Genomic DNA, 60,948 nt, shown 5'->3' with positions numbered 1-60,948 from the left:
CTATATAATACCTTGACAATAATAACCTATATATGTGTGTGTGTGTGTGTGTGTGTGTGTGTATAATAGGTAAACGCGTACACAATAATATGCTGTATTATTATTATAACGTCGATTTTTATACTTCCTATATATTTGGCCCACCATCACCGGACGACACATATTGCAGCGTCGGCGCGTCCGAATCTCGTATACCTATAAAACGATTAAATATCGCGTGTACCGCGCGTAGTTCTGGAGATTTGAATGCCCTTAGTATAATCGCCCCGCGACTGTATGACGGATTATTATTATTATTATTATTATTATTGTCACCGTCGTCCTCGTGACTTTGTTGGCGGGCCCCGTGATTAACGACGAGAGTGTACATATTATTATGTATAGGTACCGGCCGACCGATAGACCAGCCAGGCAGCGGTGTGTGCGTATATATATATATATATATATATATATATATATATAGTATCCGTCCTGGTGACAAATAGCCGTCGCCCGCTGCAGCGGAAATAATATAAAACCGTCGCCATTGACAGCGGTAAGATTAATGATGACGAAAATCCGACGTCGCCGCCGCCGTCGCCATTATTATATCGTCTTTTGTACTACAATATTATATTATACTGTTATCTCCGTGAATCGTGTGTGTATGTGTATGTGCGTGTGTATCTATCTGTGTTATATATATATATACAGGTAATATTATCATCGTAAAACACGATATGTATTATGTGGTACAAGCAGAATTATAAATATTATATATATTATAATCATGTGTAGAATAGTAAACTTATATATAGCTGCTGCGATTTGTCGTTCATTATATTTCTATATATACAATATACCCCGTCACCATATTATGCCATACATGTGCGTAGATATATAATATAAATAAGCGACATATTTACAATATATCACGTGATAACAATACCTAAGCATAATATAACAACTGTTTATAGTATTTTCACACGGTTCCTATATATATATTATACGAATGTATTTCAATACAAAATATATATTATATGTGTATTGAATAAAAGAGCATAAAACTATACGTTTGCCGTACGCTTTTTTTTTTTTTGTTTCCAATCTGATTACGAATTTAAATTTAAATAATACTTATTGTAAGTTGCAACTATGTAAAAAATAATAATAATAACAAGATGAATAAAATATACAAAAGAAGTTTGCATAAAAAAATAATTTTTAACAATTAACCAATTTGGAGGAACGGTTGATGGGCGTTGAATCGAAATACGTACCCATATGAATTTGACACAAATATATGTAACTTACTAAGTATGAGTGTTTTTATAATTTTTTTAGTAATTATATCAAAATTCTATTGGTGAAACCAAACATACTTTGGTTAGAATAAAATAAAATTTCTATAATTTAAGCAAAAATAAAATAAGCCAGTATGGTATGTATTTATATTTAAAGTAAAATTAGACGTCTATATGGCTTATTAGTCTTTTGGTTATGACACTCGTCTAATTCCAATTTTATGAATAAATATTAAATGTCTAGAGAATCAACTATGTACATACAAATATTAATGATGTACATTATTAATTCTGTAATTTTAATTTTTAATAACGTTATAAAATTAAATGCCTTATTTTATGATTTTAAGCGGAACTGATCAAATAATAATTTTATTGAAATTTACAAATGGTCTGACAAATGATGAAGTTTATGAGACGTATCAGATTTTGACGACTACATTGAATATTCTATTCACATCATCGAAACGGGAACAGTAAATATTATGTTACAGCCAAGAAAACTATTTATGTTATACACTTGGGGCAATGATTGAAAATGTATGTTTCAATGTAATTATTAAGTCATTGAAAAGTTGTTTTGTATTAGTATTGTGACTTGTGAGTATAATGTAATAAAATCTCATCATTTTAAAATTTAATAAATAACATTAAAACCAACGAAAGTTAAAAAGTTTATAAGACTTTGTAACTTTCTTTTTACATTTATTTCTGAGAAATATATGTAAAAAGAAATCTCTTAAAACGTGTTTAGACTAAAATACCAAATATTATTGATCACCAAACAATAAGCAACTCTATATTGAACTCCGGAAAAAGTAAATAATGTAAACACATCCTTGCCACCTGTAAATTTCGGGTCAAGGTTAGGTGCAACGACCTACCCTTAATGTTTATAATATTATGGCATCATATTCAGTCTGATACAATAGTATCTACATCATTATTCTCTATAACAATCCTGAGTTATTTTATACCAGCTGTAATATCTTATCAGTTTAATTCATGATAAAAATCCACTTCCGAAGCTCTTTTTACGCCTCTTTCATTTAGAATTGACGTGACTTACCTTAAACAATTCTCTGTTGTACATTGATTGTACGTATTGACGTGACATACCTTCGTTTTCTATCTGGCTCCTTAGTCCTTACTTAGCGTCAATCGTCCCTTGCGAATACTTTTATTTTCAGACGGCGACCCTATTGTAAGACTGGAGCAAATAATGTAAATTATAAATGTATTTTGAAGTTTTATAAAATTTATCATATAATTCATATCATTAACTTATCATATAACATATTTTGTATTATAAAACAGTTCCTACTTCCTACTACCTATCTAAATATATTAGTAATATTTTGTGCATGTGTTACAAAAAGTATATAATAATAAAATATTCAATTAACTACTAATTACTATAAGACTTTATTTAAACTAGTTTTTTAAGATGTCAAATTTTGATTTATTTTGTTTAGCCCCCCCCCCCCCCATTGCAAAATCCTGGGTACGCCACTGCCTATGGAAATATAAAACTAAACATACAATCTTTATAATCCAAATCGAAATCATTAAATTTTTTCGACGAAACTGCTGCATCTACATTTGAATTGATTTTCACGGGCACGGATTCATCAACTTGGAAATCTTTCAGTATACTTATTACGGAATTATCGGGTCTACGTACGCATTCGACCACTACGGCGTGTTGAATTTCTTCGCTCGGGTGTTTTACAATAGTAATACCTTTAATTTTTTCCAATTTATTTTTTTCCATAAAGTCTGCGAGTAGGTCCTTCGGTCGTTTTGTAAAATACGTCTCTATAAAATCTATTCCCAACTCGTTTAATACGGCTTCGATATCTTTTAACGTTGTCACGTACAACGGATGAAGATTTTCTATGTCAAAAGGTTCTTCGATCATTTTGTCCAATTTTCTGATATTAACCATGTTCCACTTGTTCGAATTTGTTTTGAATTTTGTATTTTTATTCAATTTTCCCCACTCTACCGGTAATTTTTTTTCCAATATATGATAATCTACGTTGAACACTTCTTCTACAGACAATCTCATACAATTTGTCCGGGCTTCGCTTCCAGTTTTTCCTACGTTTGTGTTTATCAAATCTTTTGGTTGTATTAAAGCGATCTGTTCGGGTTTCAACAATTGTAATTCTGGAAATCTCAACGATCGCGGATCAGTGAGTATAACGTTACGGTAATTGATTAATTTGTGAGCATCGTCTAAATCTATTTTCATTTTAGTACAAAGTAAATTTAACACATCTTCGTGATACGTTTTGTAATTTGTTTTGTATTCCAAAATCGGACCGACGTAATCTTCAATTGTCGAATACATATCTATGTCGTCGCGATCGTATACGCGAAGTTCGTACTTGTCTATTTTGTGCTTGTAGTTTTTAATATCGAAATCTATTAATTTATTGTACATATCGATGTCGACGTTGTGATGCCGTTCCGTTTTTACCAAATGCTGTAAATCCGACCATTCTAGAAAAGTGTCGATCTCGTTTAGGTCTTTTCGTTCGCGTGCAAATTTCAGCAAATTGTATTCAAAAGAATCGACTTTAATATTTTCAAGCAACTTTGTAAATCGATCTACTCGACTGCCGGCGTTTCCCATTATGTTTGAACCGACCGATATATGATTACCACTCGCCATTTGTTGAACTTCTATTGGTCGTACATTCGAAATATCCACTTGCAGAATATCGTCCAATTTTTTAGACGCCTTATTCATCGTTCGGGCTGTTTTGCCAGCCACTCCGGCCGTAATAGAGTCGAGTAACAGACTGCCACCAAATACGGCATGATCGGCTCCCGATTTATTGTTAAAATTTGTAAAATATTCAACATTTCCCATGGGTTTGTCTTCAATATGCGAATTTAAGCCGTCCATGGCAGTTTGAGAGACCATAGCGAGTGCCGGTACACATGCCACGGCAGCCGGGCCACATAAAGTGCCAACAGCACCGCCGGCAATAGCCGCAGAAACGCTGTTCGCGCTGTAAAAAGCGCGTTTTGCCGCGTCATCATCGCCTCTAATTTTTTGTACTCCGGCTATTACATGACCAGCTAATGGTATCGATTCGCCAATATTTAAAGAAACACGTCCGAGTGTTTCAGCTTTATCGTCAATAGTACGTTGTACTATACGAACTGGATTTATTGTATCCAATACACTGTTGAGAGTTTTCCCGTCGTCTTCAACAGTACGTACCACTATACTGACCGGATTTATCGTATCCAACGCATTGACGAGAGTTTTTCCTTTGTCGTTAATCGTACGTTCAACTATACTGGCCGGATTTATCGTGTCTACCGCGGTTAACACGCCTTCCCAAAACGAACCAGCTTGACAAACGCTTATTAAACATGCAATTAAAATTATAATATTCGTTTTCATTTTATACATAATATTTTATATTATATTGCACAAATATATTACACTAAATTACACTATACACACGATATTTAGCTTTGGAGATAAAAAACACATTGTTCAACTAGTCGGCGAGCGTATACTGATGCCCGAACATCGCGAATCAGACGTCTTTTGTACAGTAAAATGAGCGATCAAGTACACAAGTAATAATTATCAGTAATACGTTTCAATTAAAATCATTAAAATATACATAAGACTTTATTGAAATAACAATACATACATACATTCACTTAAGCGTAATAATTGAGTTCCGATTATTTGTAAATCGCGACGTTCTCGGAAATTATTACGATAAATACTAGGTTTATGATTATGACCATTATGTTTTCGAATTGAAACGTAGGTAATATGCAACAAGCACACGAAATCGCACGAAATAATTTAATTAGCAAAAAAGAATCGAATAAACGGAATTACGAAAAACTATGAACCCGGTTAACGTACACGTAGGTGATAAAGTTTTAATTAAGGAACAACATAAAAAAAAAAAAACACTTTATGTCTGAATTGGTCAGGGCTATACGAGGTGATCATGGTCCATAATAATGAAAACATAACCATTAAAAAAAGCCGACGCGATTACCGAATACACATAAACAATATCAAACCGTTCAATGACTAGTTCAATGACTTTTCGTTAGAAAATTTATTCCACAGTCCGTCAGTATAGACTTTGGTATTCCGTATACACATACGAAACATTCCACAAACGCTTTGGCTACGGTTTGCGCATCGGTGGCACTTAATGCCACTGCTAGGGCGTAATATGTAAGTTCGTCTTGCATAGTCAAAATGAACTGATTACCTAAGCTGGTTTGCGGTAAAGGTCCTACAATGACTAAACAGATGCGTTCAAACGATTTGGTAACAGTAGTTGTAATTAACATAGGTTGTTTGGTTTTTAAGTTACTTTTGGTTTTCTGGCATACCTCGCATCGCGCTATGTATTGTTTCACAGATTTCTTTAGATTTTTCCACTGATCATTTGCTTTTAACCGTTTAACTGTTCTGGAGACCCCGGAATGTCCCCCCAAAGGTGAATTGTGATATTCGTAAATAATTTGTTGTTTTTCCGTTTCGGAGAAATTTTGTTTCTTATAAATATGAACAGTTATGTTTGTTCCTTCAAAAATGAATCTAATCATAGATCGGGTTTGTTCAAAACTAGTCATGGTGGTTACCCCCTCTAATCTAATGGTCGCACATGTTTCAATGTTATTCCTTATACAGGTTTGTTTCATTGTGTTAAACGCATTAAAAATCTGTCGTTCTGTTAAAACAGCGGTATGTGTTTCTTTTAATTTGTAAAAAATAATAGTACGTGTTAAATGGTGAATTACCGTAATGTTTTCGTTCTCGTTAAATGTGGGAAGGTTAAATGTTAAATTTTTCGATGATTTTCCTGATTGCTGGATGAGTAATAATTATCATATCGTTTGAAATAGGTAAAAACAAATTATTTCGCTCGTCGGCGTCTTTAATACAACCGTCTATATCAATTACTTTAGAATTAAATATAGGTTTTGTTTCCGCGATAAGAAAGTATTAAAGTACTCAAGGTTAGGTCATGGGTCGTAGTCTTATTTACTATATGTAAATCATTAAACAGTGATTAAAATTTATATACTTTCATATTCCACAATATCATATTTTAACTGATTGTTAATTTTATTTTCATATAATATTTCAATCATATGCTCTAAACAGTATAATTTAATTTACTTATACAATTATTCAATATATTATTATTTTTTTTTATGAATGGGGTGAGGGGGGTTGATCACTTACAGTATAGGATTTTAGGGGCATGTATGGGAGGGGGAGGGCACTGACGGGCATTGCCGGGCACGGCCGAGCACGGTTGCGATAGCATATAACTATAGGCTGGGCGGGGTAGCCGGATTCGCCGGATTTGCGGGGGGCATCACAGAACATACTAAAACATACTACTGGTACTGACAATATGAATCTATAAAAATAATAATTGAGATGATTTTTGTTTTCAATATAATATGACAAATCTCCTAAGCAATAGATGGAATCGTCAAGTGAAGTTATCATTTTTTTTTTTTTTTTCGATTATGGGTTTTCTATTTATTTAAAAACAATTTATACATTTATAAAATAGGGTTACTAATATAGTATGTTACTGATACATTTTGTACGAATAAACTCTGATAAAATTTCCGATTTAATTTGAACTCTCAAATCCACCACTGGTTCTATGTGATGCACTATTAGTACTTATTTTAAAATGATTATTAATACTTAATAGCGTCTTTGGTGCTGTTCACATAGCAATCCTGCTGCACTGTTGCAATAATACTCTGAGCAAACTAATACCACAGATTATATAAAACGCTGTTTTATAAAATGTCCTATAATCTGTGCTACTACTGCAGTATTAGTTTCGATATGTATAGATTATGTAGGTTATAGATAGGTATCTGCAAGTATGCCCATAAAAATCATGTATTTATGAGGGCACGCTTGTGAGTCTCCCGTTTTTTTCATCAGTCAGCAATCAACAGTCAACATCAGTCAGTCAGTACAGTCAACGTTCAGTTCACACCCAGAACAGCCCAAGAACTCAAACCAACCGACAGGCAACAACGCCACAAAACAGCAGTTTTCACCGCTTCTCAACAGGCAACAGCGCCCACTGATTGTCTTCGATCACCGTTCGACAGGCACCAGCGCCAAAATCAGCAGTTTTCACCGCTTGTTTCAACAGGGCACCAGCGCCCACAGGTAAGCCGCCGCGAAAGCGTCGCAAACCGTCCTTCCGAAACAGCTGTCGTGGGGCCGCGCCCCCTCATTGCCACAGCATCCCATCCCTCCCTACCAACGGAAACAGGAAACCCACACCCCCATTCAACACCTTCACACCCCCCAAATAAAACGCTCTTTTCAGAGCGACAGTAAAAATACTGCCACTTTCGCGATGGGCGGTCGTAAACCGCTTAAGCGTAAAGGAGGTAGCGCCTCTGCCTCAAACCCAAAACAAAAATTAGCTCGCCAACGCTCAGCGCCTCCCTCCCCTTCACCACCGCCAAACTCCTCCGATTCCGAGACAATCGAGCCCCTTTCTGATTCAAGCTCCTCCACCATGTCATCCTGTTCCTCCGACAAAGCAACAGCAAGCAATCAAATTACTCTTCAGACCACCGAACCGACTCAATTCCGTCTCATCCAAAGTACCTTGTTACAAAATGGAACCGACTTCCACACCTTCTCTCTCCCTGAAGAACGCTCTGTCAAGGTCGTCCTGAAGGGAATCCCTAGTGACATCCCGGTCGACGAGATCAAACAGGAACTCGAAACCCTCGGCTTTTCGACCACCTTCATCCGCCGTTTTGGCACTCCCGACAAACCAATGCCCCTATGTCTTGTCCACATTGCCGCTGACCCGAAAGCTAAAGACATTTTTCTTTTAAACAACCTATTTTATATTTCCATCTCAGTAGAACCCTTGAAATCCTCCGGACCTTCCCAATGCTTCTCATGCCAACGCTTCGGTCACGGCTCCCGCAACTGCGGACACCCGCCGAGGTGTGTCAAATGTGCTGGCAACCATGCTGTTAAGGACTGTAAAAAAACCAGGGAAGAATCTCCGACCTGCTGCAACTGCGGCGGCCCACATACCGCAAATTTCCGTGGTTGTGCACATTTCCTATCGCAAAAACCACTCCCACCACCAACCTCGGTCCCAATCATTCAAATTCCACAAACCCTACGCCCTGTCCAACAAGAAACCCAACAACCACCCAAATCTTCTACACCATCTCTAGCCCCTCAACCGACTTCCACAATTTCCTACGCCTCAGCTACTTCAGGGTCTCCTCACACTCCACGTACTTCCCAAGCCCCCCAACTGGACTTAAACCTCATTCTAAACTTATTAACCAACCTCCTGACTGCCATATCCACCAACCAGGATCCGCAAACACTGATCGAATCGACCATAAAGACATTCCTGACCATACTCACTCCCCGCAATGACTAATTTAAAAATTCTATTTTGGAATTCGAACGGCATAAAGCACAAACTCAACGAACTACAAGCCCTCGCACTTCATCTCAAAACTGACATAATCTTACTTAACGAAACCCGCCTATCTCCTTCTACCGCGCTAAAGATTCCTAACTATTTCACTTACAGAAACGACCTACTGACCATCCGTGGCTCGCCCCCTCACGGCGGCACTGCCGTTCTTATCCACCGACGCATCGTCCACCAACCTATGACTCTAAACACAACCATTCAAACATCTTTTGTCCTCATCAAACTTAACAATCACGAAATACTTATTTCAGCGGTATACAAACCTCCCGGTGCTACACTCACAACAAACGACTTAGACTTACTAACTCAAAGCGCGGAATGGCAAATTTCGGCAGGCGATTTCAACGCCAAGCACCCGATGTGGCACAGCCACTCGACGAACGCGGCCGGCCGTACCCTCTTTGATCACGTACAACACTCAGACTATTCCGTTACTGCCCCCTCATCCCCCACTCACTTTCCGACTTACACTCGCCACAGACCCGACATACTCGACATCGCACTCGTACGAATACCTTACGCAACCCAAATCGACAACCTCAACGAACTATCTTCCGACCACAACCCTATTCTTCTGGAGACATTATGTACGCCGATCTCATCGTCTCCTCCGGCTTCAAAGCACTTCATAAACTGGACCAAATACAAAACTATCCTCACCAACTTACCTAACACCGCCGCGCTACCGACCAATGACAAACCGTCAATCGACCTAGCAATCGATTGTCTGACCAAAAACTTACAACAAGCGATTGAAGCAAGCGTATTTACCCCTAAACTTAAAAATTCATCCTTCATACTACCAGACTACTTAAAACTGGAAATAACCGACAAAAACCGCCTACGCCGTCTATGGCAAAGAAACCGTGACCCGACCATTAAACGCCAACTTAACGCCAAAATCTCTCTAATCAGAACCCTACTCGTAACTCACAAAACTGACCAATGGGACACCTTTCTAAACTCTCTTGACCCACATGGCAACTCCATTTACAAACTAAACAAATGCCTCCTCCACAAACGTCCAGCATCCCATCCACTGACCGGCCCAAACGGCCTTGTCTTTCCTGCTAAAGACCGAGCCGAACTGATAGCGGACTCCCTCGAGCAACAATTCCAAACAAACCCCGGTCCATACAGAAGTAACCGCTCACTTCCAGTCACTACAAAACCTAAATACCACAAATTCTAATCTATTCACCACCCCCGGCACCATCCAAAACATCATAAGCAACCTTCGCAAAAAGAAAGCCCCCGGCGACGATCTCATCACCAACACGGCTCTTAAATTTCTACCCAACAATATTTTACTATCCCTAACACGAATCATTAACAGCTCCTTCAGAATCTGCTACTTTCCACTCGCCTGGAAAAAAGCAGTCATAATTTCCATTCCCAATCCAGGCAAAGATCATAAAATACCCGCAAACTACAGACCAATAGCTCTCCTCTCCTCCTTATCTAAAATCTCCGAACGTCTCATCCTCACTCACCTGCAAAACAACCTTCGAGACAAAATCCACCCAGAACAATTTGCCTTCAGAGCTGAGCACTCTACTACCCAGCAACTGACCAAACTCACTCACCAACTCAGCCAGAACTTTAACAACAACATTAACACCGCTTCTATATTTCTTGACGTGGAGAAAGCTTTCGACAGAGTCTGGCACGCTGGACTCCTTTACAAACTTTCTCAACTCAATATCCCGATCGAAATCGTTAAAATCATCGAATCCTTTCTTACTGACCGCACTTTCATCACTAAAATTGAAGACTCCTTCTCGTCCATCAGACACATTCTCGCAGGCGTCCCTCAAGGATCCTGCCTTTCACCAACTCTCTACTTGACCTACATAAACGACATACCAACGACTCATAAAGCTCATCTCTCGTTATTCGCCGACGACACGATGTTCTTTACTTACGACAAAAACCAAAAACGTGCAGCAATTCAATTACAACAACAACTTAACGTGGCGACCATTTGGTTTCACAGATGGCGAATTAAAATAAACGCAACCAAAACTGTAGGTATCATTTTCGGACGTTCAAATACCACACATGTACCACCATTACTACTCGACAACCACCCCATTAGCTGGTCCAACCAAGCGAAATACCTCGGCGTTACCATAGGGCGCAGACTCACCTTCGGCAAACACATCCTTAACATCACTAAAAAGGCCACCCGCACCCGAGGTATGCTTTACCCCATACTAAACCGCACTAGCCCCGTCCCAATGACAACAAAACTAACCATTCTTAAACTTTACGTCGCTCCAATCCTAACGTACGCTGGCTCTTCGTGGGCTCTCTTCATAGGTCCCTCACAATGGAACCGCATTGAATCCGTCCAAAACATCGGCATACGCACTATAACGGGTCTGCCTTCCTTCGTTAAAAACTCGGTCCTTCTAAAATCCACTAATTTCAAATCCATTCAAAATTCTATTCGTTCCCAAACCAATTCAATGTTCTACAAAACTCTTTCTCAAATCACGACCACATCCGACTTCTAGGCAAAACTCACACTCCTCCAACTACCAAACGCATACTCAAACCCTACCCACTCACCTGGGTAAATCAATAAAATAACTAAACCTTCCAAGTAAACTTCCACCCACTAGTAGAGGCATAAGCCTGGAATAGTTAACGGCATAGCCACCCCCCCCCCCTCAAAACAAAGCAAATCAGTCTCCCGTTTTACGGGTTCGCCTCGAGATCTAATAATAATGATATAGATATATGTCTAACAGCAATCAGACGGATAATAACGATGCACTACGCTTACAACTGTTGTGTATAATTATTATCATTTGCTTCATGATAATGTTTGTCGGTAAATAAAGCAACCATCGAACCGTGTGGCAAGCACACCTAACGACGTATGTATAATATATATCATATATACGTATATTATATTGTATGGGCGAGCTTTGAGCCGGAGTTCTCGCCCTCGTCTAATGATCAAAAATTCTATCGAATTGAAATTTATTTCGCGTGTTTCCGCGGAAAACCGGCGAACAACGAGGGCACACACACACACACACACACACGCAAGCGTATTTCCGTCGATTTCCGGTGAATTTATGGTGCGGCACAGATGCAAAAACCATCAGCCCTGCCGCTTCGTGTACGAGTGGAAAAAACGTACGTACGTACACATTAGACATTACATACATCGTATAAATAGGATGAGTGTTTTGGCCCGATTGACGACGTAGAATACTATATATATATATATATATACGCGCGCCTATATGTTTAAAAGGAGACAAATTGATGTTGACTCTACCGCGGCCGATACTCACTTTGGCTAGATTGATAAATGGTCCGGACCGACTCGCTCGGGGCTGCCACTGATCGCGGGGTGGTGCACAGGCGAAGTACACACGACAGCCCGGCGGGGGGAGCGGTGGCCGTGTCTGGCGGTGGGGTGAGTTGTGGCGGTGAGAGAGGTGGGTGGGAGGAGGGGTCGCAGAGAAGAACCTAAATAATAGGGATTTCGGACTGAGATTAATGATTGACCTCGCCGCGGTCCGCTGTGTACGAGCGGACAATATAAAATCGTCCGCGGTGGCGGAAAACCGTCGCAGGAATCGCTTGTGCACTATATGTAGGTATATACCTAATATGTATCGCAATCGATTTCCGTTCGACCACATTATTGTATTTATACATGATATAGGAAAGGAGAAACGCGACATTTGGTATTCAACACTTCCGCATGGTTTATTGCTGCGAACATATTATATATTGTTTATACCGAAAGATCTGGCGATGGTTTCGTCGGTATAAATCTCCGTTATCTCTCGCCATTATATATGTCGACAAATCGAATACGTCACCCACACACGTGTTCGTTCAATATATGTATATACACTATTGGTATTGTTTTTTTTTTATCGAACAAAGCACGCGCCGAATGGTAATGGGTATATTTGTATATGCTAGCGAAATCGGTGCAAATTAATCGAAAGGTTTTACCACAGTGTAGATATATAAATATTATGAATGTAACAATAAATGTATTTTATCTCCATTGATTTTTGATATTACTGGTGAACAATAGAATAATGATACGTTATTATTGTTGAATAGATAAATAAAGCAATCCAGAAGAGTTTTAAGTTAAAAAAAAAATTTTTTTAAATCTTTAATGATATGCACACTACGTCGAAGAATAACACGGTTAAAAAGCATCATATAATATACACGTGGCACAACGTTCCGCATCCTTATAGGACGCGCGCATGCTTATAGACCATAAGTCTCCCTTAAACGAGTGAACGAAAGAGTACAATGGTATAGTATGTCTGCAGATATAGTTTTTGGAGCTCATCGACTAAAAACCTATAATTGCGGCGTGATAAGACGTTCGTCGTTGGTGTAATTCTGTGGTGAGAGTTGGGTTGGTGGTGCATGGGTGCAGAGGGGTTGCCGAAAAAGACCGTCAGCCGCGGATGAGGGTGGGTACATAATATTTTTCATTTATCACAATACCATATTATGATGCGTAGCCACTGCTGCAGACCGGATAAACCCTTCGGCGCATGAAAACCCTTCGACGTAACAATATATAATATAATGTAATACACACACACACACACATACATAATAATATATATTATTATAATGTACGGCAAGTGTGTGCGGTTTAAACGCCCGTGATGTTCGCTCGCCTTAACACCTCGTGCATTGTGATGTTACAATATAATAATTTAATATTATCGTCGTCGTCATTGAAAACGATTCGTTCGTACTATAATATACAGCACAAAACGGTCGCTAAACCGGGCGCCGTGTGCAGTGCGTGATGCCTCGTGCTGACGTGTTATATGTATTATTATAATATAATATGCGTTATAATCGGATGAAATCGGATGAAATCGATCGCGAAAAATACAACAACAATAGATAGGTACATATTGTATAATATTGTTATATTTTCGTTGCTCGTTATATATTATTTAGGTGCACGACAATATTAGGTATATATTGTAATATTATTACATAGTTACGCAAGCCGAATTTTACAATTATTTATTTATTTTCACCTAATTTTCACCTAATTTTTATATTTTTTTTGGAACTTACCGCGTTTTTACTTATACGACGTCTGTATGTAAAGTATATACATAATTATTTATTTATTTAAATATGCGGACGTAAATAATCTAAGTCTTATTACAATTTTAAATATTTTTATAGAAAAATTAAAGAATTAGTATACAAAAAGAACAAACACTGCAATATTAGAACATAAAATATATTACAATATTTGAATGAATATAAAATTATAAAGTATGTTATAGGTATACAATAAAGATAATAGACAAGTTATATATAAAATCAAAGGTATACATTTTACCAGCTACTCCCTGGAGGTTTGCAGGGGAATTTAAAAATAATTTTAATTAGAAAACAGAGGATAAAATAGTTTCGGATATGTGATATTAATGTTATGTATTGTTAAATTGATCGATGATGACAATGCAGACAATCTATAAGGTCCTATGATAATTGTTTACGAAGAAATCTAGAAATTAAAAGCATTCAACATTCATTGAGTGGTAAAATAAATAGAAAATGTAATATAGTCGTATATTATAAGAACTATAGTAAATTTAAAGGAAATAAAACGCAGAAAATTATTTTAAATAAATCCTAGGGTAGTGATTTGTTTTGAGATATTATTTATCAAAATAAGAGGGCAGTATTTTAGATGGGAACGAACAAGGGAGCAATAAAGAATTTTCAAGATTAAGAAATAAGTCCTGTGAATGAGCCACAAGCGTGCTTAACAAAACCTAAATTACGTTTAGCTTTATTCTTTATTATTTCTGTAAGAGGAGAAAAATTTAATTTAGAGTAAAAAATAATGCTTAATCCTTAAACCGAGATACAAGCTCGATATTCGAACCAGAAATAGGATAATATAATATATAAAATTATGCGCTATGAGTGCTATGACGTGACCGGAGGAACTCGAATTATAATATTATTAAAAGAACCCACGTATTGTGTTGTATCATGTAGTAAGCATCTGTGGACCATCGTACACTCGCGATCGTTTTTAGTTTACATATAGATTAATTTATTTTCGATGAGGAAAATGCGCCATCGCAGTCGTAGCTATAGTGACGCTTATTATTATCTACGTTATTGATAACTAACCTCATCGAAAGTTTGACATTGCAAGTTCGTGTTTGTTCCGATTTTGTCTTTTGTAACCTCTGATAATAGAGTGAAATTTCACCTTTTTTTAAACTGTAAAATATCACAAAATACTCAATACTAATTCACTTAGAAATGAAAAACATCGTCAAAATTTTTTATGACGTTATTATACCTTCAAGTTTGATTTTTGCAAAATTCGCTTTATTTACTTCGTCAAAAATCCGGAGATCTAAATCGCAGAACACAAATTTGCTATGTCCTATGTCGAATAGGTTTGTGTAAGACGTCACACGCGGAAGTGTCATCATCTTATAATACGTACAAACTATAATACCATATGTATTACAATGACACAGGCTAGAGGGGGCGAGAAAAATAAAAAAAGGAAATAAAGCACGCGGCGAACTACGCGACGTGAAAGAGTTGAAGTAGGTACGCAAACAACGTGTTGTATCTCGTATAATATTATTTGTGCGTATCCGCGGAGCGGGTTTGTTCCGGTCGGATGCCGGATTCGACGCCGCGCGGTCCGGAAGTGGCCAGGGAAGCGTTATTATTGGGGCGTGGGGGGGATGTAAGAGTCCGTGCGGCAGAAACTGAGTGCGGGGGTGGGTGGGCGGACAGCGAACAATGCAGCCACCGCGACAAACGCCACCTGACGGAATTAATTCCGGAACGTCCGTCGCATGACAATCGCCCTCTCCGCAACCCCTTCCCCCCTACACTGACATGGTTGGGGGGGTATGAATGGTCTTTTATCATCACGACTTCCGGTGTACGCGTGTACACAGGTACTAGGCATGCATTACACACTATACTTATTTATTGTTATATATTTTCGTGTTAATATAATCGTGTTGATATTATCAACATGGTAGGCGTGAGTCGGATCCAATCCGATTAAAAGTAGGTATTAGGCGCGCGCGAACGCTCCCCCCGAAAATATTTGTTTGGAGATTTGGACGCGTGACAGGGACCTCTAGGGCCGTTGCGCTTTCCGACGCAATAACGCTACTATGCATCGTAATAAGCCGAAGACAATCAATGCCAAACAGAAGCGTTTATCATGACCGTGATTTTGTGCGTCGTTTATCTACCGTGTGCAAATAACGTGAGAGAGATTATGTAATACTCGCGACCGTATATATTATATACGCCTATATGTACATTATATGTATTGTGTCCGTCCTGCTTGGTTTTTCGAAAGAAAAGCTCCTACGATGACGATAACAATCAGATTGCAGAGTTGGCGATCACCGGCAGAGGCCACTCAGATATCTTTAAACATTATAGTTTAAGCTCATATAGTTAAACGTGAAAATGCACCTACATTTTAAATCATTTATGAGCATTTGAGACATTTCAATTTTTTTTTTTTTTAAAGCAATGAAAGAGTTCGGTTTTTTATACGTGCTTATAGTTCCGTGCACAGACATAAAAATGTTAATTACCAACATTAGATTTACAGACATCTCCTTATAGTCTACATCATCCTTTACTCTTAAAACTTCGAAGTGTGAGGTTACTTAATAATGTATATATTAATTATATTCAACGTTCTACGCTCAAAGCGGTATGGCCGTGTTGGCCTATGCATTGAATATTCTATGAAAAATTATTAATTGTTCAAGAAGTACCTATTTTTTTAAATGTGTAAGTACTAAGTATCATATACTATCATACTAAAGTTATACATTTTCTACCAGTTATAACAGATTTGAAAAAAAGACGAATTGAAAATTATAATGTTTGTCAAATTTGCTCGTACTTAGCATTTTTATACCTAATACATTTATCGATATATAACAATGATACACGACAGATATACCTACTATTATTTGCGTTCTCTAAAAATGAAGCTAATTAACAATTGAAATGCTAATCATTATTTAAAAATCATACATTGTATTATACTTATACAGTACCAAGCCAGCCAAGTTCTAATAATTGCACATTAATCCCTTAATAGGTACCCTATTATACATTATCACTTCATTGAAATATATGCTGATGTCATAAACGAGATTTGTCCCTTAAATGCTACTAAAAAATATAATGCAATCGCATTTATAATTCTAATTTAAACAAACTGTAAAAATAGTGCCAAAGTATAAAATAAAGTGAATATATACATAAATACGTGATATGTACAAGTAGTATGTATTTGTATGTTCACAGCCAGCTTTTACGCGGTAAAAAAAATTGTTCAAGGAGAAATGTTCCGCTCCGAGAACACCGATTTACCACGTAACATAATACGGTGATCACACAAAATTGTCCGTCTGTTTGCCGCTTGCACAAAAATATTTACCGTATCAACTATTTTTTTATTAAATGTTCCGTTTTTTTTAATTTTTCAATCAACTATCGATAATTTTTATAAAAATAATATTTCAAGTAAAGAACACAAATTATTCAATAAACTTTTTTTATAAAAATTAGTGATATTTGATTGAAAATTAAAAAAAAAAAACGAAAAATCTAATAAAAAAATAGTTATATATAAAATAAATATAGTAAATATAAAAAGAATTATAAAAAATTATAAAATATAAAAAAAAATACGATAAATATTTCTGTACAAGGCGCAAATAGACGGACAATTTTGTGTGGTTAGCCGTATTGTGTTACGCGGTAAATCGGTGTTCTCGGAGGTGAACATTTCGGATTGAACAATTTTTTTTACCGCGTAAAAGCTGGCTGTGAACATACAAATACATACTACTTGTACAGTGTAACACGTGTTTAATTTTGTGTCTTAAATCCATCTCACTTATATTTAATTACAATATACCGTGTGTAAAATAAGGAAATAATTATTTACCGTCAACAATTTACTGTTAAAGCGTAGAGGGTGAAAAATAGCAGAGTCTTCACAATCCTACAAGATACATCTCAGAGATTAATTAGTCAGTTAGACCAGAATTTAATTGTCGGACCGATACATCGGCTTGTGTTTAAAATAGAACTGGTCGAATGTTTAGAAATTAGCATCAAATTATGTCGACGAGTTATCGAGTAATTTTTTTTTTTTTTTTTTTTTGGGGGGGGGAGGCATATATTAGCTAGTTATGGTCAGGTATTGAAAAAATGAGAGATATTGCCTGTACATTTTTACTTTTTAGTCTCTTCTGGTTAAAATCCTAATCCATTAACAAAACAACTGTTTTGAGTTCAATAAGTTTCTTTGTTTTTAAAGGGATTACTTTGCAGTTTCTACACCAGGCTTACGCCTCTATAGTGGATGGAAGTTTGAAGGTGGTTACGGTTTGTGCGAATAATATACCCTAATAATATTGTATATGTATACGAGTTTGTGCATAAGGACTATGAAGAATAATAAAACATAATAAATCAGGTCCTGCACTATATGACTCAAAATAGATTCAGTGATCCGACTTCAATAAATAAAGGAAGACAATTATATAATAAGATTATCGACACTGATAAATGTTCATCTAAATATAGGCGAACACAGCTATAAAATACCTATTGTACATAATATATTAAATATTGAAATTTATTTTTAATTCTTACATTATGACAGAGTAGGGGCAAAGCATTTATTCTATGTATATCTATGTTTTATTTTCCATTTTAATTTTACAGGACTTCCAGTGACTCTCCAATTCTGCTTGTCTCCGTACATTTTGCTCGCAGGGTAAATTCGTGTATAATTGCGTAATATACATTAGCGCTGTCTAATAATACTTATACGAATTAATCGTTGTTTGGTCGTCGACACACAACAGACTAAACAGACGCCGTGTCTGCGACACTGACGGCACGTCGAATATATTTTGAAATAATATTTAAATAATTGAAAATACATCAATTAGTGTGACGTGTCGTTGTAATTGAAATTCATTCGGTAAAAGCTCATAATAAATAAATACGTATGAGGGCGCCGCGCCGCGTACATACAGATGGACAAACAAATGTTAAATTAATTAATTTTAAGCCCCAGAGAGAGGTTAAAACCAGCTCGCGCGGTCTCCGAGGAAAAAGAGCCGTCACCGCGCGACGAGGGACCATATCCGGATGTTACGCGTACACGTCGTATTGTATATTATTATTATTTTCATCATTCGTGTTTATTCTACTCGTAAATTATCGTTATGTAGGTACTACGCAGTAGTTGCGTGTAATTCCATCTCTAAAACAGTTATTCATCGTTGGCGAAAAACTATTGGAGTGCGGAGGGATATTTACCGACGCGGTTCATCACTAGAAATCACTAACGCAATTGTACGAGTATATGCCTACACCTACAACTGATATACCTATGCGTGGCTATATATTCATGCATGACAAATGTTTGCTTTTAATCACGTGAGATGTGTGCACAAAATAGTATGCATTACGATATCCGTGTAGAGTATATTATTATTTTCGGATAATATGGTTTTTAATTAATTAATTTTATAACAGATCACAATAATATTGGCTCGCTTATCACCGCAGCAGCCATCGTTTCGCCGTTGATAAGTCCCATGGCGATATCGTAGTGTTCGTATTTTTATTAGTATTTCTATAATTTCTATCGTATTTGTGGTATGTAAAAACATAATAATATATACATATTACAATATCATGCAGACCTACATTATGATTATTTAAATATAGATACGCCTATACACGTGTACATTACGATTATTATCATCGTAAATTCGTAAATGATATTAAAAAGTGATGACTAATAATATTTTCTCTTGCAGGAAAACCAAATAGGTACATTAACGATAGTCGTCGGATATACAGTAATCAAGTTTTTTTTTTTGACATCTAATGGCCTAATGCACAGCTAGTATTAAAATATTTTTTACTTAGTGTTCATCATTGTTGTGCGAGTTCAAGACTTAACCACGACTTATACAATGTTAAGCGTATATGCATTAAGTCAGTCGCGGGAGTCTGTTGGTGGGAGGGTGTTTTTTGGCGATTGCATGTGAAGATGAAAAGCCACGTGAATCGATAGCCGTCCAAAGATTCTGTCATTCTGTCGAAAGAGCCCCCCCCCCCCCCATCGGACTGCACTGAAGAACATGCGAGTACACGACAATAATATATTATATTATGCGACGGTTACCGCTAAAAATCGACCTCGACCAACGCTTAAGCATCATCGCTAAGTGATAATGGCGGTGCGTTCTGCAGATGATAACGGTGGCGGCGGCGGACGGCCGGACGAAAGGACGAGACGGTTGGTGCGGTTATAATAAAACGATATTTTTCGTCCTGCCTCGTCCTGCCGTGTCCTGCCGATACATCACGCGCCGCTCGAAGGGTACGCGGTCGCGACTCGTCGCCGGGACAGCGCACAGATCCGCACGAACGATTACCGCTGATGAAGCGAACATTCGTCAACTGTCATAACATCCCCCACACCCACACACACACACACACCGCCGAGTTTATAGACTCCTCCGAGGTTTACTACTTTCGATTTTTTTTCTACTCTTCCGTCCCGGTTTGTTGTACGCATATATATCCGTATATATAGATCACTGCGGTGTCGTTTTTTTTCGTTTCGGTATTTTTCTTTTCTCTCTTCTCTGTGTTTTATTTTTTACGCCCGTTATCGGTCCCCCGAGAGTGGCTGCGGTCGCAGCAAAAGTCGGTCCGTTTATTTTCCGATGTATATAATATAACACACACACATATATATATAATGCGTGTAAGCGCCCTCTTCTCCTGTCGCTTTCACCAATCGCCCTTCATCGTCTTTAGGTTCCATTATTTTTATTTTTCCGCGCCGCAGACGATCGCGTCAATCGAGCAGGACTGTTGAACATAATATATGGTAACGGCATCAGTTATATACGTAATATCATAATATGCTACAGAAGAGCACAGAATGAGTATCATCGTTATAATGTATATATATATATATATAAGTAATGTATGGTATATTATATACCCCAGATATAATGATATAGCGTTCTCTATCTTTTTATAAACCCAATATATATAATATATATGTGTAAAACTGCAAGTACAAACAGTATAATATCTCCGAAAACATTTCTACAAATTAATTTTCGGGACAAAATCGCAGTTACCGACATAATGTAATCTAACTGAAAAATCAAATCTAATAATTTTATTTTTGACGGGAAATTATTTTAGTTAAAAACAATAATTTTGAGAGAATCTAATCCGTATCATAAATTAGAATGATAGTAGTATATTATTAATATATTATGTCAGAACCCATGCAGGTGTGATCAGCGATAGACTCAGTTATGAACCATCCAAATTAGTTTCTGATAAAAAATTCCAAATTAAAACATTATTTATTATAGCATGAAGTATAGAGATAAACGACAGAACTATATAATATGACTAAAAATAAAAAATATATTACATACATTTTAAGACAGAAATAGACTAATTAAAAAATTAAAATTAAACAAATGGATTGGAATTTAAAACTAATATTTGTTAAACAAAAAACAGTTTTTTTTAAATACTAACCATATTACTCGCATAATGTAATATATGTAGACACCCCTAAGTCTGTATAAAATGGGAAGGAAAATTTAAAATGATTTTAAAATAATGTGGAACCAATATAAATACATCCATCTGTTGGAATGGCCTGATTAATAAATTTCCAATACTATAAGATGGATGTCTTTACTTTTAGTAACTAAGAAGTTTTGTTTTAGATACGTTTTAGTATTTTATACTATACCTAGGTACTTATTTTGTAGCTTAATTTTCGAAATTTCTTACACCAATGGTCTCGGTGACCATGTCTCAGTGATTTTAATTCGAAATTGGGTGATTGTATTACGTTAGGATATAGTTGTAAATGTGTAATGTACATTTTTAATAAGGCTATGATGCGGATTTAGTATAGTAGTTATATATATGGCTGATTCTGTGTTGATTCTTCGTGTTTTCATGAATTTTTGCAGAATGTTTTTAATTTAGTCCACACAATGGGTTATTTTGATCCTTGGAAAATTATATGGTATTTAAATATTTCCTTGTTTTTGACCACCCAAATGCAATACACTGCGAAATTATTGGGACATATTGGGATTATTAATGTAGTTTAGTGCGGGACCAAATGTAACTGCTAAACTGATCTTGATGTGTTGACCCGGAAGACCATGTTTGTCATTTAAGATCCATATATTTTTCAACTCAAAATCAAGACAATAATTCAAAAATGTCAGAAATACTGGAGACGGTAAGAAAAAGACAGAACGTCTGGAACTTTTAAATAGGACACCGGATGTCAGACAATGGCAATAACAATAGCAAATGGATTAATTTTCAGGCACTATCATCGGACCTGCATTCAAGTTCTAAATCCTCTGGTTTCTATACACATATTATATAGCCCTATAATATATGGCTCAGATGGCTGCTATTTTTGCCTTAATATTTTAGTATAAACCATCGTGTCATCCAAGAATTTGTCCATATTTTTATTAGGTCAGTGAAATTGCACATTATAGATTGTATATAATATCACAATAACTGTGATATACTGCGAAAGCCCTGTGGAGCGCCAGCTTAAATTTTTCTATCGGATAATTTTATGTCCGAAAACTTTTTTTCCTTGTCGTGTATAGAAACATCAATGCTCATAATGTCTAAGTATTTAATGGTATTTCACTGCGACGGACCATAAAAAACGCACTTGCAGCAAGTGCTCACACTCAACGAGACGACTGTGGCTTAAAATATTATATCATCCCAATCGGAATTAAAGTTACGATTTCTACGGACGAGCGTGAAATCTGTTCGTTTTCGACAACTCATCGGGTCGTATAAATACCTATACCTGCGGGTTTGATCGCGTTTCAACAATATAGTCGTACACACGTATTTATAAATTATAAACCTTTTGTACGACGTACGTGTAAGACACGACGTGTGTGTTCGGATTTCGATATTAATTGTAGCTAGGTAGCATATTATACGTTACTAGGTATAGACTTCATTGTATATCACAAACGATGATAATAAAGATTCAATTCCGTGTACGACTCTATTATGTATGATAAATTACAGATACCCATAACTATATTATGTATATAGTATACATAATAATATTATTTGTTATTACATTATATATATATGATATTACACCTTTATGTATGTTCAGGTATATAGTTTCAGCTATGACTTCACTGTTTCTCCGGTTGAGGTTTTAATAATATTATATGATGTCATACTACAGAGTCGAGTCTTATATAGTTAACAATAATAATTATAGCGGTGTAAATGCATACGGAATGTGAAATCTAACCGTGGAAATGTCTTTATAGATACGTATACCTACACACAATGTCATATTATACGTATATCTATTGTACTCGTTATTTGTCATGTACGGAAAGGGGAAAAATAATAACGATAAAAATCGAAAATCAAAAAATAATAATCGACTGTACCTTTCCTTGCACAAAACCACGTGAAATATATTATACTATCGTCTTACTATGTTTATACAAATATAGGTATTCTATCCATTGTGACATTTTATATTATTTATCATCTTACAATATAAGAACGTAGTGTCATTATATGTGTGTGTGCGCTGTCCACCACTGTACCGTTGTGAGCTGTATTATAGACGTTTTGGAGCAATAAAGTTTACCGCCACCGCGTTAAGATAAAATGGAAACAAAATGACCAGACAGCTTTATGTTCTTATAATATGTATATGTATACATTGCATGCACAACAACAATGTGGTTAAAAAGTATTATCTAGGTTATTACTATAGGTTTATTGTACAAATTTCGTTTGTTTACATATTATATAAACAGAGTTCTCGGTATACCACGCCGCGGTTTCGTGCGGAGATTGAATAATATTATTTAACTTGTAACCGTAACGTGTTACCGATATTTTGTTACCAGCTGTCTACACGACTATATTAAGGGGTCTGCGTGTGACCTATTGTTATTTTCTCAAAAACATACTTTACAGGAAAAACTCTCACGCCTCGTAAGACGTATTATAACTATAAATAACGATTAAAGGAACCTATTAAATTGTGACGAAAAACCTACAACAGTAAGTTGACCAAGTATTGAATTGGAGAATTATACATATAATTAGTAATTAATTAAAACTATTTTTATTTTCAGGTTGTTTTTCATGGACAAATCTTTAAAACGATTAATTTTCAAAATTGTTTTCACGATTGTTACATGTTATAGTGAAATTATGAGCTGTTTTCAACCACCATTTTGACGGCGTTCTACAACAACATCCGTCAACAGACAACATCGACGTTCGACAGAGGTCACCTCACTGGGCTCACTGTAAAATAAACAAGAACTGCTTTGCTTTGGGGGATGGCTATTCCGTTAACCATACCAGGCTTTCGCCTCTACTAGTGGGGGGAGAGTATTAAGGAAGTTTTTAATGGTTAGTCCAAGTTAACGGGTAAGGTTTAAGTTGTTTTTTGGTAGTTGGGGGGGGGGGAGTGAGATTTACCTAGAAGGCGGATATGATCATGGTCTGAAAAGGAATTTTTGTAGAACATAAGTTTGGACTGGGACTGAATAGATGATTGAATGGATACAAGAACTACTTGGTGATGGTAACCTTTATACTGTAAGCAAATTTCTACAAAAAAGTTATAGTATTGACTTGAATAAATCCATTCAAAGAAGAGCTGAATCGGTTTCAAAAAGACAAAATAAGTTATTCTCGTGTTGCTTGTACATACACCTAAGCTGCAAAAAATCTAATCGAAAATAACTTTTATACTTATCTACGACGTTGACGCATGTCAGCTATACTATGTAGAACTGCAGCAGCAGCTAGAGAACTAGGAGCCAAGCTCAACATTTATTATATATTATTATTATTATTATAAAAATGGTCCATACGATTCTGACTGTATATTATACAACAATTTCTCGGAACAGACGACATTTTAACATTTTATACATTGTGTAAACATATAATATTAAAAAGACGTGATCCATCGCGGGACGAATATTCGTGAACATTAAAAGGATGATATTTTATCAAAGGAAATAAACATGACATATTCAAAAATTTTTTAAGAAAAATTAATTCTTTATCTTAAAGGCGCCATTAGAAATTTCACGCACGTGACAAATATTAATACAGGTAATGCATGCTAGGTATTCGGGCGGATTCTAGCGGAACAAGTACAACGCCAGTGGAAGCGGTGGTTGTCGGGGAAAGCTGGAAAAATCGAAGGGAAAAAACCACCGAGCGAAAAGCCAATGACGTGGAGCGATCACGCCGGAGACGGGCGAAAGGTCGCGATATAGGAGTGGTGCGTTAGTGGCGGGTCACGCCAAAGGTCACGCCCGAAACGCCTGGAACGCCGGCGTACCGCGCGCTGCAAAAGCCGCCGCCCACAATAAACAGGTCGGCCACTGCTACCGCCCCGCTTTTGTATTATTCGTTAATGTTATCGACGAGAAAAATTCAAAATAATACACCACGTGAACTTACCACACGTGATGCAATCATATATTATATTTTAAATTAAGCTTCGACAACTGAGGTCATTAGCTGCAGGTTGGTTGGTACTGTTGGGTTTGTTTTTTGGGACTGTAGGTTTTTGAACACTTCTTTGTTTGGCGGAATTTCTAGTGGGCACCCCACCCGTAGTTTTCTGCCATGCCCGACACCGTAAATGCCTGAAAAAAGATGCCACCCGTGACCAAATTCTATATAGTATTATTATAGCGGTAGATGCCTATGCATGTTGTACTTATTTTATCATACTATTTTTCTCACTCAACTTTTTAAAATTCAAAATTTAACACATTTTTGTTTTTTTCAATACTGCAGTCTGCAGTCTGATGTGTATTTTACTTTTCAGCCCACCGCCTGCACCAGTGAATCTTTCTATATTAGTGTTCCATACTCGAAAATAATTACTTGTGAAATCTAATTTGCACGCAAATTATTGCAAATCATTTGCTCAAACAGGTTGATATGATGGGTTAGATGGATTTGAGAAAATTAGAATCTATGTCGTTTCTTGTTGATCAACTAAAAGCAGTGCATTTTATTTATTTTTATAAAACAATATTAATAGTTTCGAACAGAATACATTTTAATTTTCGAATATAATAAAAAGCATATTATTTTTCAATGCACTTTCTGCGAAGTGGTACCGACGTTAAAAAACATTATGATTATTGAATGCATAAAATCTAATACGAAGAAGACAAAAAAAGCACGACATGCCACTGACTCTAAATAATAGGCCATGATTGCAAACCAAAAAATGTCAACTCATTACTATAGAAGTCAATATATGGCGATTGAGTTCTTTTAAAATCACAAGATCGAACCTCGTGCAGCGATATGTTTACATGTTTTTTAGTTAAAAACAAGCAACAAACCTTCTTCGGCCTTCAGATTATATGTATATGTCAAAGATTGTGTCTGCGCATCTGCGGCATCCCATACTTATTGGGGTGTACCGGCGTGCACATGTATGGGGAAAAATCCTCAGAACGAGCATAGTATACATTATTATAGGCCCGGTCGAGTCGTCGCTTACCTTTTGTTAATATAGTTTGTATATATATATATCATATAATCATTATATCTTGCCGTCCCGTCACCATCTTCTACAACGCGCCCATTGTCGCCGCGCGCACCTATATTATGAACGTACATTAATATAATACGCACTAGCAGTATCGTCGTCGTGTTCGCTGGAGTGTGCGCCGCATCGCATTAAAGTTCATATTATTATTATGATTATTCTGTACGCTGAGCGTATACGACCGAACAAACGTCGAAAGGAAACGACGATGACTGCAGCGTATTATTACAATATATATATATATATGGGCAACACGCTTTTCGGTCTGAACCGGCGGAGGGGTGCCGAGAGTGAGATTTGAACGGGGTGACGACACGACAACGCCGGTGAGAAACGGAGAGAAAGAGAGAGAGAGAGAAAAGATCTATACTATATACGCGTGAAGTGTCGAAGAGCCATTGTGCGAACGCTTCGTAAAACTCGATTTGGACGTTTTTGAATGAACATTATATTATTATATTGTAGTATCGTATACACCGCAGTCCTATACATAGATAAGTGATTTCGAGCGGTACTCATCTCTCGATTCCTTTTGTACGAGTGTACGACGACGACGACGACGATAATAATATAGCCGTCATAGCGAGCGGGAAATGCACTTTTCTCATCACTACCGCGATTTTTTTTTCGCTCGTTCTCTCTCATCCTCTCGTCACACCCCACCCACCCCGCACATTATCTGTCGTTTTTCGCTTCGGCGACAATTATTATTATCGCACCGCCAACGTCGATTATATAATAATAGGCATAATATAATGTATCCATATTTACACTGCATTACATTTTTAGCGACCATTGTAGTCGCCGCCACTATTACCTCCAACAGTCACTATGTTATTATGCATTGTATACCATACCAGTAGCCCTATACACTTAACGGAGTTCCAAACTCACAATTACATCACTGGAGGTTCAAAGACCCCTTTAAAAGTTCTATCCATGTGTTTAATATAGGTGTAACAGATAGAACTGACTTTCGGCATAACTTTTGTTCAAATTAATATTTTTTTATTTTTATTTTATTTTTGTTCATAGTCATTCATCGATACATGTATAAACATCTTTTTTACGTATTTAGTCAAAATTTTAACTTTAAATGCTTATAAAAAAAAAAAAACGTGCCTACCTATGTATCTTTAATACATTTCAACTGCTATTAAAATAATATGTGAATATAATAATAATATGAAGCCTTATATACAATTTTGAAACTTTTTGACCCAACCAATAAAATATTGTATTGACATTAATAAATAATAGAAAAAAGAACTAAAAAAGTTGAAAAATTAAAATGTCAGTAAACAGCTCAAGACTGATCAAAACAATTTGAAAATCTTATCAAATATAGAAAATGCCTATATTATAAACATTCAGTAAAAATTTCAAGTATCAGCGGTCATTTTTTTTAGAGTTACACCAAAATAAGAAAATTGCTAAATGAGAAATCTAGTGAAAATCCAATGTTGTAAAAATTTAAATTTCAAATGCTCATAAAAACTTAAATTGACTCTCTGGTGGATATTTTTTTTATGATAAACGCTGTCAAACTTATAAGAAACCTTGTATTAATTTTTTTATGAATTTCTACCTTAAAATGATTGGCGAATTTTCATGATTTTTACATATTTTGTCAAAATTCAAACTTTCAATTCTTATGAAAAATAAATTGTGACTAGGTATGTATTTATATTATTTTTCAACTGCTATTGAAACAGTATGTTAAGAGCCTTGTATTAAATTTTCAAGCTTTTCTACCCAACAAATAAATTTTTATCGATATTAATTTAAAAAAAATCTAATAATGATCGAAAATTCCATATTCCTAAATTGAAATTTTTTGAAAATTGCATGGTAGAATAAGCTTATATAAAAATTGGGTGATTTCATGTATCTATGGTCATTTGCTTTAAATTTACATCAAAAACCCAAAAACGATTTTGTCGAAAATTGATTGTGTGCAAAAATTCCCGTTTTTTCCTTAATGTTTAGTTTGTTTATCCCAATTAGTATGAAAAATATTGGTACTGAAGTCGAAAATCGAAGCAATTTTACTGCCCCAAAACATGATGACAGACACAAAACAAAAAACACACATCGCTCCGCTTAGAATCTAAAATATAATGGTAGGTAATAACAAATAATAACAACAATATTATTCATGTTATTATCAGTTTATCGAAATTATATTGAGGGATTAACCGTTCTATACCAGTATACCACAGCTAGATCACAGTCATTCTGTGATTTTACATTTTTATTTTTACCGATAGTGAATATATCTCGGCTCTCGATATTTTTATAATTTTGTCTATACCAAAACTCACTAAGCCATTAATGACTTTTTACTCTTTATATTTATGTCTTTCTTTAACTTCTTCATATTTAGATACTCAAATGGAAACCTATACTGCAATAATAATATTATTTGAAATTTTAATAACTTGACAATAATGATGTGCTTTTTTGCTAAACACGATACCATAACATATTTTATTAGGTAGTTTGAATTCAAACAGAAAATATCAAATTTTATTAATATACTAAACTGGGTTAAAAATATTTTAAACGTGATATATTTGTATAGATTGTCGATGATGATGATGATAATTTGTCAAACGCCATAGCCTGGAATTGTGATCCAACTTCCTGCATCTCTTACGATTGGAGTATGATGGACAAAATATTCCCAAAATATATATTTTTACTTTAACTTCTAGATAATTGTCAGGCTCATCAGCAATGATGGACGATGTAATATTATGTAATTATTGTGCCTACCAATTTTATTCTTAATATGTTATGTTAATACAATTTGTGTAGGTGTACTTAAAATGTATATAAAGCTACATTTTATAGGTTTTCGTAACCATTATTAACCTAATGATTTTTACACCAAATAGGAGGCAATATTTTGATAAAGAGATTTTCGCTCTATAATTTTTAATTTAACTAGCCCATAAATGGTCACATATTAACATATATTATTAACAATTACATATTGTCATAATTATATTAACGCTCTCATTAATTATTTGACTTGTTCATTAATGATTTTCAACTTTTCGACTCTTAACCATAAATTATTTCAAATTATTAAAACCTCTAAAATGATGCAGTATTACTACAAAATAATTATATACATTATGTTTTGTCATGATTTTTCGTTTCGTTATATGAAATAAGATACATATTTATTTTTTTGATATTTTAAGTTCGTTTAGATAAACATGAATGAAATATGTTACTATAGACCTTGGGGCATGGCAACTCAACTGGCCTCAATGAACATTTGTTTAAATTATTTTGATGTTAATTACTTATTGTTAATAAAAAATAATATTTTTGTTTAAAAAAAAAAATGTGTATAATTTACATAATTTTTTTTGTAATTTTTGTTGTTAAAAAATATAATTTTAATAATACAACTATAAAAACAGGTGTCGCGTCATTTAGTCGTGGTAAAATGAGCGCGCATTATATAAGATAATAAGACATAAGAACGAGGTCATTTGGTCGCGATACATAAATAGCGTAAGCTATTTGAACGCGATAACAATTTTCAGTACCTACTACAATCACATAGCGTTGGTTAATCAGTTCGCTTGTGCCGTTTGGGATTTACACGTCATGTGCGATAAACTGATAAATGTATTATAAATTATTATATTTATTTTATTTAATTTTATTAATTATTTAATTAATATTATACGCCATGGTGTTGATGTATGTGTTAAGCCAAAAAGGTGAAAATGTATTAGTACACAATCATTTTATTCATCGAAAAGAAAAGACCATTAATGAAAAAATTATATGGAAATGTAATGACTACAAGCAATTAAGTTGTCGTGGTCGTGTTCACACCAAAGGTGAAAGTGTCATTAAATACATTGATCATAAGCCCATGTACCAGATATCACAAAACTTAAATGTAAAGAATTTATCAATGAAGTAAAAGAAGTCGCTAAAACTTCACAACTAACTACACATGCTGTTATTGGAGTAGTTACAGCTAAAGTATGTATACAAACTATGTATTGAATTTTAAATAGCTAAAATAATGTAAAAAAAAAATATTGATAATAAAGCAAATATTATTTTTAAAAACTGTTTAGACTGATATAAATATTGCTAGTCAACTAGGTACCGCCAATCAACCAATTAAAACGAATAGTACAACGTGCAAAAAAACAAATTAGTTCAGCACCACCTAATCCAGCAACATTACTGATCTAAGTATTCCAAATGTGTATAAAAAATCTGTAAGTGGTGAACCATTTTTATTACCTATACGATAGTTTTGAGGAAAATGTTAATAATAAACGATTTTTATTGTTTTCAACGTTAAGAAATTTGGAATTATTACATAATAGTTATTATTGGTTTGCCGATGGTACATTTGCATGCGCTCCAAAATTGTTTACTCAACTTTACACGATTCATAGTATTATAGATGCAAATGTGATACCATTAGTTTAAGTTCTTTTGCCCGATAAATCTGAAGATACATATCGCCGAATGTTTGTGGCATTCAATTCGATTAAATCTAATCTTAATCCAATAATTTTCACGTTAGATTTTGAACAGGCTGCCATGAATGCTATAGTACACATTTACCCTGAAACTCAAATTAAGGGTTGTTTTTTTTACTTGGGCCAATCTTTTTGGCGTCATATTCAAAGTTTGGGACTTCAAAAAGAATATTCAGAAGATCCAGAATTTTCATTATGTTTACGTAAATTATTGATTGTTTTGAATCATTAATTAATACAGAGTTTTACTAAAAAAATCAAAACTCATTAACTGAATTCCTAGATTATTTTGAAGATACATACATCGGTAGACCAAACAGGAGAGGTCATAGAAGACCTGCATTATTTAATATTAGTATTTGGAATTGTTATGAATTAATCCAAAAAGACGTTCCACGCACAAACAATGTAATATAAGGTTGGCATAACGGTTTTAATTCTATGTTGAATGCAGTCCACCCGTCCATGTGGACATTTATTAACGCATTGAAAAAAGAAGATAATTTAAATCAATTCAAAGTTGAATAAGCAATTGCTGGATATTCAGTTCCAAAAAAAAGAAAATATAAAGATTCAGCTCTACGTATTAAAAATTTGGTATTGCAATTTGAAATTAAACCTGTTGACGAATATTTAAAAGGCATTACTGAAAATTTCTAACTACAAATATAATATACTTCGATTTTTCGACTAGGTTTTATTAAAATTGTATTTTTATGTTAACCTTGATTTTTTGACTAGATGTTATAAAAACTGTATTTTTATATTAACTTTGATTTTTTGACTAGATTTTATAAAAATTGTATTTTTTAATTATCTTTGCGCTCTTATTATATGCGCTCTTTTTGCTTACGCGAATAAATTGCTCGCGATTAAACCATTTCAACAATTGTTAACAATGGTTCTGCTAGCGTAAAATGTGTTTTCATTTTTAACTTATGTATATTTCTAAATTAATTTCTACAAATCTAATTTTATTTTTTTAATGCACCGAATACATTGCTGATTAGTTTCTGCTTGAGGCCCTAAGATTTCGAAAAATTGTCATGGTATACTACTTTCTTTTTTTTTGTTTCCATATTTGAGGCAGTCCGTTAAATCCTTGATTTTTCGTTTTTGATTTAGGTTCTGCATTGAGGGTACATGTTGAAGGACCTTCTTTGGTCATCGAGAAACCATGTGTTAGCTTTGCGTGACATAGTCCATATCGTGTTTAATGTTAGACATATAAATCAAACAATGCAAAAAAATCTAAAAATGTATAGCTAAAATATTGTAAATGTATATAGAGACAATATCGTGAAAATATATTGCTAGAATACTGTGAAAAAGTTTCATCGTCTTCGGAATAATTTTTCTTAAATGTTTTAATTATTAATATAATCAATATTTTGGAAATATAATTTAGCTATTGAGACAGGCTACAGGTATCAATTCGACCACGATATAAACGCGAGGTCCTTTATAGGATGACAAATTAAATACACTATTATGTGCCTGCTTTATACCAAATACAAATCAAAATATTACGGTTTTGTTTTGATATATAACATCATTATATAAATTATTGGAAACTTTTTTTCTTAGCGACTCCAATGGCGTTAAATGATTGCAACGTTTTTGCACAACACCGGTTAAAAACTACGTAACGTTATTTACCAAAACATGTGTGTGCGCATGCGCTCCAAATATCGGTTCGGTTATTTGATTATCGTAATCGGTTATTAGAGAGTTTTTGCACAACACCGGTTAAAAACTACGTTAACGTTATTTACCAAAACATGTTTGTGCGCATGCGCTCCAAATATCGGTTCGGTTATTTGATTATCGTAATCGGTTATTTTTAATCATTTAACGGGTACGGTAAATTAATTTGTCGTGTTAAATGATCGGCTAAAAAATACACGGATTATCAAAAGTTTATAAATATTCTTATAATGTCTTTGGTAAAGTAATGGCCAGTGACCACATTTAATTTTAGTAAGTTAAAAAATTAAAGTAGTATATTATGAACTCCTCAAGTAAAAAGGAACGTTTAAGAGTCAGTACGGAAGATGACTTAAGTCTTTTACGGGAAGTATTATGTCATAATCCGTATAATGATTCTGGACAATGGGCCATCATTCAAAAAAAATATTATTCTGTGGTCAAATAAACAATTTACTCTTCGAGCGATAAAATAACACGTTGAGTATTTGTTGAGAATTTGGGCAAAAGAAGACCGTGCTAATTTGAAAAAGTAATTCATAATCATATTCATAGGCGCAGTAAGGGCCCCCCGGGCGATTAAGCGATATTTTTTTAATAGATTAAATAGATTTTACTTGAAGCTTGTTAAAATTATTGAGACCATTTATTAACAACCAACAAAATAATTTATTGATTTTTATTTATAACACGTCTATTGTAGCTTATCAGTTACAATTTATAATATTCATATTGAATAAAAATATAAATGTATAAATAAAAATGTGAACAACACGTAATTAAATAATTACAACATTGTAATGATAAATATTTATTTAAATATGATATCGACTATCGACATACCGTATTTATATGGGTATTGGGTAGGTACGACATTTACGGTAATGCAAAAACTATAGTTTAAGTTATTTCTCATTTAACGGAACGTTATTTTTACCGTAAAGTTTAGCGTATCTTTGCAAAAACTCTCTATTATATTATAGTTACAATTTCTAATTATATATAATATACCTACACGAATAAAAGCGCATTTAATTAATAAATTGCTAAACCCATCCCCAGTGGGCTGGCAAAACTTTATATAATTAAATTCATTTCTTTTCATAAACAAAACTTTTATTTGATAATTAACATTACATGAATAAACGCTGAGATAAAATATAAGACGTGCTCTCATTATATACCTTCATAATAATATTATATAGGACCTATGTATTTCGTTGTATAGTTTTTACCATGACAATTCATTCGGTTTGCGTATCATTCAAACGACCTATATATATAATACTGTTTTACGCTCCGTTAGAATTTAATCAAATAAGTTAAAACGAAGTTATTATTGACGTGTATAAATGGAACGTTGCATGTCGATATTATAGGGCATCGCGAATATTTTTCCATGACGTGATGGTAGTTGCTAAGTTGTTGACGTTCGGGAAAGTTACTGGAAAGTAAAAAAAAAGAATATACCACAACTATGTTTTGTTATAAAATTCTAATAATATATTTGCATCGGTTACTACAAAAAGGAGCAGAAGTGGCGGCGGCGGCGAGTTTCGCGTGCAGACAGCCTTTGTCTGTCGAACCGCGTCTCGAGGGAAAAACCAGCGGCGAATAACATAATAATAATAACATTATAGTACGGCTATATACCTGTTTATGTGCGTGTGTGTGTGTAATATGTATATATTTTATATAGGCCCACTCGGTGAGACGACCTTATCCAACCCGCCCGACCGCCACGGTATAAAACATGCAAATTATTTTACGCCTGTCAATTTCGGTTTCGCACCTCAGTTGACGTGCGCGCGTATATTCAACACAGTAGTCGTATATTATAGATCCTTCCGCCGGTTGCTCTTATAATATATTTCTCACCCTCGCCCACCCTTACCACTGTCGGTCGCTCGTAGATCCTTCCCGAGGGAATCTTCCACGTTGACATTTCGATTCCCCGGTTTTATATTTTTATTTTCTCACGACGTTTTCACCCGCACACTTACACTTACACTTAATATAACGATAAATATAATGTATGTATAAAGATAAAGAGACGGAGGCAGAGGAAAATAAGGAGAAGCTGCGGGAGGAGACGTAGTATTCCACGTCAATGCAGCAGTCGATATCGTGACAGTTTCGATACGACAGCGCTGCGGAGGTGATACGGTGAGATGTTCTGTACACATATATATATATATATGAGCAGTGCGAGATTGTCAGGCAGTGTGCCGCCCGTGATTCTCAAAAAAAGAGACATGTCCCGATCGATCTCGATGACAAACCACTAAACACGACTTGTATACCTCTGGGACGATATTTGGTCGCAAAACCGCATCAATATAAAAGGTATAGCATTGGTTTAACCGTCGCCGTCACTTAATTCTACGCATTATATACCACGATATTCTAAAAACTACGTCATAACTACAATATTAACAATAATACAGCTGATTTATGTTACTATGTCTATTATTAATTTCAACTAATATTGTTGGTAATAATATTATAGTATTCACCCAATAATATTTTTTGAGATATATACATCTATTAATAATTATTAATAAGTAGGTATGTCTATAGTTCTAATTACTCATTAATGGAATGAGCCCCCTGAAAAAGTTCGAGTAGGTGGTGGGAGGGGACACGAGTATATAAATTACAATTTAATAATTAAATACCATTACTTATGTGTAATGTAAGAATATTATAATAATATAAAGATAATTGTTAAATACATCTAAAATCATAATGTCTATTAAATTATATACTATTATACCTATATATCTAATATAATTAAAATTAATTAAAACTAAACATAATTATAAATACATATTTTAATTTATTTTATTTCATTGTTTAAAAGACACGGTCACACGGATATATTATTGTCATTAAATATGTTACTAATATAATTATTTTGTTATTTCGGTTTTTAGCCAAATCGAACAGGAAAGTACACGAAATATAGGTAATGAAAGCATATTATTACACTACACAAAGCTACGAAGCAGGTGCGGATTCATTAGGGGGCGGAGGGGGCGCCCCCCACCCCGTGAGCTGTGTTTTGTTTAGGAAAAATGCCCAGTAAAAAGATTTAAAACTAATTTTAATACGTTGAGTGCCGCGGTCGACGGGTAGTAGACAATTGTCAATTTGTATAGGCTTATTTTTGGCCTTATAATTTACTCGGTTATCAGAGCAATTCTTCCGTTTATATACGTGGTTATTCAGTAAAACGTCTTCTTTTCAACCTTAGATCATATATGATCCAAGTTTTCAACGGTGTATTCGGATTTTATTTTCGTTCATTTTTAACAAAGTAATGGTTATTTTTTCCCAGAAAACTGTCGATGACGGCGTCCACGACAATCATTGTATACATAAATATATTATATTTATATATTATTCTTATAATATACAGTTGTAATATTGTAAAGTTATAGTACAGTTTTATTTGAGAGCTAAGCAATGTGAAAGGGAGCTAAGCAATGTGTAGGGAGCTAAGCAATGTGAAAACAGTTCGGCTCCCATGTGGTGATTTAATACGGAAAAAAAAAGTATAGTTTTATTTCAAATACTAAATAATAATAATAAAAATTAGGTATGTTGACGTAATGAAGACTACGAAGACTAGATTTTGTAATTTAAATTTAGTGACTATGTACGTTTTTTATCTTTTTAATATTTATATTCATGACTCATGTTTTAGTTTTAAGTTCACTATTTGGAATTTCATATTTATCAATTGATTATAAAGTTGTATTAACCATAACTGTTTCGTATAAGTTATTTTTGAACACAAATATGTGCGCTTGCCCACATATTATATTTTATTTTGTATTATGTAAAATATTCGCCCCCCCTCCTAATCTCGGGCTGGATCCGCGCCTGATACGAAGACACTGCCAATTAAAATAAAACACTCATATTATGATGACGAGTTTTATATGGAGAGTGTCTTTAGTTAAACAAATGGTCATGTATACTTTTTTGATTTTTGTATGAAATTAAAACAGATTGAGTTAACTATCTATTCCGTGAATGGCACATTAATATAATAAATTCCCGTTTGCTTGAGACCACCAACCGACTACTTCATCATTTTCCGATTTCAAAAAAACTATGTTTGCTACTATTGGGGACTCGTATTACCTATATGTATCGTATGGTATCGATGAATCAAGATAACTACGATGATACTCGAGTTTTCACCAGATGCAATATTGCAACTATATATAGCCTGTAGGTGCATTTATAGTAGATATATAGATAGATTTAGGTACATTTCTTTTACTCGTGAATTTTAAACTCGACATCGAATCGCATTTAATACGTATACATTTATTGCGTTCTTACAGCGAGCAATAAAGACGCAACTCGAAGCTGCCTGCTGTCTGAATATTATCGGCGGCCGGCCAAAGACCTGAGACAAATCGACGCGATAACGACGTGGAGGTGATTCGAGGCGATTACTATTCTTATTGTTTATTTTATTCCTTTCTCCCGATCCCTTCGCCTTGTGGACGGAGGAGGAGGGGGGAGGTTAAAGATTTATATATATTATACATACGATGACTATACCGCCGCGGTTGTAGTCGTTTATGCATGCAATCGGGCGCGCTTATCTACACGCCACTGAGGCGGCGGCAGCCAAAGAATCGCTTTACAATCCTCGCCATTAACCCTATAACACCCTTTCTCCGCCCGGCCTATGCACAGTGGCATCACGTCTTTTGTTCTTATCTGCCCCAACGACCCGCACCCACCCACCCACCGGCACCCGGGACCGCACGCCAACGACCGTACCACCACTTAATCCGAATGCAAAACAGCCGCGGCAGCGCGTATACAAATAGCTTTTTAACATCGTTGCCGTCGCCGTAAACTTTAGATGTACGTAAGCCACACACACACACACACGCACATACATAATATATACATAGATAGATCGGATGCAACGATGTGACTTAAACCGTCGGCTTTTTTATTTCGAAGGTCGACCGGTAGGATTCCCGCGAAATTCTGAGAGTCTGACGTCTAGCACCTCCCTTCCTCACCCCAAATCAACCCCGTTAACGCTGCGTAAACCTCGGGGCCTTCAGTCCTGCTGTAGCTGCTGCAGCCGTCTGCGGCCGGATACTGGTGAGATAAACGCCCACCGATAGATAACGCGCCCCCGTCGAATATACATATTATTATTATTATTATTATTATTATATGAATACGGATGTGGATGAGGTAGGTATAACGTCGAGTGTACGCAAATCCTTTAAAACCGACCATTCGGCATATCTTTTTCGTGTCGGTCGTTAAGTCGCTAGACGATATTCACCGGTTCCGTTCGAAACGATATATATTGTTGTGGATATATGCACGAAAAGTACGTATATGTATACCAAAGGCGAACCGACGCGATAATATGCTTCGTTGCGAAATGCTATTTTATCCTTTCCACGGAAATCCGTTTCCAATCGAGTGATCATCGTTACCTACGTGAATAATATTTTATACTGAGTAGGTATCATGCATAAATTATTCTTGTTTAATTGCATACCGTTAAAAAAAAATTAAATGTTAAGATTGATTGAATGATTGACCAATTAAATGCAGTCCACCAAAGGTTCCCTCACGACATGCGATCGGTAGTACCGATGTGATTCGTTTTTATTTTACGGAAGAAAAATTAGAAAAGTTTCCCTGAAATGGGGAAATTTTTGAAAAACTGAAAGGTCTTTTTCCGTGAGATTTTTGTGTATAAACGATAACCATTGATTACCTTATTATATAATATACACATTGTAAATATTACAATATGTTGATGGGCATTTGCACTCACTTCTACTCATCAGTAATCAAATTCAAGTATGCACTCCGTTAATTAACAAAAATAGCCATTATTTTATTATACTACAATAATAGTAGCAAATTAATATTATTTTTCTACTTGGTGATGCCCAGCCTTTTTTGTTCAGCGTGCCACTTTGATAAGCAATTATCTTCGAGCGGGTCACCAAATATATGTTTTTTTTTCATTTTTTGATTATCATCACTGTTATAAAAAAATTAATATAACTTTACTTTTTTTAGAATATATTTTTTTTATTTAAAAATTTGTAATGGGCCACACAGAATACCTCCGTGGGTTGGGCACCACTGGTATAGGATATAATAATTTTAACTTATAATTTTGATATTTTATTACTTTACTTTTAACACACGTCAGTTTCTCTGAAGTTAATATCTATTATATTATAATATTGAATCTATAATAGGCCCAAAAATACTTTACCACTTTCAATAAAAAGTTAAACCAATAGATACTTTGATCCTTTGAGGGAATTTATGTCTTATTTTTTCAACCCCTATAAAATATAAATAGCTAAATGTCCTAGTGTTCGCCTCACACATTGGTTACTTATTAAATTATATTATTTTAAGAAATTAGTAGAATAAAAAAAAACTAATTTTTGACATGGGCTGTAATTCCAGGTGGAACAGCTAGTGATATAAAAGTTCATAGCCAGGTACTAAATATAAATACAATAGTAATAATATAATAAATACATTGAAGTCAGTAACACGCTCATAAGAATAATATTGTAATACTTTCTGCAACGATAAAGCCATCTTGTGACAAATATGTTGCTGGATTGCCTATCTTGGACGCCGTGTGATCAAAATTGTAATTTAACAATATTATTTATCATTTAACAAGTTAACATTTCGATGCAGACTAAAATTAATTGTTCCAATGACATTTCATATTATGAATATTATGTTGTTCTCAAATAAGTTCAATGAAAATCTTTAGAGAAAAAAATAAAAATATAACAATTTAATAATAATAATAATAACATTATCATACGCATAATATTATCATCAAATTATTGTATATATAAACAAAACAAATTTGTCAATGAATACCTTTCAGCGTTTATAAATTCGAGTATCATCTGTTACATTTTTGGTGCATAAAAATGTAGCCTTTATACTGCTTAATATTTATTATATTATTACATTCATCGGGTCCCTGCAAATAGCTAAAATATTCTAGAACCACGCATCCGTGGCACCACATCATGCTGTGGATACATAATATTGAAGTCACACTCGCATAATATATAGAAAAAACCTACTCCGTTGCTTGATAACTATATATAATATAATATACGGAAAGTGCTAAAACAAAACGCTCGGTGTGTCGACGATAAAATGATAATATTTACAGCAATCTGCGGGCCGATCAACAAGTGCGCGAACGTTCGATTCGCTCGCCCGCGCTATACTCGAGTTATCGCTTAAACTGCGACGCAGTTAAAGTCATTTCGACAAACGTATTACGTATATTATAATTTACGGTTTAATATTATCACGACGTGAATATCGCGATTATCTTCGGCGTTTGGCAAATATTCATTACACATGCAGTCGTCACGGAGGTACTTCAAAATAACGTTTGAGTGCGGTACATATACAATCGAAGGTGTATAATAATATTATATACTTAAACGATCAAACAGCGAAATCGAGAGGGACATGAGAGTTTACTTTTCGTACGTGTGCGCATTATTAGAGCGGCGGCGGCGGCGGCGGCGTCGTCGGCCGGCACTCGAAAACGCGTATTATAGTTTAAGCGGGGGTAAAAGTGAAAAAGCGGCGCCCGATAATTACAAAGGACTTTTGCACCCCCTTTGGAGCGTGACGAAAACTACCGGATTGCGCGTCCTAGCCGGGGATGGTCGGGGGGGGGGCTAAACCGCGACAAGGGACCGACGCTGCAGACGGCCCGTCGTCCGTGGTGACGCGCGTGTTTAAGCCCCGAGCGCAACGGTCGTGTTTGGTTTGTTCTAATTAAAAAAAAATATACATAAAACCCACGGACTTCCGCCACATCCGATTTCCCTCTCCTCCTGTCGCTCTGTCACGCATACACCACTCCGTGCGTAGTCTCTCTCATCTACACATAATACGATGGTCGACGTGTAATTATATATCCGTTTTTTGTTTCCGCTGGCCGCTGATGCACGCGTGTTTGATTTGTGAGACTTTTTACGTTTTTTCCTTCGCTTTTACACGACTATTACGCAACAAATTATTTCACCGAGTGCCTCGCGTCGTTGTCCCTATAGTATTATGATGCTTAAATCGCCACACCGTCACACCAGAGCTATTTTCCGAAATTTAACGACCGGACTTTGTGACGAACAGACATGTGGTTCCCGCGAGAGGTTTGACTTCACGCAGAGATTAGGTTTTTATTTCACCCGACATAATTTTGTATCAAATATTATACGCATACAAAATAATCATTGAACTATGTATATCCTATAACTCGTCAAAATGATAATATTAATAAATCTCGATTCGCGTACATGTCGCTCAATGTTCGATGTCGAGTCTTAATTTACAGTCGTTGTCATCGTAATTTTATTTGGATGATGGTTGAAGAAATGAAGACTAAGTGTAGTGGAGAATATTGCTATTTGAATACTTTGTATATTTAACGTGACGTGAAAGCCCTAGTAATTCGTAAAACATTCGATAGAGCACTAGTGCTATAATATGATTAATGATTATATTATTATATGTGTCGCTTCATAATATATTTTTAATTTCATTGAATTAGATCGAAAAACGAGTGAATAATTTTGACTGTAAGTTATTTCATGTATACATTTGAAAAAAACGTACTAAAATGCAATGTGTGCCTCGAGTGTACTGCGTTTGTATATGAATTCGGAGTATTAATGCATCATAATATAGTTGTTTGACAAATGAAAACAGTGAGCTGAATATTAATTTCGTGAGAATAAACATACATACAGGACATGTGCTATATGGAAAATAAAAGTAGAACATTTACTCGCACTCAATAAGGAACATGCTAAACTCCATCTGGCGAATTCAAAATTTACGGTGTTCATTTCCGACAAATGTAAAAGAAATTTTAAGGTGTAATCCGCCCATATCAAAAGGATGTATCCTGCAGATCAATGCGTGTCGATTTGTATGTTTGGCGACTAAGGTGGTGTGTATTATATAGAGGTAGTAATAGATTTGAACACTAATTAATTTTTGAACGCGTTAACTGAATTTTCGATTGAAGCGGAGTAAACTATATACTAGGACGATTCGATAAACTTAATAGGAGCAAATAGGCATTTGAGAGAAGTGTTATAGTACCACAAAGGTCCATTGTCCGTATAAGTATTAAGTAATATAGTAATTATAGTATTCAATAGAATCATATAATTTTAAATAATACTAAGGTCTGTGTATTAATGAAGTGTCTGAAGGTCGGGAGACTATACGGGAAAGATAATATGTTCATCGAGTATATAGGACGTAAAAACAAAAATACATAATATTATAACACAACTATAATATATTATTTAAAATATAATAGTGGAGAACTCTATCAATTATTGTTTCTCAGCAACAGTTTTGGTATAGTTGTCAAAATATATAATACAATCAACGAAAATCTCGTAGAAAGTCGGATATTTCAGTAGTATACATAATTAAAATACGTATATTCTGCTACGTTTTAAATACCTATAATTTTAAATAGCTGTTGATAAAAATTTAAATGATACAGATTTAAAAAAAATCAAATCTGCCAATTTGCTTATTTATAAATTTGTTTGTCTGCTCCCGTAAAAAATGTTTTTGTACATGATCTATTTGCTTTGCTCTTTAATTTTATATTTGTGTCGGACTGTATTCCTAGAAGAGTGTTAACAATAATAAAAATATTTGGATGCCCCGAATGGAAAAATGCATCTAATTTGGCGCGATAACTATCACAACTGTTAGTGCAACGATTAGTGGTCGCTGTAAAATCATTCCAAACTTCTAAAAATGTGAACGGACTCGATTCAAAGATATTAAGATAATTAGCCAGATAAAAGTAGCATGGACTCAATTCAATATCACTGAATAATTATTTATAGGTGTACAGGAAACTGCAGGTATACTTTACGCACATGCCTATATAACGGCGTGAACGTGACCGATGGCGTCCTCGAAAAATCAGACGAAATCGCCGAGACGTTTTGTGGTGGATTTGAGGTGCAGCTGTCGGACGGACAGGTAACTAATATGTCACGTCAGTGAGATATCATATAGAGGGCTGATTGAAACCTGCGCAAATCACCGTTACGCCTCATGATGTTTGCGGCGTCCAGCAGGGGTGGATGGGGTGAGCCTAGGTCATCACATTGGCGTATATATATATATAATATGTGTGTGTGTATGAAACACACGTGTTAGAGAGCAGTATATTATGACAATGACATGTTATCATCGTATTATTATCATTATTATTATTATATCGTGCAGTGCTGTGTACAACACTGCTACAGCGCGTGTAGACCGGTCAAAGTCTTGCGGTTTTATGTTTTCCCGCACAACGGTCATTATTATATTTTGCGGAAGCAGGTGCGACGTCGTCGATACAATAATAATATGTAGGCGGTACACCTATACCTATCTATATCATATTATTGACTTCCGGGTCGTCCGGTCGCGCGTCTACGCCGCAAGTGCTGCAGTCAGTTTCCCCGTTGCAGGTGTGAGGAAGTGGCGGGCAGTGATTCAAAACGAGTGGCGTGCACGCACATCATCATCCCTCCCGCAACAGTGGCGTCGATTTATATGCGACCGACGCACGACGGCGAAAAGGGTGCAGTCGACTAGCGTATACTATTATTATAATTATTACTATGATGTATTATTGAACACGATCATATTATTATATATATATTATGCGCGTATTGTACAACCGTCATCGCGCATTATTCTATACCATATACCAGTTATAACGTTAATACGTTATATATTATTATTATTACAATACATCAGCGCACTGCACACCGAACCGGAGCTCTCGTGTTAATTACGCGTACCATTGTGTCCCCGTGTGTGCGGATTCGATTTCCGATGATGACGAGGAGGGTATATTTTATACTCGAGCACAACGCTACTACTTTAATAGTAGACACATACGACACCACCAACCGACACATTAACACTCTGCTCGTACACATATATATGTATTATATTATATATCACGTGCGTGTACATATGATATCGTGCGATGTAAAACATCAACGCCGCAGTGTATGATATTATATGTCGAGTGGTATAAATCGAGTTAACGATGTGATTAATCAAAGTGGTGGTCCGCGACTTGTACACCACGGCTATAACGACAATATAATAATAATAATAATAATAATAATAAAATATTGTGTCGGCGAAGGGTTTCGCCGTTGTGGTATAGTTATATATCGTTACGATGATCGCCCACGGTTATTGTTATTATTATTATTTTTTTTTTTAAATTTTTAATCTGTTTAATTGGCGAACCGGGTCCCAGATGCGATACGGCGCACCGGCCGACGTTAGCCCCGCGGAAATTACCGGCCGCAGCTGACGGTCCCGCTGCCGCCGCTGGATGACGATGATTACCGACTCCTATATTACAATCACCGCGCACTATACACCACAAATGACTATATAGTATATACTACTACCACGGTTATAATACAGCTACGACCACGACCACGACGGCGGCGGCGGTGGCGATGATGATGATGATGATGTTATACTCTCGTCGCCACTTGCCCGCGACCACGAACCCCAAGGGCCCGATTCTTCTTCGTTACCCGTCGACGACAAACTTTCACGAACGCAATAATTATAATCATTATTATTATTATTATTATTATTATCATTATTATTATTACAACGACGGCAACGAGTTGGTTCGGCCGATTTTTCGGCCATCACTATAATATAAAAATATAATAAATATGCTATACTTATCATAGTGACGAGGGAGATGATTTTTTTGTTTTAGCCAATATCTTATTATGGCACGATTTTTTTTTTTTTAAACAGAACGTTGTTAAGTTGAAAAGGAGTCGAAGGACCATCTGTAAACGGTAATTTTTTTAAAAGCATGTCGTAATACCGCTGTAGAGTAAAATAAAATTAAAACTCACAGTTGTGATCCTGTACAAATATAAATATTTAAATTTGAATATAATTCTCATGGATTAAAAATTTACTTGAAAAAGTAATTGTTCTAGTTTTATCAAGTGTCGGTTTATCTTAGATTTCTGTTGCTGTGGATTGGTCCTAGAATATTTACACCTCATATGACAATTAATTTCCAAGAAATAATCTAAAATTAAATAATCCCCACGGATATGTATAAAACTCAACACACCGATTTACATTTGATTCATAATTTTGATTATGGTGGAAAACATCAAGTAACTTTTTATTTAAATGTAGGTTATTAAAAAGTAAAATACAAACAGGATATAAAATAGCACGGATGGAAATTTGCGGTATAATATGATACAAAGGGGTGAAAAGTTTCTATTCTATTTTGAACAGGACGCGTATCAATTCCTATAGTTAAGTAATAAAACCTTGGTTATTGGTGTATATACATTTCTCAAACGAGCTCAACTTGATAAGCTGATTAAATCATTTTTTATGAGGAATACAATTGCACCTTTAGCATAATAATAAGTAAAACACCAACGGCAATTTAAAAGAAGTGAGCGTTTTTCAAAACTCAAATTTCTTTTGATGAATATAATATAATTATAAGTCAAGCAAGACAACAAAAAATAACAATCATGCCTATTAATAGAATGTGCTAAAAAAACTACACATATATGTGCACAGTCGTATCAATAGTTTATTTGCTCTTAAAAAAAATCAAGAGCTTAAAGCTCACCTATAAAGTAAACATATTATGTATTGAACTATTGTACAATAAACATCATCAATTTCGTTTACAATATTATTAATAATGATTGATGAAAATAATACCCAACACTTTTTGCTTTGTCTTGCTGATGGTCGGCCAGACACCTATTAAGGAATACCAGACCTCTTCTACCATTTGGCGTTCAAGAGTGTGTTGGCCTTTTTAGTCAGTTTTAGTCATTAAAGACCGTGATCTGAAAAACTTTACTGGCATTAAATACAAATCGCGTTTATATGCGAGTAGACTGTTTGGTCAGATAGATGCGAAAAAGTGTTTTCGTAGCTTTTATCGCCTCGTACTGAATTGTTTGACTTTGCATCTCAGCTGGGCGGCGGTTTGTATCGTTACTAATGAACTGCTGTAGGCTCGTTATGTTGCGTGCAAGGATGATGAAGAGTTCGAACGGCCTTAATCTTTTTCCGATTGAGGTTTTGGAAATGTATACTTTGACTTCTGGTGGAATTGGACATTATTGAGCACAGGGTATACCAGGTTCTGGCATATTTAGTTCTGGTTACTGCTGATTTACTCAACACGCGATATCTCGTTTCTAATATGTTACCACTGCGTGAACGCGTATGATGGTAGGTACACTGGTACACATCGAGGCGGTGGCGCGGGCGTAAGGGGAAATCATCCGTCATTGAAGCGAACACGCGTCATTGTCGTAATGGGTCTGTAGTTATACACCATCACTATTATCGTCATCATAATCATATATAATCATCGTCGACCGTCGTACATAGAACCATTTTGGAGCCCACGTGCAGCCCACGGCGAACGCACGCGGCATCGCTGTTCGTGTATATACAGTATACCTATATAATAATAATAATATAATACTTCTCGAGTCGCGCAAGATGAACGAGTCTACCGGGAAATGCGAGACGGATGTGATCGAGTGTAGACCGGACATGATATAATAATATTTTATAGCACCCTCCAGCCCACATTTCTCGTCTCCGGTCGAAACGGTTATATTGATTCGGTTCTCGAGTACCGGTGACTTAAGGGGCGGGGTGGGGTCAAGTTTTCTCCCGGTCAAAGTATTATTATTATTATCGTCATCATCATCATCTGAGAGGGTGATAGTTTGATGTTTTACGTTATGTTTGCATGCACATTAAAAACGAAGACGCTATTATATAATATTCTAATACATTGCAATATATCAATGCGGATTATCAGAGCTCTTTAGTTGTATGTTATCTAAAAAAGCTCGTTATAAGCGTGATTGTATTTGCTCTTAGTAACCACACGCAAAATGTTATATTAACACCGATATTGAAATGTGAAAGATAAATCTAATTTTTCAATTATCTGAAGAACAGTATCCAGCGATGTTTGCAATACAAATATTTAAATATGTTCAGGTGGTTAGTTAAAAAGTTGGTGCTTCATTTTTAAGAAATTTTATATGATTTGGTGCTTAGAAAATTCTTTTTTACACAACAAATTACATGGTCGGATATAAATGTTCCATCACTCATATCCTTTGCCAACTTATTTTGAAGTCCACAAGTGGTTTTTGTAGTACAAACCACTTTAATATACATATTTATTATTGTTGTCGATAAAATGACATTTAAATAGTTATAAAGAGTCTCATAGAATTTTTTTTGTCTGAGCTTGACGATTCAGGTGAACTTCTAGGCTCTTCTAGCTAGGATGTATCTCAAATAATATATTAGATACAGCAGCCACGGTAGTTGTTATAGATCACTTCAGTTAAAATCTTTCTACGGGGATAGTTTCGTGCACTTAAAATTACATTAATTGCAACACGTAAAATGTACATTAATATTTACATATATATATATATATATCATACTCGTTACTCGTATGGGTATGACGAAACATAATAATTCATTGGTCGGGGTTATAGCACGCTAATGTAGTGACGTTACTTTGTATGTAGATTGAAATAGCTTCATCACTAGAGTACACACAAGTAGCGAATATTCTTATTTGTCGCTAACAATAATGACTATAAGGTATTTATGCCCGGTTGCACAAACGATCAATAATAACAGTTCAATAAACTGTGATAACGGTTCAATCCATAGTCGGATAAATAACTTTATTGGTTCCTTAAAGTGTTGGACTGTTGCACAGAAAATTCTTTAACATTTTGATGGTTAGTGCTCTAACCATAGTTTAGATACCATAGTTACAAAAAATTATCATTCCATCATATATTTTTAATGTTATCAGTGTTAATTGTTATCTGTTTTATACTTTAAAATTAAGTTGAACTGGTATCAAAAATATTTGATTAAATGATAAATAATAATATTACCTTATCACAAAATAATTCGATATTATCAGATCAATAAAGTTATAGAACTCTTTTGAATATTTATCGAGCCGAATTCGGGTCTACAACTTATCGAACCGATAACACAATATTTATTGGATTGATAAAACTTATTGATCCTTTGTGCAACCTGTCAAATTGTTAGGTATCGATTCGATAACCCAGTTATTGGTCTGATAGCTAGTTATTGGTCGTTTGTGCAACCGGGCATAAGTATCACAAATGACCAATTATAATATATTAAGATTTAAAATAGATTTATGTTGTAATTGGTAACCATACATTCACACAACAACCAATAATTTTTTTTTTTACAATACATATTTTTTTGTGATCCCGTTCAGTGACCATAATAATATATCGGTTTATCAACTAACAATAAATTATAAATAAAACATTTTTTAATTTTTTTTTTCACCAAAACTTTCATGAGACGTGTATGCTGTATGGCGTACGCGAAACAAGATATAGCCGACTGAAGTTACAAAAACAAAAATATCGGTGAGTGTCAACAAATATAATGTATCATTATAATGTTCATCATCGATATATGTGAACAAATTAAACAAAAAGAAAAAACAATGCTGCGAAAAAACAACGCACCATATTTACATATAAATAATAGCATTATAGAAGTATAATAAAGATGAGGTACATTAAAAATAAATTACCAGTAGAGTAGTTGCACTAATTTTTTTTCTCGGATTAGCAGTAGTGTTAGTGAGTTATTTAAAAAAAACTTGATGTGACCACTACATACTATACATAGTATATAATATGTGTTATACTATAGGTAGATATGCACTTTATGTCAGATAAAACACAAAAAACACCCTCAAGCCGCACATCACGCTCCGCGAATGTGTGTAATATATAATATTATTTGCTCACTTAATTATGAACGACTGTTTTCCGGTCGGGCTTATACATTTAAACGCACACGATTAGAGGGGCTTACGACAAAACCTTTTTCACGATGGGGTGGAAGCATCATCCCTTTCCCTCGATTCATCTCACTCTGTCCGCATATCGCTGCTCCCCCTCACTCTCTCCCACTGTCTCACTCATTCTCATCCTCTCACCCACTTACACCCCCATCTCGGTTGACGCTCTCGACACACTGCTGCCGCCGCCACAACGCGCCCTTTGCGGTACCGTGGCATAAAATCGAGTATGGTAAGCCGCAACTCTGAGGGTGCGGTATCAACTAGCAGTGCGGTTACGGGACGTGGTATAATATAATACACCGACTACCGCAGTTCGGACGCCGCCACTGTATACTGACGAGGGCGATAAAAGTTTTACGACGAACGAAGCAGTACCGATGATGCGACAACCAACAAAGTAGGGACTATAATATGCTACAAACGTCGTGCACTCAAAGTCATCAGAGGTGGTATTGAATTTATTCGTGGGACGACCTTCGTTCCAAATTATTTTTGTGTGGCGGTGGACGTAACGCGGAGAAGAAAGTGCGTAACGATTTCGTTTTTCAAGTGAAATCTGTAACAGTCGGCCATATGGTGCGATGACGCATAAGTATTTAAAGCAGTAGAAACCGACTTTGCGAAGTAAACCACGTAGATATATTATATTAGGTGACCACCGTTCGGAGTTCGTTTGTACGATTATGCGATAAATAATAATATTATTAATGGAATTGCAAGCTGCAGGGCTACAGCATACACAAGTATTACTACAATCAATTTTACGACGATCCGAGAATCTGCAGTCTGCAGTGTTCTATGTTAAGTGCCCTGCAGGACATATGTTTGACAGTTGCAAATCCTATGTCAACGTGTGTTATTATTATGCAATACTCGTGCACGTATTACGATATGCAATAATAATAATAGTAATTATTTTTAAAATTATTTTTATTGGTATTATTAAATTGTTATAATATTCTAGAGCGTCAACACGTCCGCCGTGGGCGTAAAACGAACGGATATCTTGTTATATTTTCTCATTATAACTTACAAGAATTAATATAATCTTGCATAATGATATAACACATAATACGCGAGTGTGAACGTTAACCGTTTTAAGAATGATGTATGAGCACGTATAACTATATTACTTTAGGTATATAGGTACGCGTTACGTGGGTGAAATGTAAACGAGATCGCAATTTATTTCTAATAATATTATATTATTACAATCACGATAAATCTCAATTGGTTAAAAAAAAAATTTTTTTTTAATCGTAAATATAGTCGTACCAGTCGTTCGAACATCGGTGTCATTCAAATTACATTCGTGTATGCATATCATTAAATTATAATGTGACGATGACGTGTAATATTATTATTATTGTTATCTATACAGAATGATTTCACGGAACAGTTTACGTGTCTTCCAGAGCAAAATATAATTTATACACAATTTATTAAATATTGATATTTATTATATACTTACCTATTTTAGAACAATATTTTTTATTTTGGAACATTAATTATTTCAACGATAATCGCTGCGATTTATAAGCCATAAAATATTATGTTTTGGTCGCGTCGAAGCGTGCATCACGAAAATGTAGCCGTTCAACTCGAAAAGTCATGCGTTATTGCAAGCTTTTTCGTTCAACTCACGGTGTGCTATGACGCACGCGTTTAACGCAAGAAAATGAGCACGAGTCACGATGAGTGTTAACACACCTAATAAAGAGATCATAATATTTTATGCCAATGTTTCAAAATTATTCAAATGGTCGGTAAATTGCAATGTTATAACGAGTGTGCTACAGTTTCAAAATACTGAACAGAGCTGAAATACCGTTCAGAGATATAACTGTTATATTATTTTGTTGTATAACATAAATAATATAATATATGCAATTTTGAATTGTTTTTAAAGTATTTCCAGCACTTAATAGGTTAGATATATCGATCGAAATTGTTTCCATTTGTCACTGGTAATTTATTGAAAATTTGCGACTGATATTTTCGTAGTACCATCCATTTCGTTGTGAGCAATATTTGATGCTGTACTTAATTCATCCGACGAACGACAACCTGACCTCGGAAAAACTCAGCAGCCGCCGTTGACATGTCCGCATTGAATCAATCATTATACTAACAGTAATATAATACTATAAAAAAAAGATGTTATATTAACCTATACATGTACCCTGTATAATATTATTATGAAACACATCTATGTAATCATAGAATTATTTCAGATGTGCACGTGCGCGTCTTGTTACGAGATACATTTTTATTTGTTTATATATATTTTTTTCTTACACGCGTACATAATAATAATTATTATTCATTATATTGTTGTTATTACCTATACACAATAATATTGTTCTAATGGCTCTTGTTGCCGAGTTATATATAAATATCAATAAAAAAAAAAAATAATAATAATAATAATATTATTACCATCATTACGTTGGCTGTCGTAAAAGTGAAAGAGCGAGGACGGAAAATAGACACCACCTATAATATATCGACGATCGCTATATAAATTACAAGATATACTATACATATTATATTATAGGTAGGTACCATAATACTCCAGCTATACTATAGCCTATGTACAATAATAATAATTGTTATACCTATACGATCATATTATTATAATAATAATTGTTATTATTATATACATAGATCTCGATCGGATCAAATGGAGTGTTTGCGCGGGCATGGCGAGCACATAACAATATTATTATATTATTATTTTAGAGCCTACACACACGCTTATTATAACATTATACATTAATGTAATTTTACATTATACGTGCCGTCGACGTCTCGGCCAGTTGTCGTCGACGGTTTACGACGCCGTCGATTCCGCCGCTTTCTATACAATAATAATATTATTATTATTGCGATATAGTGTGCCTCGCAATAATATGTGCGACGACTCAACCGTCGGCTTTTTTACGACGTCTGACACGAAGACCGTTTTGTTCTTCTTTCGGTTTCAATTGTCGCGCATAACGCCGTCGGTCGCAGCGTGTCTAATTTTTATTTTGTACGCCGCCGACACTATAAAAGGAAATAAATACCTATAATTATATTGCAGATATACCGGAGTATCGTCACAGCCATACAGGACACGTTTTGTTTTATATGTTCATACCTGAGAACCACAACACTGCGATATTTTATCGATGCATTAACGATTTTTCGGATTTTCCATCATCATATTAAACTTACCCGGTAAATATTTTTTTACTATAGTCTTCAGACAACGTGTTGTCATAATATAATATCGAGGTAAAAACACTTAAACAACAATCAGATTTTCTCGAAACACACAAAAACGTGACATCAATACCTAAACAGATTTTAAATTAGTAAACAGTTCAATTTAAAAAAAGAAATCATAATATATTTGAAAAACTATTCAAAATCATAATATTTTCAAGAGATATCAGATTTTTAAAAATATAAGTAACTATATAAGTAACACATTTCACATGAATACAATTATGATAAAGAAACTTGATGATAAAAAATATAAATATGCTACTCGTACTATCTATAATATAACTATGACTTCGAAAAACGTTTCGAATTTGTTTGAGCTGTTCACGTTACGAATTTATGATATATTTAGTTATAAATCTTGAAAACTGAAACCACAAAGGTCAATGACATTTATAATGATATTAATGCGTCACATAGCACATGCCTGTACATTTTATTAATAATGATTTTTAAATAATATTTATGATTTTTATTTTATAGTATAACTGATACAGTGATGCGCTTAGAATTGTGACATTATGACTAAAATTTATAAAAATAAATTATAATAGCATGAAAATAATATACGAAACGACGAAGGTATATTATATTATCAAGTGTTATAAAACTTATAATGAGATAATCGTTCTGCCGGAAATCTATTACGAAATACGTATAATATTAATATAATAAATAATAGTAATGGAGGTGTACACGCATCATGACGATAATATAATATAATATTATTAGGTATATTATAATGAAAATTTGGCGAAAAGTTATAAAATGTGATATTTTGTCGACAACGTGAACTATATAGCTAATAGCAATAATATAATATAGGTATGTGTAGTTAAAACGCACTTGGAAGAAAAATATATACTGATATTGCTTTTAGCAGTTATAATCGTAAAGTATTAGAGTTTAGAATAGTAAAATAGTTATCAACTACATATTGTTATGTTTGTGTGATTGTGTGTAGGTACGTGTATTATTTTATGTGCTTTCCAGTAGCAAGAAAATCCGATAGATGTAGTCAAGATTTGAGATTTTTGACGAGTTTCGACGGGTGAACGCGCACGTGTTACGACTTCATGATAATAAATTACGATAATAATAATAATAATAATAACGATCGTTCTCTCTCGGCGTGGGCAATAAATCGCGAGGTTTTCACATCTTCCTCGGCTTTTCGTTCGAGACACCACCGCCGCGCAAAGATCGTATTATATACGTAAAAACCGCGACAACAGTCTGAAATGAATAAACCTCTTAATTGCGCGCCGCACATCACGTATAATATTATATGTTCCCCTCTTCATTCACCCTACCCCCGCCATCTACACTATAACAACCTCGGGATTCGAGGCCGCGGCTTTTTCACGTTTTCGGGGTGCGTGCGAAAGGGGTATCCCTTTTTTCTTCGTATTATATAGTGCGGTAAACTTTATGTGCAATACACGCGTAGTATTATACCACCACCGCGGTATCGTCCGGGACAACCACACTAACAATAATAATAAGTTAATAATAATTTAAGAAAAAAAAAAAAATTCGTGTCTCGATATAGTCTCGGAAAACTTTGCCGCCGCCGAGAAATTAAATTAGAGCGTCGCAAACCATAAAAATTAATAACCCAAGTGGCGCGCCGCAAGTGGGGATCCGAAAAAAGGGTTAGAAACGAGCAATAACCCACATCCGCGCGCGAGGAATAACCCTTTTTCGCCGCGACGTGTTCGCCTTTCGTCGTCGTATTACGACACGGCTACGACGGCGGTAGCCCATAATTATTATTATTATACACAATATTACTATGTTATATTTAGCTGCAAGAGGGTGGCTTGACATTTTTTCAGACGAAGATCTTTGGAAAGACGATAGTGGTTTTTTTCTAAGACTTCAGAATAATAATATAGTATGCTGTAAATCTTAAAAAATATAATTTAGAAGTTTTTTCGTGTCGGGACTGTTTTATTTTTAGTAATAGTTGTTGCACAAAATATAGTAACTGGTGTTATTGGAAATACGTCTACCCATTCGCTAAGGCGCGTTATCCTAGCTTTTGTTTTTGTTTAGGTTTCCCAAGTCTATAAAGAAATATTGTATGTCCTACATATAGAAATGTCATAGTTATTTTTTAAATCATGTGGACTGTATATCATACAATCCATATCTTATACAAACATATTACAGTTGTAGAATATGTAACGGATTGAAATTGCACATTCAAATTTTATCCTGAAAAAGTTCATTGTTGAAATATACAAGGTTAGTATTTTAACAGTGATAAAATATAACTTTTATTATATAAGAAAAAATTGTTTTTGAAAATATTTTTTCCGTTTGAAAGCATTATATAGGTACTATATATTATGTTGAAATTAAGATAATATTTAATTTTTAAGCTTTTACTCTTTTCTATAATAAAATATGATTTTAATTTAATAAACTCGATTAAACGTTTTTTATTTTTTTAAACATTGGTTCATAAAAATTACATTTTCAGCGAGATGTTATCATAAATTTAGATTTAGTAGTTGGTAATAGGGTTGAAAACTTGAAAAGGCACCCACATAACTTTGTCTATTATTCCAACTGCTCATGTATTAACTCTCTTCTTCTTCATGTATTAACTAAAGAAACTTAAATAATTTTTACTTTTAATTACGGGCATTTTATTAAATTTGGTCAACCATATAGGTTCTTCGACAGTTTTAGAATATTACGAGAATTACGTACACACTGTAATAATATTCAACTACATCGAAACAACAAAATATACCTACCACACAATGTTTCACAGCCGCAGATTTGTCCGTACTTGCGACAAATAATATCATTATTTAAAATAATATTACTAGGGCTGGGATTTGTAAGTAAATCCATATTTTCACTAAAAAATTATAAATTAACTATTGAAAATGATAAATTCGTTTCGCTTGGTTTGCAATAAAATAAGACATATTCGTAAAAATTGTAAATGTTTAATGCATATATACATATATATATATATATATATATATATATATATATATATATATATAGGAAAATACCAAGATTCCATTGAGGGAAAATTTTAAAATTATTGATTTATCAATTATTTCAAATATTTATGAATCAAAGGATCCAACAACTGAATTATTAATACTTTAAATATTTTAACATTACATTTATGTAAAAAAAAAAATGTTTTCATTAGGTAAGAATAGTATGATGTTATACGAATGTATGTACAACCGGTACACATGCGGACAGGTATAATATAAGTACCTATATAATATCTACAGACAATATATATTATAATATTATATGCGGTGATTTTGCTTGACATTCGTGTGCCATCAAGACGACCAACAACACCATTTAATAACATATTATATTTAATAATGTATTTCAAATATATTTATATCGCCTCGAATCGTGAATATTATATAATACTGCACTCGAGTGCAGTATGAATTTACTGTCAGCGATTTGACGTAAAACGTTTTTATTATTAGGTATTATATTATGTGCTATGCGAATGATATGTACACACTCGGATATTTCGATTGAAAACACGATAAAGCTTTTTAAAATAAAAATATACCATCACCCGATCGCCGGGGAATATATAATATATATTTATCGTACAAATATATCACACAATCGGAAATAGATATACGTGAAACGCAGTTTGGTGTAGCGATTTATACGCTCGTTTAAATGTACACTCATATTCGCTTATAATCGATCATCACGATGGACCTTAATACAGAATCAGACTAAATTCAATCAGATCATTAAATCATATTAAATCATAAGAACATTCAACGTTAAAAATCATATATAAATTGTTATGCCACTTATTTATTATCATATTGTAATATTATTATAAACATCAAACTTTTTTTAAAGCTATATTAAAAAACACAACTTTCAACTGCAGTTCTGATGTTTTTATCGTCATTATTAATTTACAGTTGATTTTTGATTATCAAGGCCTCTATATATATATATTAATTATTATATTATATAACAGTCTCAGTTGTTTCTCGCCGTTTGAATTTATATTTATGTATATATATATATTTACTTATTCAGAATAATCATTTTATTAACAATTTATTAATCGCAAAATATTATAGCTTGGCTCATCTCGTTCGAAAGATGAAGAATTTTGTATCGCCTCGATATTATGAAGTTTCATGATATTGAAATGACAAAAACAAAATCTAACCTTTATAGGTATAACCTTCGTGGAAATTTTCTTAAATCATAATTTAAATGATAAATGCATAAACACGAAAAAAAAATCCTGTACGATGTTTTTACAGACGCGTACTACGAGAATTATACAAATATTTACAAATAATATTAAAAACCAATACGTTCTATAATATTTTAATTTATTTCTCGTGTAAAATTACCATGACGGACTCGTGCAGGTTCCACGTTGCCGTTATACGTACGTATAATTTATATATAATATTATTATCTTTGGTGCCACGTTTTATATAATAATAATTACGTCTCACTCCCTCATAAATATATATTATTATTATATGAACATGCACAAACACAGGTTATGTACAACATAATATTATAGTATTATATTATGTTATTATTCCATTTCGCTCGCTCTCTGCAGTTTTATTATTATTCAGTCCACGGAATTCGCACGCGGTCTCGGGCCCCGCGGCCAAACGATTGTTTTCACCGTCGGTCGTGGAGGCGACGACTATGTCGTTCACGCGAATATGTTGATTTTTCTATATACATATTATATTATATAGATATAGCTACTTATACTGTTTGTTTTTTATATTTTTACGGCGGTCGTGAAAAACAGTCGCAGACCTGTGATGGAAGAGGGGTGTGTGTACGAGGACGGGACAGATGCATATCGCATTACCCCCACACTAGTTCACACACCGGCAAACATAATATATACATAATATAATATGCGAATAATAATAATAATAATAATAATATAGTGTGTCTGCGCGTAGTCGTCGTCGTCGTGGTCGTGGTCGTCGACTTAATGCAGACATAAAAGAAGAAAACGGGGAAAAATACTTTTGTACACAACACATATTACACAGTATATACGCCGCGTGTGCGCGTGTATGCGTGATCGTACGTGTCGGGAAAATAAAGGGAAAAAAATGAAAATATGAAAGAAAAACACTTTGCGGTGGTGGTGCGAAAATATATATATTCGTATACAGAGTACGCGATTTGAATTTCTAACCGGCGACTGGTCCGACTGCGCAGAGGGTGTTTATATACATATATACATATATATATCATATATAGCCGTTGAACGATGCGTTTTGTGTTTTATGTGAAAATTCACACACACGCACACACTGTGTGTAGCCGCCGCAACAATCTACTTAACTTATCCGAAGCACACACACGCACACGCGGAATACTCGATGAGGGAAAAGTCCACCGCCGCCACGCGTTGGGTGTCGACACTTTTAACAGAATTGCTTTCCGACTGCGAACTTCAAGCGCTTTTGCAGTGTGTGTGTGCGTATCGGACATTTTTTTTCTCTCTTTCTTTTCTTCCTTTTTTTTTTTTTATATATACATTTGTGCGGACGCGATTTTTTATCGCCCAACACATTACGCGCAGGCCTCCGGGGCTATTTGTCCTGTCGACCGATCCATTTAATAACGTCCCGGGGTGTCGTTGCCAATTTCCTACATTATTCAATAAACCCTCTGCCGGGACAGTGCAAGTAAACGTGTGCGTGCTAGGCGTTTCTATATACAATATCCGTCCATATCACACACACTGCACGGCTATCACACGTATTTATATATTAGATTCGGTTACCGTTTATATATATATATAGGTGCATGTGTGAATGTATGGTCGTAATAGAATATATTACATGTACAAACGTAAAAAACTATATACCCACTTGCGATTATTCGATTAGTCCATGAATATGTATTTCACGGTCGCCACAGAAACGCTTTTCTGTGACGGTAAAAAGATTTATGTATAGCTATAGGTATATATAAAATGCACTCTGACGCTACTATCGTGTATAAAATAGGGCCGACAGTGGTTTTCCGGGCAAAAAAAAATTAATTAAATCCCACCAATACTTGCTGGTAAGTTTTTTTCAAAACCTATAATGTTATAGTCGAGTATCGATGACCATCCATTGAGCGTCGACGATATAATTTATCCATTATAGGGGCGGAGGATAGCACTGTAATATTATTTGGACGAATAGAGCGGAAAACAATATTATTTACGGAACAAATCTTGGTCAAATATCATTGCAGATTATATGTATATAGTATAAATACTAACAATATACTGAGATATTAAACATGCAATTATGCGAACGCTGCGCACGACAAGCAACATAATTATTTAAAGATGATTCGATCGTTTTATCGGTGGTCCACTTTACATAGGTAATAATATGACTATAAACATCAAATATAATAATTGATGATTTAATTAAATATTATCTTCTTAAAATTCATAATTTAAAATCTGACTTTTTTTTCAAAGCAACATTTTCAATTACCGCACGTATTTTTCTTCTCAATGGCATATTAACAACTAACAATAGAGACAATACAAACCCTTAGATGGAATAATACAAACGTTTTGATATTGATTTGCAAACCTTTTTACGTTATCAATAGAATTGATTTACCTAACTGTAAATCGAAATCACAAGGTAAAGAAACGATAAGAAAAATGAACGTGAAACGATTTCATTGTTCATCGCCCGATTTTCTAATTTATATTTTTATTCGTTCAGTTGCAATATAAATTACAAAGTAATATTATATAAATTATTATCACAAATGGAATAAATTATAATCTATAATATGTATATTTTTAACTAATTGGGAAGTACACTAAAAAAATATCAAGTGCACATATGTATTTCTCCTGTAGTCCCGTGAATACCCTCTGTTTGTTCGAAATTGTGTATCAATAACTGAAATCATAACCAACCATCGTCTTTTTTTCACAACTACTAGAAAAATTACATATTATACCTACGTCAAAGTCAGGTTAGATTATGTACTACAATCTCACCTGGTTAGGTTTGTAAAAAATATTTATGCTTGTCTTATAATATCTGTATAAAATATAAATAATTTCGGTACGCTTTTGTTTTTTCTCATAAATATATAAATAAATACATCTTAAATATTATGTAAAATAAAATATAATACGAATATTCGGTCACGCGGTATATCAGGCCGGAAGCGTGTATATTATAGAAGTCACAGTTATCAAGAGCTTAACACGTCGTTGGAACCCAAACGCGCATCAAAGTCACTGATAGGTGGTTGGGAGGGAGGGGGGCGAATGTAATGGCCTCGGACCGAGTGTAGAGTGCAACTGAAAGAGTATACCTACCTATATATTGAATTAAATACGAAAACGGTACGACACGTTATCATACGTAGTATAATATAATTTTGTATGGCGATGACGTGATTGGGAAACGTGATGATATAATATTTGTGAGAGATTTTAAAAACCGGTACAAAAGATGCAATCGATGAATGGATGGGTAGTGATGTGACAAAAGGATAATACCTATTGGGCCAACTCTTAAATGCGATCAACATTCGTACTTGATTACGTCAAACATAAATCGTATTGGTACATTATTTTATACATTTGTGTAAACATCACGTCATCTACAAATAACTATATTTTTAACTATAAATATATATATATAGGTATACTATACATGTATAGAGATACGTAGACGTGATACATTTTTTTTATATAGCTACCAAATATTTCTGTTGCGATGCCGGTGATTTACCATCAAGTTTATTAAGCGTATTTATAATGTGTAATGATCCAACGTCATTTCTATAATATTTTAAGACTGATACTACATGTTTTTATTAATTATTCATAATTGTTTCCTATGTGTCTATACTATATCCTACCATTTACTTGTGAATCATAATATTATAACATTATATATTTTTTTTAAAAACTTATCAAATGTGTGTCCATTTTTTATAGAATTTAATTTAATTTTATGAAAATACTGTATACATTTAAGAAATAAGAATGTGTAGTAGTTTCTCTTTTTCTGAAACGGGTTATAATATTTAAAAATAACGATATTTTTATGAATATCTATTACTGAACATAATAGTCTTCAAACACTTAAATGCGTATTAGAAAAAAAATAAAATAAATGTTCGGATATTAATTACCATTACTTTATATTGTTTATAATAATATATCCTTTAGATAAATATTTTACTCCAATCTGAAGACATTAAATTAACAAAATTAACATGAAAAATTTGATTTTTTTTTATCAAAAATGAAGTGTTGTACATTACAACTATATGTAAAATTATTACAATTATTACTATTATTATAACAAATTTACAGAGATAACAATAAGGAAAAATCTCTCTGTATATACCGCATTTTCACAGCATATGCTGGCGTAATTTAATCGTTCCACGAACTCATGCAAAGCTGTCGTACATCTTGAATCTTCACATCCTAATACGTCGTCACATGGAAAATCGGATATTGTTCGCTGGTGTTAAAGGCACTATAATATCTAATGCTTAAATATAATAGTACACCGAAAGCGGTTTTAATTTCACTTTTTTGGTTTGAGAAAACTACGAAAGGTCGTCGTTATTACTGCATTAAAGATCAAACAAAACTAATCTGTTGTTGATGAAACTTTTACCATAAATATTATCGTTTGTACATATTATACAATTAAGTATTATGTTTTATAAAAGCGTGTGCTATATAATAATATTATGTTGTTGATACGTATCCAAATGAATGCTATATTGCTATCAGAGTCAT

The 60,948-nt window shown here is 34.4% G+C and overlaps 1 long non-coding RNA gene and 1 pseudogene across 3 annotated transcripts; one reads left to right on the top strand and one right to left on the bottom strand.

Moving 5' to 3' along the window:
* Positions 1 to 14,065: 14,065 nt before the first annotated feature.
* On the bottom strand, positions 14,066 to 15,395 carry LOC149055691 (uncharacterized). Of its 2 annotated transcripts, XR_016191703.1 has the most exons (3): positions 15,165 to 15,395; positions 14,990 to 15,082; positions 14,066 to 14,351 (listed from the first exon to the last, which is right to left on the bottom strand). It is a non-coding gene; the product is annotated as an uncharacterized LOC149055691 (long non-coding RNA). The 2 variants fall into 2 exon arrangements; XR_016191702.1 differs by having other exon boundaries at positions 14,066 to 15,082.
* Positions 15,396 to 30,282: 14,887 nt separating this feature from the next.
* LOC149055690 (uncharacterized) lies at positions 30,283 to 31,823 on the top strand (annotated as a pseudogene). Its single transcript, XR_016191414.1, has 3 exons — positions 30,283 to 30,388; positions 30,469 to 30,584; positions 30,683 to 31,823. The product of XR_016191414.1 is annotated as an uncharacterized LOC149055690 (transcript).
* Positions 31,824 to 60,948: the final 29,125 nt, after the last annotated feature.

The sequence above is a fragment of the Diuraphis noxia genome, unplaced genomic scaffold (genome assembly GCF_037042655.1).
Source record: "Diuraphis noxia isolate RWA-SAM2 unplaced genomic scaffold, SU_Dnox_SAM2 contig0004, whole genome shotgun sequence".
NCBI classification, from domain to species: Eukaryota; Metazoa; Arthropoda; class Insecta; order Hemiptera; family Aphididae; genus Diuraphis; species Diuraphis noxia.
Note: the sequence above shows the minus strand (reverse complement) of the source record. Positions and strands in the feature narration are given on the sequence as shown.